The sequence below is a fragment of the Macaca mulatta genome, chromosome 5 (genome assembly GCF_049350105.2).
Source record: "Macaca mulatta isolate MMU2019108-1 chromosome 5, T2T-MMU8v2.0, whole genome shotgun sequence".
Lineage (NCBI taxonomy): Eukaryota > Metazoa > Chordata > Mammalia > Primates > Cercopithecidae > Macaca > Macaca mulatta.
Window position 1 is genome coordinate 44,705,727 of NC_133410.1, and position 72,089 is coordinate 44,777,815.

General features: G+C 34.1%; 1 pseudogene; it reads right to left on the reverse strand.

Annotated features, from left to right (window-relative positions):
- Positions 1-31,712: 31,712 nt before the first annotated feature.
- Positions 31,713-34,479, reverse strand: LOC100425858 (52 kDa repressor of the inhibitor of the protein kinase pseudogene; annotated as a pseudogene).
- Positions 34,480-72,089: the final 37,610 nt, after the last annotated feature.

Consider the following 72,089-nt stretch of genomic DNA (forward strand, 5'->3'; position numbering starts at 1 on the left):
CTGGCACCTTGGCCTGGGACCAATCAGGAGCTGAAGTGATGATTCACAGTGGCTCAACTCACAGTCCAAAGCCTGTCCAGAAAAGGAAAGTGTTCACTGGAACCCACCAGAGCCCACCCTGTGCATGACTACAAAAGGAGAAGAGACTATTTACTGGAAGCCCACTGGTTATATATATATGATTGGGTCTTCTTCCCTTATCACTGTAGTTGTGAGCATGTCTTTAGGCACAAAGAACAAAGGTGTTTCTATGTTGGGCCGTTTCTTTATTCGAGTGAGTCAGAGGTTTGTGCAAGTTTCCTTATCTGAGTCTGCAGCCTGATTTTTCAGCTGTTTCTCTGTTAAAAGTAATTTTACCAAGGACCCACCCTAACTAGCTAACTTTTCTCTCTCACTAGGATGTGAATACAATACTTAAACCCATATATTATATTGCCTTTTATATAGAAAGAAGGTGCTAATCTGTAAAATAGTTCTAAAAAAAGTCTTATTTTAGCTAATGAATTAAACATTCAAAATTCAATGTTACAGTGAACCCATCGACACATAAGTACATGTATAATACACATATGATTTTTATCACAAAATATAAAATTTTAAGCTCCACCACAGATATTTTTATATAATTTTCCTCCATTCATTTGAAATGCACATGTTTTGTAATTAATGTCTACTCTAGTGAAACTATAGAGCCAATTGATGAGTACCTTATTCACCATCCCATTGCAAATACCATCTTCATGGTAGCATGCATTAGGATGTCCTAAATTCAGTGAATACTACTTATACTTTACTGTGAGAGCTTTTCATATGGCAGATGAGGATAATAATCACTGTGTTTATTAAAATAATATTTTCTTCTGTTTTCCATAGGTTTTCTTTAAGTCCGTATTGGTATTTCTTTAATACTGTATTGGTTTCCCTCCATTCTTTGTCTTCTTTAGTCTTCCTTTATAATTCCTGCTTCTGATTCAGAGAAAGATTAATGTTTCTCCTAGGCATTTACTGAAGCCTGCTGATATAACGCAGGGGCTGGCAAACTTTTTCAATACTCAGCCAAATGTTAAATATTTTAGCGTTTGTTAGTCATAAATGGTCTCTGTTATGGCTACAATACTCTGCCATTGTAGTGTGAAAGAGGTCATAGATGATACATAAATAAATGGGTGTGGTTGTGTTCCAGTAAATTCTATTTACAAAACCAGGTGGGGAGCTAGATTAGGCCAACAGGTTGTAGTTTGCCAACTCCTTTTCTAACTCTAAATTTTGCAGAGTAATTTCAAACACTGTCATAGCTTCAGTTGCAATCTGCTGTCTGTGTGTTAGTGTTCAGTAACTCTATGCTAAATTACAGTTTGCGTTTGACTATTTATACTTAAATTCTTCCTTCCTTTGTGTTTTATGTTAATATTTTTATTTGTTTTCTATAATTTATTGGGCACTGTGATAGGTCCAAATATTTATAGGTGAGCTAAAATCAGCACGTGCCTGATTTCAAGGACATTATAATTTAATGAGAGGGCAGAGGATCAACCATTAATCAAGAAACTGAATCAATAATTACATTATTATAAATTGTGACAATCAGGTCACAATTAAGCTGATGCATGCTTTGTTATTATTATTTCATTGATCTGTATGTCAAGGGCAACGAAGCTATGTGGATGAACAATATGGATTTGAAGGGAGTATAAGTTAAAAATATAAGGGTACATATAACTAATATTTAAAGATTGATTAGAAAAGGACAAACGAGCTAGAGATTATACAAAGAAACAAGTAAGAAGAAAATGAGAAGAATGAGGTATTAATGGATACCAGGGAAAAGAAGCTTTCAGTACAGAGAGAGAGAAGTCAACTGGGCCAAAGTGGTCTTGAGAAACAAATGTTTCAACATGACATTCTCTGCTAAAAGCCTTTAGTGTTTCAAAAAACACTATTGGCTGCCTCCTGACCTCTCTGACCTCACTTAAGGCACTCTATTGGGAGTAGGGGGTTCTGCATTCTAATCTTACTGTTCTTGACTGAATCTTCTGAATTGTCTGCCTATTCATTTGCTAGTACTATATTATTTAAATTGATATAAGTTGCTTTTATATTTGTATTGAAAGCAGCCCAGTATTATTTTTGCACACAATTTCTCAGATATTTTCAACAGTTGTAAATCTAGATGAACTATGAAATAACTCTAAAATTTCAAAAGTTACATAATAACATTATTTAAATTTTCATTAAATCTAAACATACTTTCAGAGGTACTTGTTATCTTCAATTTATTCTCTTCAAGAACATGTTGTTTTCTATTCATTCTTATCTAGTTTGTTTCTTGGTAAACACATATATTTTTGTCTATGTAAAAATTTATAGTGTTTTAAAAATGTATGTGTATAATATATTTATTCTACTGTGAACCAATATTCTTAAATTTTAATTTTATTTTAAACTGTATGAATGGCATGCAGTAAATCTCTTAATATTTTTGAAATACTTATTTTTCATTTACATATCCTAAGTAAACCAACAAAAATTTGAATCAACATTTCTAGTTGATTTTCTTTATTGTATAAATTGGGTATTTCTATATGTATGTGGTTGTGAGATATATAATATCTTCTGAAATTAATGATTATTTTGTCTTCTTTTACATCATAGTTAGAACACCACTGCTTTACATCTTATTTTAATGATTTGACATCCTAATATGAGACTGAAAATTTTATATTTGGCATTTTATGTCATCTTAATTCTGATCTATATTATTCCACAAATCTTAACTTGCTATCATGTCACCTCCCTAAAATATATACAAGGTACTATCTCCTTTTGCCTTATATTTTAATGCTTGAAAACTACATTCTATTATAATTGTTTCTTGTTTCCCTGAAAAATACTATTAACAAAGAATGCAAAATGATTTACATATACTGAATATTTTAATATTACTTTATTTTTTCATTTCTTTCTTATTCTAGCTTAACAGTTTAATCAAATTACAAGAAATGCAACTATTCATGGAAAAATCAGTTTAATTAAAAGTAGCAATATTGTAATACTTTTAATAGTTTTTTAATATACCAAAGCCAAATTTAGTAAAATCTATTTTAATTCTCAGAGTTCATTAATACATTCATTGCTCTAGATCATTTATCTTACAGTCTCTATTCCATTTTGTAACAACTATAGTACTATTTTTATGTAAGTATTGAGAGACTTTCTAATAATATTGCCTTTGAAATTATTCAACTATAATGATGTGATTTAATTTACCATTTATTATGACTTCTCAGCAATCATCATGTGAAAATGGGAACGATTACAAAGGGAAAAAAATATTCAACAAATTTCTTCACATAAATTAAATGTAATTATATGAAAATCAGCAACATAAAGTTGAGGAAGTTTTCTCATTCTTATTTTCTAGGACTTTTTGTCACAAATTTTTGATGAATTTTATCAGATGCTTTTTCAATGCTAGAATTGATTGGCAAATGTGGTTTTTCTTCTTTTGCCTATTAATATGTTATATTACACAGACTGATTTTCAAATACAGTTATGCACTCTATAATGGTGTTTTGATCAAGGATGGACTATGTAGAAGATGGTGGTTCTGTAAGATTATAATGGAGCTAAAAAGTTCCTATCCCATACATAATTATCACTGTGTTAATATTTCCTTATACTATTCAATAAACTAACACGCTGTACAGGTTTGTAGTCTAAGAGCAATATGCTATACCACTTAGCCTAGGTATGCAGGAGGCTGTACCAGCTAGGTTTGCACAAAGATGAAACTGCCTAACAATGCATTTCTCAGAACATGTAACCATTGTTAAGAGATGAGTGACTGTATTAAACTAACTTTGCAAATTTTACTTGGTCATGGTATATAACCAGCTTTTCTGTTTTCTGGAAAGTATTGTATAGAATTGGTGATAATTCTTTCTTAAAATTTTGCTCATTCAGTGGAATGATCTAGGGTGAAAGATTTCTGCTTTAGGAATTTTTAATTTATAAGCTCAATGGGTTTAGTAATTATAAATTTATTTAAATGACCTATTTTATATTGGATAAGTTGTGATGTTTTATATTATTCAAAGAGTTGGTTCATTTCATCTAAGTTGACCAATTTATTTGTATAGATTTATATACAGTATCCCTTTATTATTTTACTGTGTGCATGATCTTTAGCAATATTCCATGCTTCTTTGCTGATACAGGAAATTTGTGTTTTCTCTTCCTTCTTTATCAGTCTGGTTAGAGGTCTGTCAATTTTACAGATGTTAGTTAATACATTTCCTATACTATTTTTCTGGATTAGGTTTTTTTCTGCTCATCCTTCTGCTTGTTTTGTGTTTATTTTTCTCTTATATTACCAGATTCTTGAGGTGATACTTTTCATATTTGAAATGTTTTCTCTTGAATGTATACTCTGCTTTTGTTGAGTGTTCTATAAGATCCTGTTGGTTAATGGTATTGTTTAGTTCTTTCAGATAAGTGTGAATTCTCTCTCTAGCTCTTCTACCAAATATTAAATGAGGGATGTTGATGTCCCAATTATAATTGTGGGTTTGTCTATTTATCATTTCAATTCTTTAAGTTTTGACTTCACATATATTATACCTCTGTTCTATTGTGCATGCATATTTAGGATTGTTGTGTTTTCTGGGTAGATTGCACCCTTTATTATATAAAGTATATATTTTCATATGATAATTCTCTTTGTTCTGAAATTCATTTTATGTGACATTACTATAGCAATTTGATTTATTTTGATTAACATTGTAGAATATGTCTTTTGATTTTCAACCTGCCCATATCATTATATTCGAAATGAGTTTTTGTAGATAGCAGATAGTTGAATTAGTCTCTTAATTCACTCTACACATCTCTGGTTTTAAAAATTAGTATAGTTTGTTCATTTACACTTAATGTAATTGTTGATATATCAGGGTTTAAATCTGGCATTTGAGTGTTTGTTTTCTGTTTGATTTTTCTGTTTTAATTTCTCTCTTTTTCTTTTACTGCTTTCCTCTTGGTTACATGAATATTTGTGAGTATTAGTATGGATTTATCAACATTATTTTTAGTTTATGTAATTCTATGATTTTTTTCGTGGTTTCTAAATATTATATTATATATACACCTTATCACAGTCTACTGAAATTGTCATTTTAACCATGCAAGTAAGGTGTAAAAATCTTACTATTGCATCTCTTCTAGCCTCCTTTATTTATGATATAATTGCCTTATATATTTCCTTTAAATTCATTTAGAACCACATCACAGAATGTAATAATTATCACTTCTACATTCAAACAATTTTTTAAAACTTAAGAGTAAAAGGAAAGTCTGTATGTAACATTTACCCATAAGTTTTGCTTACTTTGTCTTTTCTTACTTCCTGATGTTCCAAGTTCCCTTCCTTAATGTTTTCTGTTTAGAAAACTTATTTTTTACATTGTTTTAGGGTAGATCTACTAAAAAAGATTATCTGGGTTTTCCTTTATATGACAAAAATTTTATTTTACCTTTATAACTGAAGGTGATTTTCACTGGATATAGTAATCTGGATTGAAAGAATTACTTGAATTCTTTCAAGAATTGTTGAAAATTGTTTTGTCACTTTGTTCAACCTTCATAGTTTCCAATGAGAAATCTGCTGTAGTTCAAATTGTTTAATACCTATACATAAGGTTTGCTTTCTCTAAGACTACTTTCAAGATTTTTTTTTTTTTTTTTCAGTTTTCAGACGATTGACTATGATGAGTCTTTGCATGTATTTATTTGGACTTTCAAAAAGGTTTGTTCACTTTCTTGAAGCTAGGGCTTTATGTATTTTGCCTAATGCATGAAAGTTTCAGCCATTGCATTTTCTTCCATTAATGTTTCGGCCCCACCCTCTTTCTTCATTCCTGTAGGACTTTAGTGACATTAGTGCCAAATAATTGGGTATAGACCCACATGTCTATGAAGCCTTGTTGATTCTTATGTGTGTGATATGGTATGGATCTCTGTCCCTGCCTGAATCTTATGTTTAATTGTAGTCCTCAGTGTTGGAAATGGGGCCTGGTAGAAGGTGATTGGATCATGGGGATGAATCCTTCAGGAGTGATTTAGCACAGGATTGTGCTAAACCATTCATAAAGGATCCACCCTCGTGGTTTCCCTGGGCCACATTGGAAGAAGAAAAATTGCCTTTGGCCATACATAAAATATACTAACACTAATGATAGCTGATGAGCTAAAAAAAGAAAAAAAATTCATAATGTTTTAAGAAAGTTTATAGATTGTGTTGAGCCCTTTTCAAAGCTGTCCTGGGCTGTACACAGTCCACGGGCTGCAGGTTGGACAAGCTTGGTTTAGCACCATCCTCTTGGTGCTGTTCTTGTGAAAGAGTTCTCGTAATACCTGATTATTAAAAAAAGTGTGTAGCACCTCCCCTGCCTCCCTGTTGCTCCTACTCTAGCCATGTGATGTGTGTGCTTCCCCTTGGTCTTCCACTATAATCGGAAGCTTTCTGAGACCTCCACAGAGGCCAAACAGATGCCAGCATCATGCTTCCTGTACATCCTGTGGAACTGTGAGCCAATTAAACCTCTTTACTTTATAAATTACCTAGTCTCAGGTATCTTTTTCATAGCAATTTGAGAATGGCTTACTACAATGTGTGCGTGTGTGTGTGCGCGCACGTGTGTGTGTGTGTAAAATTTCTTTATTTTTCATATTGGGTAATTTCTGTTTTATCTTAAAATTCAATGATACTTTCCACTTTCTTTTCAATTCTGTTGTTGAGGCCATCCATTCAGTATTTTATTTGTTGTCGTATTTTTAGTTTTATGTGGCTCTTCTTTGGATCTTGTATTTCTTTGCTAAATTTTCAAAAATGTTACTTAAAAGGTGTTCATGATTGCTCACTGAAGGATTTTTATGATGGCTACTTTAAAATTAATGTTAGGTAATGCTGTCATCTGTATTATCTAAGTGCTGGCATCTGTTGATTGTCTCTTCTCTGAGATTTTGAGATGTTTCTTGTTCTTGCCGTGAGAAATATTCTATTTGAAACTATAATAATAAGATTTTCAGATTAAAAAGAGAGAAAGAAATAAATGGGGAGAGATTTGTTCAAACAAATGAACAATACATGAAATCAAGAAATACTAAAGTGTAATAACATCAGATTGAAACTTGTATCTAAGGAAAGAAATGAAAAACAATAAATATGAAAATTTTGTGTTTAATATAAACATATTATTTATCCTTTCTTAAATTATTTTAAAGTTAGTTGTTCATCAAATAAAAAGTAATATAATATATCCTGAGTTGCATGACATTAGTAGAATTAAAATATGTGAAAACAATATAGCAAAGGCTAGGTGGAATATAAATTGACTCAAATTATTGCAGAGGTCTTTTATATGAAGATGTACATTATATTAAAAACGGTGTACTGATTATAGATATATCTATTTTATTAAAGTCTGTCATCTTTTACTGTGTACATTTTGATGCTCTTGGTTACATTCCAATTTAGAATTATCTATCTATCAATCATCTATCTATGTCAACTTCATTTTAAATGGATTCTATTATAATTAGAAAATATCTCTCTTTAGCTCAAAAAATATTTTATGACTTAAATTTTATTTTTGTTAATATTAATATAGCCTCATCAACTTTGTCCTTATTAGTATTTCTAATATATACACATATATTCTTTTTTAAGAATTTTAAATTATTAATATCTTTATTATCATGGTGATTTTCTCATACAGTCATTTTGAAAAGAAGCAAGCCAGAGGCATCACATTACCTGACTTTGACTATACTACATGGCTACAGTGACGAAAACAGTAGAGTACTGGTATAAAATAGAAACATAGACCAATGGAACAGGATAGAGAACCCAGAAATAAAACTTCACACCTATTGCCAACAGATCTTTGACAAAGTTGACAAAAATAAGCAATGGGGAAAGAACTCCCCGTTCATTACGTAGTGCTGAGAAAACTGCCAAACCATACACGGACGATTGAAACTGGACTCTTACCTAGCACCACATGCAAAACACTAACTGAAGATGAGTTACAGATTTAAATGTAAGACTTCAAACTATAAAAATCTTAGAAGAAAACCTAGGAAATTCCCTCTGTACCTCAGCATCGGCAAATAATTTATAACAAAGTCCTCAAAACCAATTGCAGCAAAAATGAAAATTGACAAGCGCAACCTAATTAAACTAAAGAGCTTTTGCCAGGCAAGCAAACAAAACTATCAACACAGTAAACAGACAACGTACAGAATGGAAGAAAATATTCACAAATTCTCCACCTGATAAAGGTCTAATATACGGAATCAATAAGGAACTTAAACAGTTGAACAAGTAAAAACTAAATAACCCTGTTAAAAAGTGGGCAAAGGATGTGAACAGATACTTCGCAAAATAAGACATCCAAGTGACCAACAAACATATGAAAAATGCTCAATATCACTAATCACCAGAGAAATGCAAATCAAAACCACAATGAAAAATATTGATGCTGAATATAAATCCTTTAAATTGGATTATTTGCTCTATTTACATTTACCGGTAAATTTAGGTTGTTTATTCTTCTTTGTATGATGATGAGTTACCATTTATCAATTCTGGTGATTTTAGATAATACAGTATAGGGCCGCCTTGAACTTGTATTTTAGTAAGCCTCTTCTAATACTACTCAAGTCAGGAGATTGGAAGGTGCCTTGTTACATGTGGGTAAGGGTGAAAGTCCAGAATTCCCATGTGGTTCCACAGTCTCCCATGAGGAAGAATAACTTTTTATTGCCCATTGAGTATATAAATCTTTGGTCTCCATTGGGCCTTCTCTGATGCCACCCCAGGGAGGGTACCTCATCATAGTCCGGAAAAACTGGAGGTCTAGCCTCTCCAATTAGTGTTTTCTGGGAGAGATAGAGCGTGGTGAGTTTTATTCTGTGAATTGTGGCTGGAGCAAAGCAGTTATTATCTAAGTGTTTTCTGCTTTGTTTACATGCCCTGTCCCTGATATTTTGGTTAGAAGGAGTAAGTTTTCCTTGGAGCCTTTGCTGTTTGCACCAATTGGCTTTATATTTTTGTCACCAGCTTCTCCAGTATCTAATCTTGGCTATATGAGACAAAAATAATACCAGGGTAATTAACATTCCTTTCATTCCTCAATTTCTGAGGTCCCTATATCTGTTCTTTATATTTCAAATATTTTTTATGCTTGTTTTTAATATCCAGGATTTGAATTGTAGTTTTAGTACAATTTTAGAGTAATTAATATTTTATATCTGTTCCACCCGTATTTAATAAGGAACATTCATCTTGGGCATACAAGAACCTGAAAATTAAAACATGATCTTTGCCTTTTAAGTACATAAAGTTCATAGAAATTAAATATGTGCATATTAAACTGAAATAACAATATGGTCTAGTTTATTCCAAGGAGAATATATGCATGCCGTATTACTCTTCACTTTACATCTCATATCATTAATCATTTATGACTCTATCCTACCCTAAATGGATTATGACTCATCACAATGCCCTAAATATCCACTATCAATTTGACAGAGAAGGCCATGAGTTAAAACTCATTTTTCATTTAATATTAGTAGTAAATAACATAGGATACTGAAGAAAGCATTCACTTTGGGCTATATAATTAGATAAGAGCTCATAAAGTGTCACATTTAAACTGTATTTTATTGCATATCCTTCATTTACTGGCTCTGTGACCTGAAGCAAGTTTTATAAAGTATGTGATTATGTCTTCTTATTTATAAAAGCAAGATGATAAAATTTTTTTCCAGGTTTATTTCTTCTTGTGTCAGTTTGGGCAAGATGTGTTTCAATAATTTATCAATTTTGTTTTAATTATCAAGTGTATTTGGATTAAGTGTTTCTTGGTAATTTTTAATTATCTTTTTTAAATTCCTGAAACGTAAGTGATTGTTGTTCTCACTTTTTTGAAGAGTTAAAAAATGAATAGGGTAATTGTACAGAGCAGTTGCATAACCTTTTGCTCCAGAGCTATTTTGCAAAAGACATATTTTGATTCATTGCTATTTTTTTTTTCAATGACAACCTGGAGTGCATATTAGAAGTATGGTTAAGTTTACTCTCTGGGTGAATGTCTAAAGCAATACTGGGGCTTGTCGCGATAGCTAAGATAGCTGAGAGAGAAAAATGCACTGACCCAGGACTCTCCGTAGAAAGCTAAAGTGATGATGGATGATGAACACCGACTTTAAGCAGAAGCAGAAAATATTCCTCAGTGGAGGAAAGCTCAATTTCACAAAGATACAGTTCTCAAGATTAGTATGGATGAAATGAAAACCCCAAACAACTTTTTAATAGAATTTACCAAGCTTTTTCTAAAATAGATGTGAAAGAACAAAGGTCCAAAAATAGTCAACATACTTCTGAAGATGTAGAATAAGGGGTGTGTCCTATATGGGCGGGAGAGGAATTTTTACTAAAAAGTATATATCCTCATTAAAAAACACTTAAAATACATGGACCAGTGGAGGAAAAACATTAGTCCAGAAGCATGTCAATCAATGCAGAAAGGCGGGACAATCCATAAAATAGAGGTGAAGGCCAGGCTCGGTGGCTAACGCCTGTAATCCCAGCACTTTGGGAGGCCGAGGCGGGCGGATCACGAGGTCAGGAAGTGGAGACCATCCTGGCTAACACTGAAACCCCGTCTCTACTAAAAATACAAAAAAAATTAGCCGGGCGTGGTGGTGGGCACCTGTAGTCCCAGCAACTCCGGAGGCTGAGGCAGGAGAATGGCGTGAACCTGGGAGGGGGAGCTTGCAGTGAGCCGAGATCGCTCCCCTGCACTCCAGCCTGGGAGACAGCGAGACTCCGTCTCAAAAAAAAAAAAAAAAGATAGAGGTGAAAAAAACGTATACCCCACATGGAAAAAGTAAAAATTAATCACTGTATATCAATTACAAAATTTGATTCCAAAAGTAAGTATTTAAATGTGAAAATTAAACTTTGAAGCATTTTGAATTAAATGTAAGAGTATTTTATTAACGCTGGTGATTGAAATGATAATTCAATTATACCAGAATTAAGCTCCCACTCTAAATACATGTTTTTACTCAATTCTCTTTGAATAATTTTTTTGAGCAAGAAGCTTAACCAATAGCAATAGTTAAATTTCCTATTTAATTGATATAACAATTAAATTATGAAATCAAGATGCAAGAAATTAAGAGGCTAATCAAGTCAGTTGTTAGATAATAAAGAATAATTTAGAAAAATGGCAGGACATATCTTGGTATTTGCCTTATTTGGAGACTAAATATGAGGGAAAGAGATGTACAACTAACTTTATTGTATTATGTCTGGATTCATAAGTGTCACATTCAACATTTAACAAGTAGTTATTGATAATTTCAAAAGTAAAATTTTGTGTTTGATGTATATTGTAAGGAGAAGAGAAAATTTAAGAATTTCTCAAAAATGTTTGTCTTGAGCTCAAAATAAAAATAGAAGTTGGCATGTTTTGATATGAGTAAGACTGGAAGATGAGCAGGTTCAAAGAAACTAACCATTAGGAGCACATTTTTGGATATGTCATGTTTGAAACATCTGTAGTATTCATGGATATATAGATATTTGAAATCACTGCTCAAAATAGGAATGCCAGAATTGTCAAGTGATTGTTGCAACAATGTTTTTTTTGAAATGTAACATAGATATAATAAAATTTACAGATTTCAAGTGTCAGACTCATTGTATCCAAGCAGCAGACACCAGGATGAAACAAATATCAAAATTTCAAAGCTTTTTGTAATATCATATTAGGGTTCATTTAATCTAAAAATAAAAACACAATAACTATATGAAGGCGTGGAACAACAAAAGCAGGCATAAATTAAATGGTAACCTCACACACATTTGGCTTTGAAATAAAAGAAAAAAAGAAAAATGTGAACACATCTTTTAGGGGCCACCATTTAACAAGTAAAATTTCAGAACTATCAAAAGTAATTATAACAAACTGAAATGCTAGATTTGGAAACTACAATATTGGTAATAAAACTTTAATTGCATGGGATTAATAGCAGATTACACACTGTTCCCCTGACAACCCCGCAAAATGAAAAGCATCCATGAACTTGAAGATAGATCCACTATCTATTTAAGTATTTTTCCCTTCTGTGAAGTACACAGAGATACCTCCTCAAAGGTACGCAGAAGAGAAAAATACTTAAAAATAGAACAGTGCAGCAATGGCCTATGACAGGATGTTTAAAAGCCACATAAGCATTTCACATTCATCTAAACCTAGAAGACAATGGAAGCTCAGAAAACGCCTACCAGGGAAATTACAGAAAACCATGTTCAGAAACATCATAATCTAACCACTGAACATCAAAAATAAAAGCAGTCTTGAAAGAAGCTGAAGGTAAATGAAACGAAACAAAACAGAAAAAAAAAAAAAAGACACCCACATACTGCATTCAGGGGAACAATGATAATATTGACTACCAATTTGTTATTAGAAAAAAATAGAGGCTAGGAAATCATGGAACAAGAAAACAAATGGAAAACCAGACAAAACAACAAAAACAAAAACAAAAACCCACTCTCTCAACTTAGAAATGTATACCCAGTAAAGATTTTTTTTAATATACAGCTGTAACAAAGACACTTTTAGAATTAAAAACCAAACAAAAAATGTGAAGAACATTTGTTCACAATAGACAAAAACATAGAAAATCCTAAAGAGATATGATACTAGATTTAACTTGGAGCTAAGGAAAGAACACTAGATATGAAAAATGTTTTAAATATAAAAATGTAATTTTCTTCATCTTTTCTTAAACTTTCTGAAAGTGATCATCAAATAAAAAATGTAATACATACTGGCATATCTAACATTTATAGTAGTAACTCGCTGTTATTTTAATGTGCAATTCATTCCCTAATGATAAATGATGTTGAACATCTTTTCACATACATTATGTGCCATCTGTATTTCTTCTTTGGTGAAGTGTCTGTTTAGATCCTTTGCCTGTGTTCTAATTAGGTTATTTCTTTTCTTAATGTTGAATCTTAACGGATCTTCAAATATTTTGAATAAAAGTCATTATTGGATATATATTTTGCAATTATTTTTCCCAGTGTGTAATTCAATTTTTGTTGTTGTTGTTGTTTTCTTAAGGTTTCTCTTGCAGAGTGAGGTTTTTAATGCTAATGAAGTTCAATTTCATTTTTTTTGTCTCACAGACTATGCTACTGTTATATCTAAAAGGTCATCATCAATTCCAAGGTCATATAAATTTTATGTATTTTATGTTTTCTTTTAGAAGTTTTACAGTTTCACATTTTATATTTAGATCTATGTTTCATTTTAAGTTAAATTTTATGAAGGATATAAGACGTGTGCTCAGGTTCCCCCCCTTCTTTTTTTCTTTACACATGGATGTCCTATCTTTTCAGCACTATTTGTTGAAAAGACTATTATTTCTTCATATAAGTCCTTTCGTGTCTTTGCTAAAGGTCATTTGAGTACGTGTGGGTCTATTAGTGGCCTCTCTATTTTATTCCATCGATCTACGTGTCTACGTGTCTAATTTTTCCCCAATACCACACTTGTATACTATAGCCTTAGAGAAAGTTTTGAAATCAAGTTATATGAGTCCTTCAACTTTTTTTTTTCTTCTTCTTAAGTATTGTGTTGGCCATTCCAGGTCCTTGACTTTTTGCATAAACTTTAGAATGAGTATTTCAATACCTTGCTGGGTTATTGTTTGGGATTGAACTGAATATATAAATCAAGTTGGGAAGAAGTAACATCATAACAATATAGAGTTTTCCAATACATAAACATGGAACATATCTTTTTTGAATTCCTTCATCAGAGATCTGTTCTTTTCTACATATACATTGTGTAAACATTTTTTACAATTTTACCTAACAATTTCCCTTATTGGTGGTATAGTAAATTATATTGTTTTTAAATTTCAGATTCTAATTTTGTCCTTGATGAGGACAATATAGATTCTTCTTAAAAGACTTTAAAGTCGCCTTTTCATTCTCTGATAGAATCTTCTCGTTAACTCTTAAATCTCACAATGCTAAAACTCTCTAGTAGTTTAATCTCAGGTTAAATGTCATCTCCCTGGAGAGTTCTTCTCTGATCACCCGATCCAAAGTAGCACTTGTCCCCTCTTTATTTGCATTGCAGTCATATTTGTTTATTGTAATTCTCCAAAAGGCACATTTCACTATTGGTTTTGTTGTTGTTGTTTTGGTCTATTTGCTAAAGTTATGTATATGTTTATTGCTTATGGTTCCATGAGAATATAAACCCTGAAAGTTTAGGGACTTTTTAAGTTTTGTTCTCCATTCTACTACCCCCAGCAGTTTGAACAATTCCTCATTAAATGTTTGTTGGCTGAATAATTAATAACTTAATTATTCAATAATATTTGTTTCAAGTTAGTTTCTCTCATAAGCAGATGCTCAGACTAGAGTTTAAGTTAAATCCTAAAAAACACATTTAGGAAATGGGGGATTCAGAAAAGGAAAGGAAAATAACAGTATAGGTCATGGTTAGGTAAATAATAATCCTCTAAAGTGCCCATACACTAATCCCTGAAACCTGTGAATATGCTACCTTACAAGAAAAGAGGGAATTTGCAGACATGATTAAGTTACGGATATTGAAATGGAATGATCCTGGACCATCTCAGCAGATTCGATGTATCAAAAGAGTTCTTATAAGAGAGTGGCAGGAATATTAGAGTAAGGTAGATATTTGAGGATGCTATTCTGCTGGCTTTGAAGATTGAGGAAGAAAACACATGTCAAGAAATAAAGGTGGCCTCTAGAAGCAGGCAACGGCAAGGAAATGGATTCTGTCCTAGAGCCTTGAGAAGGAATGCAGCCCACACCTCTGCTGATACCTTGACTTTCGGCCATTGAGGAATATTTTGAGCTTCCAACCTCCACAACAAGAGCATAGTAAATGTGTATTGTTTTAAGCCACTGTTGTTTTGTAACTGCTCACGGCAACAATAGGAAATGAAAGTAGATGCATTAAATAACGTATTATCCCTGTTGGCTAATGAATCTGAATCATGTAGAGGACTGGAAATAGTATAGAATTTGCTTCAGAATCATACCACTTGAGGGATGAGAAAAATAGTGCATTTGTCCAACTCCAGTTAGTCTTTGGTTGTTCTCCTGGCATTGACAGTCTGAAGCCCCACTTACCTGTCTTGCATATGGACTGAACATATTATCAAGAATAAAAAGGTAAGCAAGGTGGCTGACTAGAAGTCTCAGCACTCATCCCCCCCAACAAAGGCAGCCAGAACAATGAAAAAAACTACTCTATTTTGATTTTAAAAAATAACTACAGCAGAGTGCTAAAGTATGTCATAGAAGTAACAGAAACCCTATAGAGCGCAGAAACTCAATACGGCCGCATAGAGCATGTAAGAAAATACCTTGCCTCTGCCAATTCACCCATTAGTTAGGATCAGCTTGGAACCAAATGGGCCTTTCCTTGCTGAAAAAGGTAAGCGGTTAGGGGTGGTGGCTCACACCTGTAAGCCCGGCACTTTGGGAGGCCGAGGCGGGTGGATCACGAGGTCGGGAGATGGATACCATCCTGTCTAACGTGGTGAAACCCCGTCTCTAAAAATACAAAATATTAACCGGGCATGGTGGCGGGCGCCTGTAATCTCTGCTACTCAGGAGTCTGACACAGGAGAATGGCATGAACCTGGTAGGCGTAGCTTGCAGTGAGTCGAGATCGTGCCACTGCACTCCAGCCTGGGTGACACAGCGAGACCCCATCTCAAAAAATGAAATAAAATAAAATAAGGTAAGCAACAGGACCTCAGTAGTTTCCACCAACCTGTTTTTTTCTCAGTACTGGTACCTCCTGCAATTCTCACAGGCACTAAGCTCAGCTGAGAGAGCTGCCTGAATTCCACTCTGCTGCTCGCCTGGGAGAAGGAGACAACACTGTGCTCCTCCTTCTGTAGCCCTAAGGCTGCTACATGACACCATCTTGGAATGGGATCAACTGTTGGAGTAGCCATGGTAACCTTCTATCTGTGAGACCTTGTTGCACCTGAACCACCCTTACCCAGTGGCCTGCCACCCTGGAGCTACGATGTTACTACACCCTCCCTGTGAGGCCAAGCTGTTGTTGAGGTGTTCCATCTACTCTTTCCAGTCACTGCTGTACTCTGTACCTCAGGGACTGAGTTGAAGCAGAGCTTCACCTCCCAGGAAAATGTTGCCATGGCCATCAGAGCAGCCACAACCCCAGGGCCTAAGTTGAAGCAGTGCATTACCTTCTAGGCCTAGCTGAGCAGTTGTGCATCCCAGAGCTGACCTGACATGATAACTCATGTCCTAGGGAAACAGAGCATTCGCTGAATTAAGACAATAATGCTCCTTTCTATAGGCTGCATAACTGTGGTACCATCCTTCATTGAAACTGGACTAGCACCCTAGAGTCTGAGCTGCTGAGATACTCCCTGTCCCAAGGGAAAGAGTTATTTTTCTGCTTCTCTTTGCAAGTCAGAACCTAAGCAACAGCTGTTCTCTGCCATTTTCAGTTCCTTACTGCTACTGCACCTAACCTTACAGTCTGGTATGCTGCCATATCCCACTATCCAAGGGTCCAGAGTCAACACTGTGCAGTACCTTATCTCCTAAGGTCCTAGTTGCAACTGTGTCCTATGATCAATTTAAACAGATAACATTCTCTAGTCAAAATGCATGAAGTGTCAAAATGAATTAATAAAACAAGATCCAACTATATTCTGTCTACAGACACACTTTGGCCTTAAGAATATGTAGACTGAAAGTGAAGGGATAGAAGAAGGTATTTCAATCAAATGTTAACCAAAAGAAGGCAAAGAAAGCAGAGATGGCTATACTTATATCAGAGGAAATATGCCCCAAGTAGAAAACTGTCAGAAGAGACAAAATAGATAATTATTTAATGATAAAGAGCTTGATTTATCAAGAAGATGTAACAAATATTAATATATATGTACCCAATATTGGAACTCAGATGAAGCTGAGAATCAAATCAAGAATTCAATCTCTTTAAAATAGTTGCAGAAAAAGTAAAATATCTGGGCCAGGCACAGTGGCTCATGCCTGTAATCTTATCACTTTGTGAGACTGAGGCAGGTAGATAACTTGATGCCAGGAGTTCAAGACCAGCCTGGCCAACATGACAAAACCCCGTCTCTACTAAAAATACAAAAACAAGCCAGTCATATGATGGTGTGTGTCTGTAATCCCAGTTACTTGGGAGTCTGAGGCAGGAGAATTGCTTGAACCTGGGAGGTAGAGGTTTCTGTGAGCCTAGATCATGCCACTCCACTCCAGCCTGGGTAACAGAGAAAGACTCTGTCCAAATAAATAAATAAATAAATAAATAAATAATTCTGGGAATACACCTAACCAAGGATGTGAAAGATCTCTACGAGGAAAACTACAAAACACTGCCTAAAGAAATTATAGTTGACACAAACAAATGGAAACACATCCCATGCTTATGGAAGGTTGGAACCAATATAGTTAGAAAATGACCACACTGAGAAAAGCAATCTACAAATTCAATGCAAGTCCCATCAAAATACTATCATCAATCTTCACAGAACTAGAAGAAAAAAAACCCTAAAATTAATATGGAACCAAAAAGGAGTCTGCATTGTTAAAGCAAGACTAAGCAAGAAGAACAATTCTGGAGGCATCCTATTACCTAACTTCAAACTATACTACAAGGCTATCATTACCAGAACAGTATGGTATTGGTTAAAAAAAAAAAAAAAAAAAAAAAAACAGGCATGTAGACCAATGTAATAGATTAGAGAATCCAGAAATAAAGCCAGATACAGCCAACTGATCTTTGACAAAGCAAACAAAAACATTTTAATGGGGAAAGGACACTCTATTCAACCAATGGTCCTGGGATAATTGGCCAGTCACATGTAGAAGAATGAAACTGGATCCTCATCTCTCACCTTATAAAAAAAATTAACCCAAGATGAGTCAAATACTAAAATTGAAGACCTGATACCATAACAGTTCTAGAAGATAATATTGGAAAAAACTCTTTTATCCCTCAGCATAGGAACAGATCTTAAGCCAATAACAGTAAAAGAGGATGAAAAATGGCATTAAATAACAATAAAGGGTACAATTCAACAAGATATCTTAACTATCCTAAATATATATGCACCCAACTGTGGTGCACTGAGAGTAATAAAACAAGTACTTCTAGACCTAAGAAAAGTCTTACACAGCCACAGTATCACAGTGGCTCATGCCTGTAATCCTAGAACATCGGGGCTGAAGTGGGAGAATTGCCAGAGGCCATAAGTTTGAGACCTGCTTGAGCAACACAGTGAAACCCCGTCTCTACAAAAACTCAAAAAAGTTAGCCAGGTATGACGATGTGCGTCTGTACTCCCAGATACTCTGGAGGCTGAGGCGGGAGGATTGCTTGAGCTTAAGAGCTCATTGCTACAGTGAGCTGTGATCATTCCAGTGTACTCCAGTCTTTCAAAGAGTGAGACCCCATCTCAAAAACAAAACAAAAATGGACAAAGAACTTAAATAGGCATTTCTCTGAATATAACATAAAAATGGGCAACAGGTATGTGAAAATGTGTTCAACACATTTAGTGTTCAAAATGTGTTCAACACTAATAGTCAGAAAAATGCAAATCAAAACTACTATCAGATACTACCTCACACCTGTCAAGGTACTTAATATTAAAAATACAAGAGACAACTAATGTTAATGATAACTCTCTATACAAGACTATGGAGAAAACAGAACCTTGTGTGCCATTGGTGGGAATGTAGGTTGATGCGACCATTGTGGATAACAGTATGGAGGTTCCTAAAGAAATTAAAAGTAGAACTACCATATGACCCAGCATTCTCTCTTCTTGGTATATACCCAAAGGAAATGAAATCACTACCTCATAAAAATATCTGCACTCTTAAGTTCATTGCAGCATTAGTCACAATAGCCGATACATAGAAACAACCTACGTGTTCATTGATGAATGAATGGATAAAGAAAAGGTTTTATATATGTAGGACTACTATTTAGCCTTAAAAAGGAGGCAAATTTGCCATGTCCACAGATGGACCTAGAGAGGACATTTTACTAAGTGAAATAAGCCAGACACAGAAAGAAAAAAGTAATGAATAGACTCACTTTTATGTGGAACTTATAAAGTAAGTGGTTGGGGGAGGCTCAAATATATGGAAACAGAATAAAACAAGGTCTGGGTTGGGGGAAGGAAATGAGAAAATATAGATCAAAGGATAAAAAGCAGCAGATATGAGGGCTGCACAAGCCTAGAGCTCTAATGTACAACACTAAGACCATGGTTAATAGTAGTGTATTGTATTAAGGATTTTTGTCAAATGAATAATTTATAGTTGTTCTTACCAAGGGGCAGTTGGAGATGGATAACTATGAGAAATGATGAACTTGTTATTTGTTCCATTACAGTGACTATATATATATATATATATATATATATACACACACACACATATAATATGTATTATACCTTAAATATGCATAATAAAATATTCAAAAAATGCCCATAAAATTATCACACACAGAAAAGAAGAAACAGAGAAAGCCTTGAGCTCAGTTGTAGGTACAGTACATGCATCACAAGGGTTACTGCAGAGAAAATACCAACAGTGTTTGCTAAAATTATCTTGACCACTTTCTATGCACTTTTTTCCTGAATTTCCTGAATATTCATTATAATAACTTAGATTTAATTACTGGCTCTTTTTGTACAGGAACTATGCTAGGTTAAGACAATGTAAAGCCTTAATCTCACTCATCGTGAAATTTCCTCTTAGTAAGAATCAAAAACAATTTCTGGAATCCAATATGCATGTTAAATAAGATTTAGATACAAGATGACTTCATAGCACATTGGAGAGTTATTGGGTCCAGTTAATGTTGTAAGAAAGAGGCCATGACTAGATATCAAGATTCCAAAAGTGAATATAGAAACAAAGTAGAAATGGTAGAAGATGTATTCTAAGCATAAGGTATTGTATTTCTGAATGTATGCCTCAATAAAGAGCTTTGTAAGTTTGGTTTAGCTACAGAAAGAAAATTTTGGTGAGGAGTTAGCTTAGAACTTCAATGATGTTGGTAAGTTGAATAAGGTACTATTTTACTCCCCAATATATCCTCTGAAATTCAAGTTTGGATATTACTAGCTAATGACCTATCTTCCACTTATATCTGACATGCCCATTTGGCAAAGGGTTACTTTACATGAAATAAACATGTACTTCAGCTACCTAACTCTGAGTTTCCAAAATAAATTCATCAATGGCCAATATTGGCTAAAGTGAGACAAATTTCTGGGAAAATGGTGGTTTTTCTCCTGATATTTATGGGTAATATTTGAAGGACTTATCTTCAACTCTTCTCATTTCTAACATTTCTACATCTAATCCATCATCAACAGTGTTGACCTAATTTCAAAATATTTAGACATCTAAATACTTTCAACACATCCAATGCTAGCACTGCACCATTAACCAGGCAGCCATTTTCTCTCTTTGTGTATTCTAATTGCCTTCTAAACTGTACTCTTATTTTCCTGATTGTGTCTCCTGACTATTATCAACTAAGTAGACAGAGTGATCTTTGAAAAATGTTAAGTCAGGCCCCAACATCCCTCTGTTTAAGATATTTTGAGTGAACGTCATCTCAGTCAAAGTCAAACTTTAAAAAATTTTCTGCAAGGCCCTCATTCATCTACACTCCTTTTACTTATCTGTCCTTCTTTCCGACTAATCGCACTCATTCATTCTGCTGTGGCATCACTTTTCCATTTTGGGGCTTTTGCATTTACTATTTTCTCTACCTGGAATGCTTTCCCCCAACATATGTATGTGACTTCCTTATTTAAATTTTAATTTTAAGTTATTTGACAAAGCTAATAAATGACAAAGTCAAAATTTGGACGTAAGTAATCTGGCTCCAGAATCGACATTTAAACAGGGACACGACCTTTATGTGTAAATTTGATTAAATCTCCCAGTTCCATGATGTCCTAATGTTCAAAACCTTCCCCATAATTTCCTCAAACATTTGAAGATTTCAATGTTATACTCTTCCCTTTTCTCTGCATCTTGAGCCATTACATATTAACCTTCTCTCTCTTAAATGTTTTGGTGGTTGTTGTTTGTTTGTTTGTTTGTTTTTGAGACGGAGTTTCGCTCTTTTTGGCCAGGCTGGAGTGCAATGGCCCGATCTCGGCTCACCGCAACCTCCGTCTCCCGGGTTCAAGTGATTGTCCTGCCTCAGCGTCCCGAGTAGCTGGGATTACAGGCATGCGCCACCACCCTGGCTAATTTTGTATTTTTAGTAGAGATGGGGTTTCTCCATGCTGGTCAGGCTGATCTTGAACTCCTGACCTCAGGTGATCCACCCGCCTCAGCCTCCTAAAGTGCTGGGATTACAGGCGTGAGCCACTGCACACGGCCTCATTAAATGTTTTATGACCTGATCGGTTTATTGGATATGAGATTAAGGGAAACTTTCATGTCTTATAACGTTCCCTCTTCTATTTATCCTCTACCCTACTACCCACTCACTAAAATGTTTCTTTTCCTTAAGACAAATTTCTCTTCCTGTGTCGGGCATGGGATAGTAGAATGGCCATTGCATTTTGAAGCCTGAGCATGCGCTTGAGGTCTTTTCCACCGTCGTTAGTAGTTAGTGTAGCTTTAGTAGCTAATGAAAGTGTTTCTTCTTTATTAAAAAGTGTAGCCCCTGACAGAAATTCTGGTGAAGACATTTTTCTACACCTAGTTATATGTCCTCTGAACTCAAGTATGAAGATTCTCATTTGTAGTGTGGGCTCTGCCAAAACACATATATTTATAAAAAGATTTCTGGTAACACTCTGATCATATATTTTGAGACTTATTGAGTTTGAGACCATTATCAAGAGTCTTTAGGAAAAGATAATGACATAAAAGCAAACTGCTCTGCTCTCTCATCTAGCCTTTCCAAAACTGAATAAATTGTCAAAGATAATAAACTAAAACAGGAAAATGAAGTTATCACCATTGAGCCTAGAAATAGTGAAAAATGTATGCTAAAACGATTGAAAAAAATATTACTAAATTCATTACAAAGGTGGGCAAATAGAACTTCATTAAGTGGAATTGGAGCTGCCCTCCTAATGAATAAACTCTGTGGTACAGGAAGAAGAAAAGCATAGGGACGTCCTGCTAACATTAATTTAAGCAGAAAAGCAACTGCTCAGAGGCCAGCAACGGGAAAAACACAGGTAATAGCTTGTTTTGAAACCTTTTTGTCATTGTGGAAAACAAAAACATAAGAATATCAAAACCAGTATTTGTGACTATGTGCTTTGTAAGGGAATTATTCTGATGCAACTTTTTTTTTTTTTTTCTGAAATACAGAGGAATTCATTATCTGGAAGTATGATGGACAGAGTGAGCATATATGGAAATAACACTTTGAAGCTTCTTTGGACACTGGGAACTAACTGCTGTCAGAGGTTGAACATGCTCTTGAAATAAAACTACCCCAGGCAACACAAGCAAGTTTTAAAGAACATCTGTTGAACACTAACAGAAACATAAGTTATGTGAAATAAAAAATGAGCTATGATATGATAAGAGAGAATCTGAATGTAAGAAGGAAATACACTGGCACATTTTAAAACAATAACAGAAGAAGAAAACAGCACAACAATTCTGTTTAATAAATTAAAAAATTAGATGAGAGAATATATGCTGGAAAGGGTGTCTTTTGAACAAAGAGAAAAAAAAGAAATTATTAAAAGCATTAAGAAGAGAGATAATAGACACAAAGGCTAAAGAGAAAATATATATAATATGGCTAATTGATATACTGAAGGGAAAAATCAGTTAAAGGTATAATATTTAAAAGTACTGAATTTTAAAAAGTAAAACAGGTTCTGCAGTTTCAAATGATACCCGATAACACTGGAAAGCAATGAGCCATTCAAGTAGAATATAAGACAAAAATATTAATCATTAACATTTATTGAGCACTGTCTTAGCTCGAGCTATAATACAAATCACCATGGACTAAGTGGCTTAAATGACAAACAATTACTTCTAGTATTTCTGGAGGACGGGGAGTTCAAGATTAAGGTATTTGTAGATTCAGTATCTGGTGAAGGCCCTCTTCTTGGTTTGCAGATGGCTACGTTGTTACTGTATTTTAACCTGGTGGAGACAGAAGTCGAGTGTCTTCTTTGTCTTACAAGGAAATGAGTCTCATCATCGGGGCTCCAATCTCATGACCTCATCTAAATCTAATGACCTCCAAAAGTTCTATCTACAAATAGCACCACAATGGAGGTCAGAATTTTAACATCTGAAATTTGGGAGAACTCAAACATTCAATCCATAACAAGCACTCATGCCATGACTGAACTAAGTTCTTTACCAGTATCACTGATTGAATATGCTTAGTAGCCCTTTAAAGTCAGCACTATTATAATTATTCTCTTTTTATTTAGAAGAAAGGGCATACAGAATAACTTAACAAAGTAAAATATCTAGTATGTTGGAACTGGGGTTTACATCCAGGCATTCTAGCTGGAATAGAGATAAAATAGAGATAAAATTTGAAACATTAATAAAAGAGAACAGAAATAGTTGACTTTGAAGATTTGGTTTATTTTTTAAATGAAACAGATTTACAAATCACTAGTTGTTTTAGGTGACTTTATTTGTAAGGAGAAAATACAAATACAGATAATTAAGAAATAAGGCTAATATAGCTATTAATATAGAAGAAATCCACAGTTTAGAAAAGTATAGCTTATTGAAAGGACTCTTGTTTTTTCTTCCTCCTTCCATCCCTCTCTCTTTCTCTCTCCCTGTCTTATTTTTACCTACCTAAGGAAGGAATTATAATCACCTAAGTTGGATAATAGTTCCTAATATGAACATGAGGGTCCAATGTCAAATTAAAAAATGACACACACACAAAAAGGCATTTATGTAAACTTTCCCAATTTTTGAATGTTAGCTTAAAAAATTCAAAACAATGTGTAATTTAAAACAAACAAAATATGTGTTGGTGAAACTCAACCCACATTCTGAGCTTTTGTCCTGTGATAAAAGGCAAGATCACAACCTATATTTAGATGGCATTTTAGAAACATTGAGGTTTATACCTGAATTTTTGTAATTGTTGGGCATTAGTGAAATCCTACCTTTTGGCAAGATGTAGGGTACAAATGTTCAATGTTTTATTTAAATGAAAAAAAAATGTTCTTTAAAAATAAGCTGAGTTAGACGTAGGCTTTATATATATATATATATATATATATATATATATATATATATAACCTTCTGAAATTTGAAAGATCCAATAATTACATACCCCTAAATAAAAATGTATTTTTCCCACATAAAAGTGAGCTGAAACCATATTGATAAGCAGTCTAAAGCTTTTGTTTGTTTGTTTGTTTTTAAAACTACCGACAGAGAAGTAGGTGGTAGGTTCTTCACTCACTCAGCAAATATGTGTTCATTACCTACTTTGTGTGCCAAGAGTTGAATGCAAACTGTTATGTAAAACATGTTCAATACCTTCATGGATAATTTGGTCATTTCTAATCTCTAATAGTGAAATAAAGAAATAAAGAGAGATGGAGAGAGAGAGGAAAGATGGGAGGGTGGAAGGGTGGAAGGGTGATGGGGCTGGAGAGTAAGAGTGTAAAGGGGGAATGTCCACAAAATTTGAACTACGTGGTATCTTGTCAAAACTTCCAGTTATAAAATATATTCCTAGATTCATTAATTAGTAGATTTGTTTTGTTGTTAAATTAGGTAAAAACTGAATGAAATCTACCCAAAATGATAATATTTTTGGTGGTACTGGTGGAAAGAATTACTAGTCTAAGCCGTTCTGTCTGGCCATGGTTATAGATCTGTGCCAGCTGTTCATCAAAATTTCTTTAGTTTATTGCAATAAAAGTAAGTAAACTGTACCATCTACATAATATCTATAGTTTTTATCTTTTTTCTAATTTCTATACAGTTTTATATAATGCATGGTTCATGATAAAGGACCATCTAGTTATACTTTTATCTTACTATACTTTGAATAACTGGAAATTGGACTGAATTCTCACTCCACAACTTTAACAATAAAAAGCCATAGACTTAAAGAATATTAATACTAGAAGGAATTTAACGGATTATCATTTGTCCACATTTCATAGATGTAAAGACTGAGATCTAATGAAATATTTTGTCAAGAGTTCATAGGAACATATCGAGGTGGCCTACATAGAAAGTGGTGGAGTACTTTGAATGAAAATACCAAAATGTCTGTTTATGAGATATGTTTAAAATTCATCTGTATTTTTAAGATGAAGCACATGCTGTGCAATCAGTTTAGTTCATAGGTAAAGAGTATTATTTCTAATCTTGATTGCAGCAATTTCCTGCAAGTTTTGGCTGGTACTATTTTTGACTTTTGAGGCTCTGAGCTCTGCTGTGCTTGGCTCACTGTTGGAATTTCATCAGTAGTGTTTATGAGTCATGTGAGCTGATAGCCATAAAGCTTAGCCTGAGTAAGCTATAAAGTTCTGCCAATGGTGGTAGGGGTCAGAATGTGAGAGAGGAGTAGGGATTTGAAATCAGCTGCTAGAATTGGTGTTATTGCTGGGGAACATGATGATACTAGCAGAACCAAGTAGCTCAACATAAAGCAAAGAACAGGGATTAAAATTGTTCATTAACCAACACACACAATCATTCTTCTGGTCTTTTTCCTAAGGGTCTTAGGAGTGTTTTGCTTCTAATATTTTCAAGTGACGTTACAGAACAAATGACTTTAAGTGATTTGTTTGGGATTTGTTCCTTGTGAATTGTATGCTTTCTATAATCTCTAAACTGGGTGATTTTGATCTTTAATAAAGAAAGCATAATTGACTAATATGACAGGTATTATAAATATTAGTTGGTTATTTCATGTTGATGGATGATTCTTATTTTAGTAGAAATACGCCATGGTGCCAGCAGATAAACAACAGTAAAGCAAAACATTGTCTGGGACTCTTAAGAAATTGATTTTCCATAAGATCTTATTTAAAGTTTTATTTTGGGGACAGGAGAGCAACATTTTATAAAGCAAATACTGCCATACTCTGAGAAATAAATCTTGCAGAGAATAAAGACACAAAAGAAACATTTGATGCAAAGCTATGTTTTGCTATTGTGTTTCAGGTCAGTAGTTTTGTATAGTACTTGAAAAAACTCATCATCCCTTGTTGTCCAGTGCAATTACATGGTGTTGGTATGTACAAAGAAAGACTTTTGTAAATTTTCTGTAAAGCTAGTTTGTTCAAAGCCTACAGGGAAATCACTTTTTAAATGTTTTATTTGTGTGTTAGATTTAACAAGAAAATTAAATTCTGTAAAAAAAGGTTTTATAAATTTTTGTGATCTTTTTCAATTGTTACTTCTAAAGGACAAGAAATTCTATGATATGCGTGTTTCTCCCACATTTCTTTGTAATCTCTCAATTGCATTTACTACAAAATTATTTATAAAACCACAAGGCATTAGAATAGGAAAGAGGAAAGGGAGTTGACTCCTTTTTTAGATTACAGATATTAAATACTATTATTCTGAAGCCAAAGATAGCTAATTGGTAAATATCAATGGAAAATGAATATGCATTATCACAAAGAGAATTTTATTATGTCCAATTGAAAAGATATTTCTTTAAGGCTATCATGGAAGCTTTAGACAGGCTTAGGAGTTGAAATCTTCAAAAATATTGCTTTTAAATAATCTAATGTTTTCTACTTATAAAGAAAAATATGTTTATTATTATGAATTTATATAGATAAAACTACTTATAACTTATCAAGCACCATTTGTTTTACAATTTAATCATCATAATTATGTGATAATATAAAATATAGATTAACCTCCATAACTGAATATTTATTTTTTTCTAATTATTTTCACTTTTATTATATCAGTAGTTCTGTGTTATAGCTGATAGTGTAGGAATACTCATTTTTAGTTAATAAAAGAGGAGATTTTATGGCTGGGTTGAGATTGTTCCTATCCCAGACCAGTGATTATTTTAATGTCATTGTGGGCCATGACCAAACATTTCCTTTTCATACTGAAGTACCAGTTCTGCTTACAAATAGTATTAATGTGTATTTGCATTCTGGCAAATGGCCAGATATATCTGCATTACCATTTCCAAATAGAGTCAAAGTAAAGGAAATACATTTTGGGGAATAATCGAGTGCAATAGAATATCTGCCTTTAGTCCTTCCACTAAGGATTTTATAAACTATTTAGCAAGCATAGTCATGATTAATGCTGTTAATAACCCAGCTTTTCTCTCAGTTACAAGGTTATATTATACCTCCCAACACCTCAGAGCTAGATATGGCTATGTGAGATTTTTCTTAAGAACAAATAAGCAGAAATGACACGTATACCATTCTGGCTGAAGCATTAAATAATGGTTCATTTTTTTTTTCTGCCTGTTTTTTTGAATCTCTTCCTTCACATGGGAACTGGAAATGTTTAGAGATGGTGACTACTCTTTCTAAAAGTACTGACTGAGGAATATGACAAGCAAAGCATCTTAATGTCCTCATGTATGTGAAACATACATTTTTTATTAGCATACAGTAAAATTATCTGATTTTCAGTGTGTGTTTTTGTGGATTTGTTTAGATTTATTGATTGGGTTTAATAATACCAACATGATCAGTATAAGGAATAGTTCCCTCATCTCCAAAAATTCTTTCTTGCTGTAATTTTGTAGTCAATGACTCTCTTCTGAGTTAATCTTTGGCACCTATCAATATTTTCTCTGTTCTTATAGTTTCTTATTTATTTATTTATTTATTATTATTATTATACTTTAAGTTCTAGGGTACATGTGCATAACGTGCAGGTTTGTTATATATGTATACTTGTGCCATGTTGGTGTGCTGCACCCATCAACTCGTCAGCACCCATCAACTCGTCAGCACCCATCAACTCGGCATTTACATCAGGTATAACTCCCAATGCAATCCCTCCCCCCTTCCCCCTCCCCATTGGCAACTATCAATATTTTCTCAGTTCTTATAGTTTCTTTCCTTCTTTTTTTTATTTATTTAGTTTCATCTTCTTCAGAATGTTATTTGAAATGGAACTACACAGAACATAACATTTTAATATTGGCTTTAGTCACTCAGCATAATGCCTTTCAGATTCATTCATGTGTTATGTGTTATCCAAAACTTTTCGTTTTTGAGCATCCATTGCTTTTCATTTTTGAGTAGTCTTCCAGTATATGAATGAACCAGTTTATGTATCCTTTCACCTTTAAAGGGCATTTTGATGGTTTCCAGTTTTACAATAAGTACGAATAAAGGTGGTAGAAACCTTGTTTACAGGCTGTTTTTGGAACATGTATACGGATTCTCTGGAGGAACAGAACTAATAGGATATATGTATGTATGAAAGGGAGTTTATTAAGGAGATTTGACCCATAGGATCCAAGGGAAATTCACACAATAGGCCATCTACAAGTTGAAGAGCAAGGAAGCAAGTAGTGACTCAGTCTGAGTCCCAAAACCTCAAAAGCAGGGAAGCCTACAGTACAGCCTTCAGTCTGTGGCAGAAAGCCTGAGAGCCACTGATGTGAGTCCAAGAGTCCAAAAGCCAAAGAACTTGGAGTGAGATGTTCGAGGGCAGAAAGCATCCAGCACAGGAGAAAGACAAAGGCCAGAAGACTCAGCAAGTCAGCTTCTCCCCTCTTCTTCTGCTTGCTTTATTCTAGTGGTGCTGGCAGTTGATTGTATGGTGCCCACCCACACTGAGGGTGGGTCTGCCTCTCCCAGTCCACTGACTCAAATGTTAATCTCTTTTGACAACACCCTCACGGACACACCCATGAACAATACTTTGCATCCTTCAATGCAATCAAGTTGACACGTAATATTAACCAACACAACTTCTATATTTAGAAGTAGAATTGCTAGGCCATATGGTAAATGTATGCGTAATTTTGCAAGAAATCCTCAAACTTCCAGCGCAGCTATGCAATTTTGCACTCCCATCAGCAATGTATGAGAGTTGTGGTTGCTCTGCATCCTCTACAGCACTTGGTATTGTAAGCTTTCATAAATTTATTTTAACAATTGTGTAATAAGATTGTCTTATAGTGTTAATTTGCATTTTTCAAATGGATGATGTTAAACATATTTTCATGTACTATTTTCCATCTGCATCTTTCCTGTGCTTATCATTTACATCTTTTTGGTCAAGTCTCTGCTAAAATCTTGTCCATTCTTTTAACTGAATTGTTTATGTTCTTCATATTGAGTTTCGGGAATGTTTTGTATATTCTGGATATAAGATATGCAATTGCAAATATTTTCTCCCAGTCTGTAGCTTGTCTATTTATTCTCTTGCTAGTGTCTTTCACTGAGCAAAAATTTTAATTGTGATAAAGTCCAGTTATCAATATTTTCCTTTTATATATTTATTTTTTGTTGTCGTATCTAAGACATTTTTGTGCCTAATCTAAGATTGTAAAGATTTTCTCCTAGGTTTTCTTCTAAAATTTTATAGCTTCACTTTTATATCTGTGACTTATTTATGCAAATTTTCTTTCTCATTTTTTCTTAGTCTTGATTTTTTAAATTATGTAATTGAGGAATGATTGACATAATTAAAACTATGTATTTAAAGTATGCAACTTGATGAGTTTGGTTCATTTAGGTGGTTTTTTGAGGGAATTAGATTTTTTTTTAATTTGGATGTACATTTGTTCTGATACTATTTGACAAAAAAAAATGCATTCTCTATTGAATTGCCTTTGCACCACTTACAAACCTCCGTTGACTAAATCTAGGTGCGATGATACATGCCTATAGTCCCAGCTCCTCAGGAGACTGAGGCAGGAGACTTGTTGAGCCCAGGAGTTTGAAGCTAGTCTGGGAAACATTCCAAGACTCCCTGTCTATAATATAAAGTCAGAGATTTATGTATTTGAGATTTTTTAGGAGAAAATTATTTTGATTACTGTACCTTTATAGTTATTCCTAAAGTTGGTTAATGTATATCCTCCAACTTTTGTCTTTTTTTTCAGAATTGTTTTTGTTACTCTAGTTTATTTGACTTTAAATATAAATTTTAGGATCAGCTTGTTGATACCTCCAATAAGGCTTTCTGAAACTTGGTTAGAATTGCAGTGAAGATATAAGTTTTATAAATTAGGAAAATTGATTGTAGCTATGCTTTTGCAATATGCAAACATGATATATCTCCACTTATTTTGTTTTTCCTTGGTATTTTTCATTAACATTTTATGGTTTTAAAGATATTGTGAATAAGGACATTTTATTCCTTCTTTTACAGTTGGCTATACTTTTATTTACTTTTGTTAATGGGATCGCTGACAGTAGACATCCTTGCCTTGTTCCCAGTCTTAGGTAGAAAGCATTCAATCTTTCACCATCAAATACAATGTTTGCTTTAGGGTTTGTTCATTTTTATAGAGACCTTTTATCAGTTTTGTTAAACATTTTTTGACAAAATTTACATTTTATTTAGATTAAAATAAATTGTACAAAATTTATTTATTTATTTACCAAAAATAAAAAGTATTTTCTGTGTTTATTTCCAGATAAAACATAAAACACCTAGTTTTGTAGGTTTTCCAGGTTTGGCTTATAAATCAAGATGAGGCAGTAGATATAGTTATGACAAAAAATGAAAGAAAACGGACATGTCAGATGTCTGTATCCATCGCCTCTGATTTTGCCTTGACCTTGAAACCTATATTTTCAATATATACTGACTAAAAAGTTTATGATATGGGCTTGACAAAAGATGTAAATAGCAACAACAAGTTTATAACTGAAGTTTGAATGGAAGCGCCTGCCATTGTTGTCCCACATCTTCTTGTTGCTGTTTACATTCCTTGTTGAGTCTGCATCTCCATAAGCTGTTTTAGCCCGTACATGTTGAAAATTTAGCAATGGTGGAGTCTTCCATTCAAACCTTAATTGTAAACTTGTTCCCTTAAGTTCATTTGATAAAGACAAAAACCACACTGAAATCCTGGTTTGGTGAGCTTTGTAAGTGTCTTTCTCTGGTAATTTCTTTAACTGTTTATTATAGATTATGAACAATATATTTAAAACTTCTACTAGTCAAAAGTCAATTGTGGGTTTCACTATAATATTTTATGAGATGTATTTTGTCTTGCCACAACTCCTCAAAATTTGTTTCTTCAAAGAATTGATAATTCAATACTCACTGACTAGATCCATAGTGGAAATAAATGTTATGTCTAAAATGGATTAACTTAAACAATTCCAGAATGACACTAGCAGGGATCACACAGAAGTGAAATGCAGCACTTTCCATACTATATTCCAGAAGAACAAATGGGCCTTGAAACATGAGAGTTAAAATATGAGCCTTTTAAATACTTAGATCATTAATGGGTAACGAATTTAATAGAAGGCCTATAGGCAAAGATATGCCTTACAGTTTTTCTTCCAAATATCAAATATAAAAGAAGATATATTTTAAAAGTCTTTTAGACAATTTCACTGGTTTCGGAATTATTCACAGGAAGCTCTTTGTTGTATAGAGTTTGATATATGTACTCCCCATTAAATCTGTTGTGTTTTACATCAAAAGTTTTGTTAAGAAAAGTTGAGTTACTTAACCTTTCTTCCACCAAAGTGTTTAAGTATGCTTTGAGACACTTTCATAGATTTTCATAGCACTTATTCTCAATCTTCATCACAGGAAGAATACACAAGTTCTTTAACAATGCATACACATTAGGAAAAAATGATGTCAGGCAGGTGGAATGCTTCATACATGGGGGACAGAAGTCCTATATCTTTAACTCTATGTTTCCATTTGACTCTTCAATAAGGAAGCTCAGCTGAGAGCATGTCTGTACTGGGTAAGTGATTTCTGTACTTGTCAGCATGGTGTTTCTCAGATGTATTGAATTTAAGCTGTCTTATGACTGAAGGCACCAGAAATAAGCATATCATAGATTTGAGATACTTCTCTGAGAACATATCTTTGAGGAACTGTTCTGAGAATATATCTTTCAGTTTCTGAAAAATGTGCTCCACTGTTGGAACACTTAGGGTTTCTTTACAAAAACTCTCAGAGGTCAGTTGAGATGTCATGTTACCTTGGTAAGCTCTATGGAATTTCCCAGGGAGTTTTATTTGACTATCAATTTTGGTTGCCAAATCTGTGGCTTCCTCAAGCTAAAAATAATGATAGACTTCAATATCTTCCATCACTTCATTGAATGAATGTAGTACTGTAGTCAAACTACTGCCTACAAAGATAATATCAGAGGTGTGACCCTGGAGATTTCTTCAAGGGGTTCTTTTAAAGGACATTTTTAATAACAACAATGGTAACAACAAAATCAAAATCTGTTGCTGCACTACAGAGGACAAATTCTTGGCTGGGTACTCAGTTGTCCCATCTAATATTGCATCATCTTTTATATCACTTAAACCCAAAGAAGTGCTAGGATGAGGTCCACTAAAATTTCAAAAGAATCATGCCTGCCTGTTCAATGAAAAAATCAAATATCCTTTAGTCATTTACTCTTTTCTCCACTGTTTTGAAAAACAGCAGAAATGACACTGTCACTCCTAAAAGCAGTTGTGATTGATGGAAAAAATAAAGAAACTTCTGCAGTTGTTCCTAATGCAACAGATACACTCATAATAGGCACTGATTTTGCCAATCACAGACTAAGGCACAGGAAAGGCAGGGTGGGTAGATACCTTGGGGATATTTTTTTAAAAGTCTAGGAGAAACAACTTTCATTTTGGAAGAGAATCCATTGCACACAATGTAAACTTGGCCACGACAATAATACTCCGTATTTAGTCCCCATTTCTCAGTTATGGTAGTGTGAAATTTCACAGCCAAAATTTCTGCTTCAGCTTCATAAGGCAGGAAGCCCACAGATTCCTCTCTCAGGTTATGAGATTCGTAAACAAACCTCACCAACACAAGTGGGTGCTCTTCCCCTGATATGTCCACTACATTGTCAGTGATGGCTGTGGTTTAGATATTTGACCCTCCAAATGTCATGTTAAAATTTGATGTTAAAGGTGGGGATGAACAGGGGATGTTTGGATCATGGGGTAAATCCTCATGAAGCACGTAGTGCCATCCTTGTAGTAATGTGTGAGTTCTTGCTGTCTTAGTTTCTACAACAGCTGCTTGTTGAAAGGAACCTGGCATCTCCCTCCCCTCTCTTTTTCCAGTCATGTTATCTATGCATGCACCAGCTCCCCTTTACCTACCACCCTGAGTGGAAGCAGGCGGAATCCCTCACCAGATGCAGATGGTGATGCCATGCTTCTTGTACAGCCTGCAGAACCATAGGCCAAATAACCCTGTTTTCTTTATAAGTTACCCAGCCTCAGGTATTCCTTTATAGCAACACAAACTGACAAAGAGTGATAATGACAAGGAAGTGTGAGATTCTCACTTCCCTTAGAGTTTCTTCCCTAATACAGCTCTCACAGATATCTAGCATATGATTCTACTGTGTTTCCAAACAGAACAGTGTGTTGTGTTAGCCACTGTTGTCTCAGAGTGCTTTCTTAGGACCTCTTCACCAGAATTTATCCGGCACTCCAGCAGTGCTTGACAGTTATCAGTAGTAAAATTTCAAATAAAGACTTTATGTTTAGCTTTCTCATGAGAATCAAAACTTCAAATAGAGACTTTGTGTATTTTTTTGTTTTCCTTCTTGTCAAAGATTAGCAGTAAAATGTTCTAATCCTGTTCTTCATCCCCTTCTCTGCACTGGGGTTCTGAGCATTGCTGTTATTGGTTTCTCTCTGTGTGTGTGTGCATGTGTGGATGTGTGGATGTGTGTGTGTGCATGTGTGTATGTGTGTATTTGTGTGTGTGCATTTTCCTCTTCAGTGTTGTAAATATTTTCTGCTTTGTGTGTTCTGATTTCATCGTCACTCAATTCTTCTATTCATTTTCCCTATCATGTAGATTGTTTAAATGGCTGCTAAGATAAACTATTATTGGTATTACATTATCTTAAATAACTATCCTATAAGCACTAGGTCTACAGATCATAAGATCTGTAGTCAAGTAGTTGGCACATACTTGACAATGTTTTTTCAGTTGATCAGATATTTTCTCTTCTATCCACTCTCTTATAGTTCATCTGCTTCTGGCATCTGGCTGGATCTCGTGGGAAACTGAAAAAAGCCAGGTCAGACTATATGCTCTTCTGCAGTACAATTGGTGGCAGTGCAGACCTCACTTACCCTCTGTTGTGCTCAGCCTTCTCTTCCTTGCCTTCGCAGGGCGGCATGCTAGACATAGGGGCCCAGGAAGGCAGAATGTGTTGTTGTATTTTTACACACATATATATGTGTGTGTGTGTGTGTGTGTGTGTGTGTGTGTATTTTACAGATACATATATATATATATATATATATATATATATATATATATATATATATATATATATTTTGATGAAGTCCTGCTCTCTTGCCCAGGTTGTTGTGTAGTGCCACAATCTTGGCTCACTGCAGCCTCCACATCCCGGGTTCAAGTGATTCTCCCACCTCAGCCTCTCGAGTAGCTAGGACTATATCTGGGTCCACCACCCCTGGATAATTTTTGTATTTTTAGTAGACAAGGTTTCACCACGCTGGGCAGGCTGGTCTCTAACTCCTGGCCTCAAGTCACCCTCCTGTGTCAGCCTCCCAAAGTGCTGGGATTATGGGAATGAGCCACCACGCCCAGCTGTATATCTTCTTTATTTTGTTAATATGATGAGCTATAGGTTGAATGTTGAATGTTGACCCAACTTTGTATTTCTGGAGTAAATACCACCAGTTTATGTTTGACGTAGTATTCTTTTAATATGTTGATATATTTAATTTGAAAATAATTCATTGTAGATTTTTGCATCTATGTTCAAATAAATATTGGTCTTTTCTTTTACTGGTTGTCTCACATTTTAGTATCAAGTAAATATTCCCTTCTTTCTCTAGTCTGGATTCTCTAAAGAAACAGAACTGAGAGGATATATGTGATACATGTATGTGTGTATATTTTATAGAAATTGGATCACATGAGATGGAGACTGAGAAGTCCCACGATCTGCCATCTGCAAGCCAGAGAACTGTGAAAGATGGTGGCATAATTCAGTCCAAGTCCTAAAGCCTGTGGGGTGGGTGTTGGGAGGTGAGGGTGCAATTCCTGATCTGAGTCTGAAGGCCAGAGAACCAGGAGCATTGATGTCTAAGGGCAGAAGAAGAAGATGGATGTCTCAGCTTAAGAGAGCAAATTTGCTCATTCTTTTCCTTTTGGTTCTACTTGGGCCCACAATGGGTTGGATAATGTCCACCCACATTGGTGAGAATGATTTTCTTTACAGAGCTACTGATTTAAATGCTAATCTCTGCTGGATGTACCCTCACAGACACACCAGAAATAATGTTCTAGCTGTTATCTTGGGCATTCCTTAGCCCAGTCAAGTGGACACATAAAATTAACCATGACACTCCTTTTCTATTTTCTGGAAGGGATGTATATAATTGATGTTATTTCTTCTTTTAATGTTCAGTAGAATTTGCCAGTGAAAATATCTGGGTCTTAAGTTTTCTCTTTTGAAGGTTTTCAAATATGGATTCCATTTAAAAAATATTTGTGGGAATATTTAGGTTTTCTATTTCTTCTCAGCTGAATTTTGTTATACAAGAGTACCCTGCCTTCAAGAAAATTACATTTTTTATGGGGAATAGATGATATAGGTCCTTACATAACAGTGTGTTATAGGCTAAGGGAGGCATAGCCTGGTGAGCAGTAACACTATGATCCATTATGTATTCCATAATATTGCAAGAACCAGAAAAAATTAATTTTAGAATATTAAGAAGATTTTATTCTGTAGGAGGAAGAATCCAGAAGAAACTGAAGTAACATATGATTTATGATTCAGAAAATACTTTTGGACTTTGTAAGAACTGAGTATTCAATGAGGGGTTTGATAGAGAAAGCACACTTAAAGATTGAATCAACATGGGAGGGGAGAGAAAATGGGAGCTGGGCACAGATTTTCTGTCCACAAGTTGCTGTAGGAACACTGAAGAATGAACCATTAAAAAGAAAAAAAAATCCAGATTGCCCAAGAGGTTTGACTTATTATATTCAAAATGTGCTTCTTCTTCCAGTACAGTTTTTTAAAAAACCAGAGTGGCATTGAGATTGCTGGTAAAATACTTCAGAATTATAAGTTGGGAGGGTAAGAGAGAAATTTATGATGTCATACTATCAGGGACGAAAAAACCCACTATTTTTATAATTAACTTAAAAAATTTATAAACATATTATATTGAACAATTAAACAGAAGATTTCTACAAAGTAAATAAAACAAAAAATAATCAATTGATATTCAAAGATATAAAAATATTACCATAATTAATAACACTTTTAATTTAAGTGAAATAAAATATCATATGACTCTAACAGTTTGGTCGAGATACTCTTCTGAGACACATGAGAGGCCTTGGGACTAAAATAAGTCAGACTTTATGAGAACACATGACATAAATACATTTCCATATGACATTTGGGTACAAAATCTAGCACCTTAGAAAAGTCCAAGGTAGAAACTAAAGTATAGAGTCATCAAAGAGATAACGAAGAGTAAACACTGCAAAGTGAATTTCAGGGATACAACTAGAGATAGCAAAATAAATAGATGAAGGAATGAGTTTGGAAACTCTGATGGATGTTTTACCTGGAGAGATTTGTTCAGGTTGGGAGATAGAAGTAGTGCATCGTATAGTGGTTTGGGTATAGAACTTTTATTGACACCACACTCTTTGGATAATTTTGGTCAATTGTAATGCTATGAAACAATCAAAGCAGTAGGACATCAAGAGTCTTAAAATCTTTGATAAATGGTGGTGCTGACAAAGACTTTCTCCTTGACCAAATTTAGACAGGCTAGTCTGATCCCTGTTTTCAACTAGGCTTTGTCATTATACATTGTCTGTAGGCCCACTAGCCCAATTTTAGCAAGAATCTCTGGTAAGCCAGTTTGGAAAGAATTCCCCATCCTTTATATCTGATTATACTCAATATCTCATTAAATTCCTCATCCCCCACTCTTGGTATTTGATCATCTTTGATCTGCATTCAGTCAGGGGTTTGATAGAGAAACCACACTTAAAGATTGAATCAACATGGGATGGGAGAGAAAATGTGAACTGGGCACAGATTTTCAATCTATGAGTTGCTGTAGGAACATTGAAGAAGGCTGTTAATATCAAGCATCCTGTTAAGTCTGTTTAGCAAGAATTCCCCTACCTTGATATCTTCTCTTAGTAATTTCCCATTCACTGACTCCCCACTTCTGCTCATTTGCTATAAATCCTTAGCTATCTTTGCTTTATTTATTCATGTTGAACTGACCTTTCTCCCCTATTTCAACAGTCTTGACACTTATTGCAGTAATCCTGAATAAAGTCTCCCTGATAATTGTAACATGTGTCAGATTAATTATTCTTCAACAGTGGTCAAAGTAATACCCAGGGTGGTTTCCTTCCAATAACATGATAAAAAGCTTAAGAAAAAGTTTTAACACTGCATTAGGGGTACTCTAAAAATGTCCTAAAAGAAGGAAAAAGTGCATATAACTCTTCATGCTCTGCTACCTAAGCATTGTGCAAGATGCTAGGTTAAGGCCTACTACAGGTTAGATTGAATTACATATTTTTAAAATCTGACTTAATAAAAACAAGCACAATATCTAGGAACTTATGGTTACTCATAAAAATTGTTTTAAAATATTTAATGATAATTTGTGAATATGACAGATACATTTGGGTAAAAGATCTCTGTTACTGATCATTAAGTCTTAAGTTTGACTTTAATCTTTTTTTCTTTACTCCCTCACCCTAGAGTATTTCCCATTTTTTTTCATTGCTTTTGGGTTCTGTATCCACAGCATTCATTTCAGGTACTATTTGCACAATGGTGGACCAAATAGTCATGTTTTCTGCCCTCTTGCAGCAATTTAAAAGAAGCTTTTGAATTTGACCTACCTAACATCAGCTTACAGAAAATTGTGATACATGCATGTTTGTTAACAAACCCAGCACAGTTTATTATTTGTTTTGGTAATGAAGAATGAAGGGTAATCCTAGATTCTTTTTCCTGAGAAACCAGAAGATTGGAGTGGCATTTCTAAGATGGTTAAAGTGGATAGGGATTCCAAGTTTTAAGAAGACATCGTGAACTCCCCTTTATTCATGTTGGCTTTCAAATTTTTATTAACTATCAAGAGGCATATTTGAGTCGGATAAGCAAGAGACTAGATTCAGAAAAGATATCTAGCTAAGATATTAAATTTGGAATTATCACCAGGTATTTGTATTTAAAAGCATAGAACTGAATGATATCTTCAAGAGAGTATATTCAAAGCAAAAGGATCAAGGTTATACAACATAAAAAGGTTGAAAGGAAAGAATAAAAATCAAAGGGACTAGGAAAGACCCATGGATAGTGTAGGAAGAAAACCATGGTATTCTGAAAGCCAAGTTAAGAAAGTATATTAAAGAGAAGGGAGAGGTGGGAACACTTAAAATCTACTCTCTCAGCAATTTTCAAGTATATAACACCTTACTAATTATAGTCACCATATTGTATTTGTACAATAGATCTCTTGGACCAATTTGTCCTGCCTAACTGAAACTTTGCATTCTTTAATCAACATCTTCCCAATCAACACAACCTTCCTTATCGCCTCGTAACCACCTTTCTACTCTCTGCTTCCAATGATATGGTATGCGAGTTAATAAATGTGTTAGCCTGATTTAGTCATCCTGTAACATATACATATATCAAAACATGATGTTGACAACATAAATGTATATAATTTTTATTGTAATTTTTGTCAAGGAAACATAAATATAAAAAAGAGGAGAGATTGATCAATAGTTTTAAACATGGCTGGTAGATTTCTTAGCATGAGGACTAAGAGCTATCCTTTTGATTTTGCAATGTGAGATCATCAGAGCCATTGATAAGACCAATTTTAGTAGAGTAGGCTTTAGTAGAAAGCCTAATTGGAGTACACTCATGAGAAACAAAAGAGAAGCATTGGAAATATGAATATAGACTATTCATTTGAAGAATTTTGCTGCAGAGGTGAATGCAGAAATGGAGGAGTAGTTGGTTGGCAAAAGTGAAGAATGGAGTGACAAGAACGTTTATTAATTAGGAGCATGTTTATTTCAAGAGGGTGTAAATACCAGCAAATGATGGAACTGATACAGTCAAGTATGAAAGCTTATCATATAGGATAAATCAGAGAGTTGCTGTAGTAATGATACCGAGACAATATAGAATTTCCTGCATAAATGGAAGGATATATAACAGCATGCATATGTCACCTAAAGTAAGTGGAGGAAGAGCAGAGAAACTGGGTGAACACTTATTTATTTATTTATTTATTTATTTATTTATTTATTTATTTATTTTGAGATGGAGGCTTGCTCTTTCGCCCAGGCTGGAATGCAATGGCGCGATCTCAGCTCACTGCAGCCTCCACCTCTGCGGTTCAATTGATTCTCCTGCCTCAGCCTCCTGAGTAGCTGGGATTACAGGCATGCACCACCACATCCAACTAACTTTTGCATTTTTACTAGAGACGGGGTTTCGCCATGTTGGCCAGGCTGGTCTTGACCTCCTGACCTCAAGTGATCCACCCGCATCCCTCTCCCAAAGTGCTGGAATTACAGGCGTGAGCCACCGCGCCCAGCCTGGTTGAACATTTAGAGAGAGAATTGGTTAATGGAAAATCTAAGGGTATTCTCAGCCAGTAGCCAAAAGCAAGAGCTAAATTAGGAGAAATTACGGTGATTCTGTGATTACATATAAAAGCTAGGTGATTTAGTCTGGGTTCTCTAGCGGAACAGAACTCATAGGATATGTGTATATATGAAAGGGAGTTTATTAAAAATAACTGACTCACGTGGTCACAAGGTAAAGTCCCACAATAGGCCGTCTTCAAGTTGAGGAGCAAGGAAGCCAGTAGAGGATCAGTCCCTGCCCCAAAATCTCAAAAGTAGAGAAATTGACAGTGCAGCCTTCAGTCTGTAGCTGAAGGACCAATAGCCCTAGGCAAGCCACTGGTGTAAGTCCACAAGTCCAAAGGCCAAAGATCTGGGGTCTGATGTTGGAGGGCAGGAAGCATTCAGCACAGAGAAAGATGGAGGCCGCAAGACTCAGCGAGTCATCTCATTCCACCCTCTTCTGCCTGCTTTTGCTGTGCTGCAGCTGAGGCGATGGTGCCCACCCAGATTAAGGCTGTGTTTGCCTCTCACAGTCCCCTGACTCAAATGTAAATCTCCTTTGGAAACACCCTCACATACACACCCAGAAACAATACTTTGCATCCTTCAACCCAGTCAAGTTGACGCTTAATATTAACCATAATACTAGGTTGAAAGTCACAGGTTCTCCAAGAACTAAAATGGGCTTACTTTCTCTCTCCTCATTCCTTCCAATACCCTCAAATCAGACAATGTAAAATCCAACCAAATAGAAAGGTTGTATTCCCTCTCTCCCTTCCTCTGTCTCTGCTTTCCTTTCTTTCTCATGTGTTCCTAGTCACAGTGAAGAGGATTCAGGATTTTTAATCGATTAACCCCGTCCAAAAACACAGCAGTATTTTTTCCTCATTGGTGGAGTGGAGAAAGAAGAAGTGCCAAAGAGTCCGGGATGACAATTCCCGTAAATGGAAAAGAGAGAAGCCTGGAAGAAAAACAAACCGATCTATGGTAAACAATTAGTTGAAACATCATTGGTTTCAGAAGAGTTGTCTAAACCATTTATTTTTACTGTGCCTCTTTAGATACCAGCATATTTGTTTACTGATACCAATCCTAGACTATGAAGTCATATCGTCTTCTACTTTTGAATTTGGACAAAATCTAGAAGAGTCTTCCTTTTCTCTCTGGGAAAAAAAAAATGTTGTAGTGTGTTATCGCTCCAAATACTTTTTTGCTAATTTGTCCAATATTATGGCAAATAAATAAGTGAATTTATAAAGTCTGTATAAATGGAATCCCTGGGAAGGGAGGTAATATGTAATTTGCACATCCAAACGTGGCAGACCAAAGTTGTGGCATACACTCCTTATGAAACAGATAAGAGGGGCTGCGGGAATATATCACACACAGCACTTGTGAAAGGATCTGTAGAGGGTAATAATTGTCAGTGCCTTTTCCAATCCCTACAGAGAATTCAGTACCTTTTAAAATTAAGGAATATTTATTACTTTTTAAAATTAAATCTTTCAATATAAAGAAGTAACTTCTATTTTACCAGATTTTGAAGGAAAGATTTTTCCTCAGACAGACATTAATTTAATAAAATGTTAACTTTTACAGATAAAGTTCATTTATATTCATAACCACACTCATGAGATAGAGGATCATTTTGAAAATAAACAAGTAGGAATTGATGGCTACTATACCTGAAAGCTTATGGAAAAACAGATGTATGTTAAAATACAGTAGACTCTATTAGCCAGTTTCATGAGTGAGAAGAAGTCTTCTATTTCTCTTTGAGCCTCTTCTCTGGTGGTCAGGAACATTTTCAAATCAAGATGAACATTACTATTTTTGCAAACAACGAGCCATCATTCCAATTCTTCAGTATTGTCTCCTGTGGAAGGCAGAATATTCCTTCCCTCAAAGAGGTCTACACCCTAATCCTTGGAAGCTGTAAACATATTACCTTAGGTGAGAAAAAGGACTTGAAGATCTGATTAAGTTTACTGACCTTGAGAAAAGGATCACAGCCTGGATTATCTATGTGGGCCACCTTTAATCACATGGATTATTAAAAGCAGAGAACCTTTCCAAACTGTAGTCAGAGGGAAGTATGAGATGGGAAAAAGGTCAGAGGGCGGCAACATTGCTAGCTTTCAAGATAGAGTAAAGGGACACTGGCCAGTGAATGTAGCCCCATCTAGAATCTAAAAATCAAGGAAATGGAGTCTCACTTGATAACTTCAGAAAGGAATGCCAACCTCTGACTCTGACTTTAGCCCAGTGAGAACCCTGTGAGACTTCTGACCTACAGAACTGTAAGAAGCAAGTTGGTGTTAAACCTCTAAGCTAGTGATAATATACACCCTACAGGAAAAACATTTCTACAGTATGTTGCCCCCTTTCCTGGCACTTTTTACAATAAAAAACAAGTATGCCTTTTATTTTTTTAAAAAATGACATATGAATGTTATGTTGATAAATTAAGAAATTTTTATTTACATTTCTAAATATGCTTTTCCTCAGGACACATTTAAATAAAGAGTTCCCCTGATATTTTCAAATATAATGTTATTTAGAATGCAATGTAGTTATGTGGTAGTTTTTGGGGTTTTTTTTTTTTTTTTTTTTTGAACCTCACTGGTTTTATAGATTAAATAAATGCCAGTAATGTTTGTTTATATGATAATCTGCCTACCCTTGTATGTAATTCTCATGCACACATATCTGTTGACTGAATGAAAGATTGAATAATAAATGGATTAACGGACAGAGAAATAAAAGGAATGAAAGAATGAATAAATTAATCTTTAGTTATGCATTATAGCCACAAAAGAAAAATATCTCTCCACCTTCTGACTCATTTCAGAAAGACCCAAGAGATTGTACTTCACCAACAAATCTCCCTTTTAGAATATTGTATCAAACACAGGAATAGTCAATGAATAAGATTTGCATCAGTCATATTACCTTTATGTTTCTTTTGATCAAAATTGAATTATGATTTTACTCAATTATACTGTTTTCTGTACTTATATAATTTAAGTGTAATTAAATATATTTTGAAGTTATGTAACATAAAAGTTTGTGGATATAAAGACACATATTAGTTCATTCATATCTGGGTAAATGTTTACTATTGTTGAAATTTAATGTGTAAGACATTATTATGAATATTAAAAAAATCACAAAGGGGGTTAAACATTTAATGAAAAGCTGATATGTTAACTATAACTCTGGGGTTTAGCTTTTATTATTATTATTATTATTTTGAGACAGAGTCTCACTCTGTCACCCAGGATGGAGTGCAATGGTGCAATCTCTGCTCACTGCAACCTCCACCTCCTGGGTTCAAGCATTTCTCCTGCCTCAGCATCCCGAGTAGCTGGGATTACAGGCTCCCGTCACTACACTGGCTAATTGGTTTAGCTTTATTTTGTTTATTAAGTTCCTTTTCATTCCTGTTCATATATACCACAGAGATCTTTATATAGTTGCAGCTATATTTGAATATTAACGTTTTATTATTCAGTTTATGCTTAAGGGTAATAGGTATTTCTCATTATTCCACACATATAATTTATCTCATACTTACAATTTTTGATAACTTCATACTATCCTGTGTTATTGATGTAATTTAATTTATTAAGTTACAAGTTGAATATCTATAATCTGAAAAGTTTAGTACAAGATTGACTGGGATCTTGGATTGTTTTCATATTTTGGAATATTTTAATATATATAAAATTATATTTCTTGGGGATGCCACATATGTCTAAATGCAAAAATACAATCTGAAGGAAATTTTATACAATATTTTAATAATTTTATGCACGAAACCAAGTTTTGACTGGACTTTGACCACAGCCCATCACAAGAGGTCAAGTGTGAAACTTTCCATCTGAGGTATCATGCCTACGCTCAAAAAATGTCAGATTTCAGAGCAATTCAGACTGGACTTTCACATTAAGCATGTTCAATGTACTTTCTGCTGGGAGTTTAGGTTGGGCAGGTACAGAAGCCAGTATAGGATTTGACTTTTTAAAATGTATAATTTAAAAAATATTGTTGATGTGATTAATATTTTTGCACCTGACATACAAACGGGGTATGCGGTGATATTAGTGGTAAAAGGGAATGCTCTGTATTCTGCCCTAAAAATCAATATAGAAAATACCATAAACATATTAACAGCTGACTTCACCGGCCTCTCAAGAGACTTCTTGTCTACTAATGGTGATTTATGTATTTTCAGTGAATATCAAATAATCTGAATGTTTCCTGAACTATATACAATTAAAAAATGTTTCGCTAGGGCTGAAACAAAATCATACACACTAAAGCTAAATATAAGAAAGTTTGCATTTCTTCAATTTGCTGCTTCTATGTGAATCCTACCATTCACTGGTCTGGAAAATAAAAAATTCAATATGTTTAGAAATTCAGAATGGAAATAAAATGATAATAAATATACAGTGATGCGGCATTGCATTTAGAACTAAGGTCTACCCAAATCAAATCTATTACATGTCTATCTAGTCCCCTCACTCTCTTATTGAGAACATAAAATCAACATACAACTTAAAGCTATCTTGTACTAATATGCATCAAAACCTCCTCCAATTTGTCTAGCCTGTCACCAGGACAGCAATTCCCATTCCCATTGTGCAATATTTATTCTATTCATGTCATTCCCTCTCAGGTCACCTGCTTATCTGCTGATGTTCTTCTGCCATTGAAGCTTTTGTTGATTTCAGTAGATGCCAGAAGAGTGCAAAAAGAAGAAAGGCAATGCTGAAGGATACTTCTTCTGTACATTATTGAGCTTCTTTGAAAATAGACATAAAAGTGATGTTTCTAGGTTCTTCTATTCAAAAATAGAGATGGTATGGTTTTCATCTTAGAACTTACATATGTATGTACATATTTCCCAGTTAGATAGAGTTTTGTGGAAAATATATGGATTTAACTCTAGTTTTGATCTTTGACAAAATGAATCAGATTTTATTCCTCTTTGAGTTTTGCATTGTTTATAAGAGGGTTTGGTACACCACACATTTAGTATAATAGTATTGTTTCAATATTCTCACTCACATTTACATAGCAGTTCATTTTTTCCATATATCTGTTCTTTTACTTTCTAAATAAATTTGATCGTATTATTTCCACTATTTTTTTCCTCTTTCTTTAGTGGAAATCCTTGAATCTCTATATTTACAAAGTAAATTACTAAAAGTAAATGGTAATGATTCAGTTTCTGGACTATTCTTTAATGTATTCCAGATGAAAACTTTTCACTTACAAAACAAAATGTTACTATGTACTTTCACTAAATCTGTAAAAATATCCCAAGAAGCAAAGCACATTTTGATTTTCTACCAAAGTTGGGTTTCACTTTATTAATAAAAGCATACAGAGACTGATTGCACTTTCATAGTTTTCTCCACTAATTGTCTTGAAATATTTGTCATAATATTTTTATGGTAGACCAATAGAATATGGTTAAGAGAAGTCGTGTCCTGCACCCGAAATGATCATAAGCTAATAATTTCTAAGTAAAAGAAAACTCCAGGAGGTTTTAACAAGGAATCCAGTCAAGTCTGTATGACTTAGATTTTGAATTTCTCAAGGTTCTGCATGCCAGAAAATCAGGCATGCAGATATGTGAGCAAAATTATTTCTCCTTATTTGACTACATCACAGAAGATATATTGTCACATCTGGGAATATAGCCACTCTTCAGAGTGCTAATTCTGATATTTACTTTGAATGTTCATGAATCATTTATTTGAATGTAATGGTTCATAATATTCTAAAGATGATTGTATAGTAAATCCACAATGTAAAAAAGTCATAATATTTGTTATGATTAGTTCTATCTCTGTAAAGGTACAAGCATGTAGCTAAAAGTGATCAGAATATCCTAAACCATTAGTAACAAATAAATATTTTGTACTGAATTTTTCTCACTTGTTTTATGTTCCTATTTTATCTCTCCTTTGATAGGGTTTGAACGTGTAATTCTCCAACTTATTACTCTTATTGCTTGAGTACTTATTTTATTACATAATTTCCCATATAAATGACACATAGCTCCATTTGGGAATAATTTTATGTGGCAGCTAATGGACCATTACATTCACTACATGTTACTAGCAAAGCAGAGTATTGGGCACTGGTATACCTTTGTTTTCATTTTATTTCTTAACATCGCATAGCCTTTGATCCATGGAGACTGTCTCTACCCTCCATGTTCTCTCATTTCAACCAGCAAGAGCCAGAGGAAGGAGAGTAGGATTTGGCAGAAGATTAACAGCACCTGCTTTGACTTTTTCAAGGTTGGAGATAGGGCAGGAAGCAGCCAATGTTTTACAAGGCATGGATTCTTCGTGAAGCTTTCATTTTGTGCACCCATTGTTCAAAATCTATTTCTCTCCTTGCTGAGCTCATGAATCTCTGTAAGCACTACTGATTATAGTAATCACACACCTTATGGGTTAAGAGTTCAGAAAGCAACTCAAGCTATATTTTGCATCAAAATTCAAAAAAAGCAAGATATTTCTTTGTTTTGTTATCATGCTTCTATTAGTTTTATTTCCCAGTAATTTGTTCCATCACATTACTTTGTAGGAATTTGAAATTCTTGCACCATGATTTATTATGAAACCATAAAAATACTAATAAATGCATCAACCAGAAGTCTATTATTACCTAAGAGGCATTTTCAGCAAAGTACAATTTAGCTTTTTATGAAATATGTAGCCATTCATGTTTTAATCTTTATAGATTACCTCATTTGATTGTTATTCTGTGTTACCATAAAGATGAATATTGTTCATGATAACTGATTTTTTCATGGTAGATATATAAATGGACACTATTGTATGTGTGCTATGGCATCATGTCATGAAGACCATTCATAATACATGTAATGTAGATGAAAGTGGACATTATTTTTCAAAGTAAAAATCACTATACTAGTTTTAATTTACATTACTATTCTCTTCATAATAGAAAACATGTTCATTATTCATGGCTGCTCACTATACACCCTTCTATGTCTTATAATAGCAGTCCACCTTTTAAGAACTACATACTATTAGGTATTCATCCAAATGATTTAACCATTAATCCTTTACATGTATGTCCATCTCTTAATTTTTTTTTTTTTTTTTTTTTTTTATAAGTAGTCTCTGTCCCCCAGGCTGGAGTGCAGTGGCGTGATCTCGGCTCACTGCAAGCTCCGCCTCCCGGGTTCGCGCCATTCTCCTGTCTCAGCCTTCCCAGTAGCTGGGACTACAGGCGCCCGCCACCGCTCTGGGTTAATTTTTTGTAATTTTTAGTAGAGACTGGGTTTCACCGTGTTGGCCAGGATCGTCTCGATTTCATGACCTCGTAATCCACCCGCCTAGGCCTCCAAAACTGCTGAGATTACAGGTGTGAGCCACCGCGCCCGGCCTGTTAATAGTAAAATAAAATTTAGTTAAGCTTATTTTAGCTATATATTTAAACAGTATTTCTAACAAGATCCATTTCTAGAACAGCAATCTTTAGATGAAATTGAATATGTATATATGTAAAATCTGTTGACAATTATTACTGAATTTAAATTTTCACCAATAATTGCAAGGAATTCAATTTCACTATTTTTACCTACCTGCTTGCGTTTGTTCCCATTAAATCTTTGCTAATAAGGTAAATGCTCTGTTATTGTTTCAACTGTACATTTGATTCATATTGAGATTTATCTTTATTGAACATTTTGTGCTTTTCATTTTGTGAAGTTCTTGCTTTTATATTGGTATTAAACTAATTATGCATCCTAAGTATTAATTATTTAGGTTATATTTTGAATTTTTCAAATCATTGCCATTCAAATTTTAATTATTTAAATGTATTTATTAACTTGTAGTAGTATTTAAATTTTTCTCTTTAAAATATATCAGTTTCTTATTTGTTTTCTACTTCTTGAATAATTCTCTTCTCTAAGACTGCATATATTTCAACTACATGTTTATTCTATTAGTAGTTGTGTGGTTTATTTTTTAAATCCATATTTTCAGTCAATCAGGCATAGTTTTGTACTACCTAAAATGATGCAGGGCTATACTTTTGATACTTGTTAACAATATAAGTGTTATATATTATAAAAATGCCTAACTTATCATATTTCTACAAATACTTAGTCTTGCTTCTAGACTTCTTTTTTTAAACTATAGAATTTTATATAATATATAATGTATGTAGGATGTATATGTTATATATACTTATATGTCTTGAATATAATACAGTATTACTAACTGTAGATTGTATCTCTAGACTTGTTCATTATATATTATATTTTGTATTTATATTATATTACATATGTGTGTCTGTGTGTATATATATAAAATCATATATCACATGATACCTATCTGCTGTGGCTTTTTTCAAGGCAGTGTCAAAGAGATGATGATGGAAGACAATTGTGGAGTTAGGCTATTAAACATACTGGATTTGACTGTTATTAGGAATACCAAAATTTCTAATTCTTTAGTAATTGATCGTTCTGCTGAGGCATTAATTTGGCTTATAAATGCCAGTAGTTGGAGTAGCAGTTGCTACTTAGTGGGTTAGTATGTAGTAACGACATTTTTGAAATGCAATATTTATTGTGCATAAGGGGTTGGTCCTTAGTGGCATCAGATATTAGTATAGTCAGGTCACTGCTTTCACTTCTGTCTCCTGTGAAAACCAACATAAACATAGAGACACATACACACAGAAACCAAAAGTTTGTTATTGAGGTTCTCAGCAAAACTACATTCATCTTGAATCACAAAATACCCTTTTCTTACATATTCTCAGCACCATCTTCAATGATAGTTGTCAATAAGAAGGGAGAGATACTTATTCATGCTGTGATAATTATTATATGCCTAATTTTAGTTACTAATTCTACTTGTGTATTTGGCATTATTTCCTGTAGCATAGCATGCTGTGAAGTATATTCACGCCAAGTGAATTCCCTTCATTTATATCAACGTTGAAGTAAAGCACATGAACACATAATTTTGTATAAGAGCTATTAAAGCCAGATGCTAAAGAAAAATACTTTCACTAGTATGGCTCACTTAAGTATTAAATGATTTCCTATGATTGAATCAAGTACACCAAACATTACCTCAAAGAAACAGAATTCAATCATCCTTTATTTGATATAATTGTTTTCCTCTCATTGGCTTTGCCCATGGAATCCTTTCAGCTATAAATGTAAAATATTTGAATACATATATTCAAGGATTAAAAATGCTACAAATATACCAATGTACATAGGAATTACTCAGCAAACCTGAGCAATATATGGTATGAAATAACATTAAAATTAAATCACCTAATATTCAGACTTGTAAAAACTAATAGGCATATTTTGCATGGTCTTTTAGTAATTATGTATTTCTAACCACTAATATAAACCTTCAAATCCAAGAGATAAATATTTATTTATAGTAAACTTTTTTGCTTTTCTTTTCTCTCGCCATCACCCCAGCAGGACAGACCAACCCATTACATAATTTATTATGTATTAAACTCTCATTGCTTTATTTTTGTTGCCTCACTTATGGGAAGGCTGGTCAAATATGCAGCAAAATAGGGAAGTATCCTTTTAAAACAAAGAACACACTGGAAAACATTAGGTTTAATTACAGGCAATAATTTTAAAGCAATATTTCTCTTATAAACATCTGCAGCATTATATTATAAAATTGACTTGATATTTAGATTTTTGTTAATTTTGAAAAGTACATCCTAGACCAAAATGCAACTTTTATGCAACTAAATGAGGTTTCTCTTTAAGAAAAATGCATCAGATAGAAATAATTTCCATTTACATATTTAGAATACTCATGAAGAACAATTTATTTTCTTATTTGTTTACTCTGGAGGTCATCAGAAGAAAAGCCATAATAGGTTGTTATGAAAAATTTGATGCTGATCAGAATGAAAAATTGTCTTTAAAATGTATTTTCATGGAATCATAAATCCTCTTCAATTTTAGCTGCAAACTCTAAAATAATATAAAGTGACTACATCAAATTTGTCAAGGAATCTTGTTAATAAATAGCACTGTGATAGAGTAATATGAGTTAGCACTGAAGAGGGAAAGAATTCAGGGTGTATAAAAGCTCAATATTCAGGATAATTATTTTAACTCAATAGTACTAAAAATCAATTTTAATGCAAAATAATTCCATGATGATAAAAATATCAAATTTTAAATGAAGGATCTGATCCTGCACTTGCATAAATCAATTGCACTCGAACTCTTGTCTTGTTAGTTAAAATATACATTTGCTGAATTTTTTAAGTAAACATTCAAATGAAATTGGGCATTTTTATTTATTTGTGTTTTTATTTATTATTTTTAAAAACAGGGTCTTGCACTGTTGTACAGACCAGAGTGCAGTGGTGTGATACTGCAGCTGCAAACTAAGGGGCTCAAGGGATCATTCTGCTTCAGCCTACCTAGTAGTAGAACTACAGGTTTGTGCCACCATACCTGGCAAGTTAAAAAAAAAAAAAAAAAAAAAAAAAAAAGTACAGATGGGGTCTTGCTATATTGTCCAGGCTGGTCTGGAACACTGCTGGCCTCAGCCCTCCTCCCACCTTGGTCCCCCAAAGCACTGTTATTACAAGTGTGAGCCACGATGCCGGGTCTGCAATTGGACATTTTGATTCCTAAACATTGAGTTAAAAAGTCATGATATTAAAAATCATGATTATTTATGGTAACAAAAATAAAATGGAGATGGAGATTGCTGATAATTTCAAATCTGTTATTTCTGAGATTGGTAAAACAAAGACTCCAGGAAGGAATTAATGTTTTACATTTTATTGCATATATTAAGGGAATGCAACTTGTTTTGATATAGGTAGCAAAGTGGTTACAATAGTCAAGCAAAATAATATACTATCATCTCATACAGTTACACTTGCGTGTGTGTGTGTGTGGCAAAGCATGTGAAATACACCCTTTTAGCAAATATCTTGAATACAATTCAATATTATTAACTGCAGATTAAATCTCTAGACTTTTTTATTCTATATATCTGCTACTTTGTATCTTTTGACTGACATCCTCCCGTTTTTCTCCTCCTTTCACCCTCCACTCCTGGTAACCATTGTTGAATTTTCTTTTGAGCTGTTGATTTTCTCTTTTCTTTCTTTCTTTTTTTTTTTTTTTTTTTTTTTAGATTCCATATATAATGAATATAATGACATCATGCAGTATTTTTATTTCTTTGGTTATTTCACTTGGTATAATGATGTTAGGTTCATTCATGTTGTGGCAAATGGCAAGATCTCTTTTTTAAAGGCTGAATATTTCATTATATATTAGATTACATATATACATATATAATATATCACAATTTCTTTATCTATTTGTCTGTCAATGGACACTTCAGTTGTTTCCGTATCTTGGCTATTGTGAATAGTGTCTCAGTGAGGATGAGCGTTCAAATATCTTTCTTAGGTAATTTCATTTATGCAGGGTGTGGAGAAAAGGGAACTTTTGTACACTCTTGGAAGAACTATAAGTAGGCAAGGCCATTGTTCAAAACAGTATGGAGGTTCCTATAGAAATTTAAAATATAATTACCATATGATCCAGCAATTCCTCTTCTGAGGATATACCCAAGATAAATTAAGAACCTGTAATGACTAAATTTAATAATCTCATTGATTGCTATATTTTCCTTTCTTTTCATCATTGATTTGAATAAAAAGCAGTTCATATGCATGATTTGCCTATATTTTAAAATATATAGATTATTAATATTATTATATATTTATATTAGACACAATTTAATATTCACCACAAATTTTTACTGGGCTAACACTTGTGTTTCCCAAAAAGAATAAGAAATTTTCAAACTGATATCTGAAAACTTCAGTCACTAACCAACAAGTAAGTAACCAAGAAATCTAGTTACATCACTTAATAGGCAGTTGGTATTTTACGCTAAAATAGGGTAGGAACTAATGGAATTGCTTAAGGAAAGCAAATAAAAAGCACATTTTGAACAACTTTATTTCCAATAAAACGTTGACTTTATATTAATTTTTCAATCCATTTATCAACTATATTTGTACTATTGTACAGTTTATTTGGCCTTTTACTAGAATTTTGTTTTTAATTATTTAATTATTTTATTTTTCTGAAGACAAAAAGAGATCCAGAAAAATTTTCTGTTTGTTTAAAATTTTCTCGAGTTATTAAATAAAATTGTATTTAAAATTGCTTAAAAGCAGAAAGCAAAAACTTAGAAATAAGAGGACTCAGACTAGGGAGATACTAAATACAGAGGTTTAATTTAGGAATTACTAACATGGAGTTTCTAATGTAAATTAGAAATAGTAGAAATAACTTAACCAAAAGCAGTTGGTTGCCATAGAAACAAGGTACATTCACTCTGGTGCTGATTGAGAGGCACATATCTTGGAAATAACACAGGCCACAGAGGATGGATATCTTTTGGAATGTTTCTTTTTCTCTAGCTTTTCTGTCCTCATAAAAGATGGCAAGATTGAAGGCCAGGTGGGCATGCAGATATTACAACTGAGAAAATTCTTCTTGACCTTAGCTATTATTAGCAGAAGGTGACTCAGAATATATGTAGTTCAAGTGACAGGACAAATATTTACTCAAAAATGTTAAAGTTGAAATAAGATGGCAAACAGATTTCAAATTGAGTGCTGTCTTTAATTGATTTGATTGTGACTGTCTGAAGTGGTAGTGCAGCTGGCTTCCTTGGACTCAACATGAAGGAATACAGTAGTTAAAAAAGTAAAAAGCTACTAGTTTGGGGGACAAAATTGCAATTATTAGTGCTGTCTGCTTTCTAACATGAGCAGGGAGAGCACACAGGAATCAAAAGGCTAGAGTATGCAAAAATCTAAAATTCCAACCAATTAGTATTATCTATAACTAGCGTTTCTAGCCTGGAGCTTTTCTTACCCCAAATTTCAATATACAAACCAACAAACATATACATTTCTGATTCTATAATCAAAAAGGAGGCATTAAAAGTTAGCTCTCTTGGACTACCTGTAGAGTTTTAGTCACAAAACCAATTCCTTCTGTAGCTTCAAATTACCTTCTGTAATTTGAAAATTATATGTTCATATCATCTATTAAGAATACATTTAGTAAATCAATAACACTTATATTACTTTTAATTGTGCAATTTGATGGAGAAGTTGACTAGTATTTGGGTCTTTTCAACCTGCTCATGAGAGAAAAGACAACAAGCCTAGCACTAGCAAAAGAGTAAACCAAAATAATTTCGAGAGTAATGTTAGATTGTGGTGGCAAGGCACATGTTTTACGCATTTGTCTATTGGGATATTATGTAGTAAGCATGATTATATTAAATTTGCAATAAAGAGAATCTTTGTTAGGAAAAATAACACAATGATGGTTTCCCAACATTTTCACATATTTTCTTCAATACCAATCATGTATAAAGAAGATAAAAATGAAACTGTCCTAGTTGAATCAGAAATGTAAGACCGACTGCCTCAAATGCTCAAATACTTTTCCCACCACGCCATCCCACTAGAAATAGCCTCTGAATGTATTCTGCGGTATTTCTCGTGAGATGAGAATCAAATCACCAGAAACTAGTTTAAGAACAAGTTTTGACCATTTTTCTGCAAATGTCAGAGTTGTTTTTTAAAAATTGAGATATTAAAATACAATAAAAGTTCCTTTTACCTTCAAAACAAATGCAAAAGAAAAAACAAAAGCAGGTCACTATATGGAGAACATGTGGGTCAGACACAAACTTAAGAGTATGGAGAGGAATCAAAAGTCTGAATTATTAATCTAGGGAAGAAAGGAATGTGATAAAAATCATGACTGTAGCAAGCCTGGGTGAAGTGGGAGAAAGAAAGGAGAATAGACAGCTTAGGGGTGGGTGGTAGGATTCAGAGGGTTGGGAAATTGCAGTAGTTTACTAGTGTTGAGAAAGTTAAGGAGGAGAGACAAGTCGAGGATGAATACTTTCTCTGATTTTGTATGTAAGTGCTCAAAATATTGTGGCTCCACAGAAGATGAGGAGTGAAGTCAAGGAAAACAAAAAACAAACAAACAAAAAACCCCTACCACTCCTAGCATGGCGTGAGAGGAGCTGGAGAAAGAGCATGTTCTCTCCTCACTGTCTCCCCATGATCTAATATACTCTAGACCCAATGAGAAGTGGGCAAGGGAAATTTAATTATTCAATCGAGGGAGGTTTGCCTTCCTAGGACACAGAGTAAGGAAAACGAGGGTAAGAAATGGATCTGGGAGAACAAATAAAAAATACTCAACACAGCTGCTAATTTCAAGAATGTGATAACTCTGAATATTTTATGCATTTATCATGTCATTTCATATAATCCTCCAGTAACCACCTCTTACATTCTTTGAAAGTAAACTAGTTTTAGAAGCTTTTTAAATGCTTTATGCTTTAATTTACATAATATAATGAGTTCACTGATTGTACTCTTCTTGGCACTTTGAATTGCCATAACAACCTTTCATTTTCAAACATCTCTTGTGTGCTTCTTTTAAATTTTGGCTGCATAATTTCCACTTAACCTCTGTACCCATGTGTCTTCCTGCTCTTTCAATTTCCATAACTAACTTTCTGATCTCTCTCTTTAATAATGTTCTGTTTATAATCCTGACTAGTTATATTGACTTTTATTTATAAATTATATTCTGTCCTGTATTTTTCCCTTTTGTCACATAACAACTGTGAATCCAAGACAAAACACATATTTCAAGAGATTATATTTCCAAAATTCACTTATTTTAGATAACTGGATTGAGATATATTGATAGGAAATGTGCTTTAAAAAATAAACCATTTAAATGAGGCTTTCATCACGTCATAGTTAGTTGTATTTCTTTAATGTCCCCAAGGATATAGCTAATGTCAGCCAATCGATACACATATTTTCTTTCTGTAGAAACTTAATGTGTATCTGTGCATTACACCCTCTCAAAATATGTGTTATCTTATCTCAATATTTTACAGAGGAAGAAAGTGAGACTTTGAAATGATAAGTATATTGCCCAACACATCAGCTAAAAAATGACAAAATAGCAATCCCAGACAGATTTACAGCCTCCATAATTTGTGTACAGTTGACTTGTACAAATATTTAAGGTGCATGTAAACAGATTCTTACAATCTCACATTTAGAGGTAAGCATAATGGCAATTATTTCATATTGGTAGGATAAGAAAGTTCCAAGTTTCTAAGTATTTGTAAAAAGGAACAAATAGCCGGGCGTGGTGGCTCACGCCTGTAATCCCAGCACTTTGGGAGGCCGAGGTGGGCGGATCACAAGGTCAGGAGATCGAGACCATGGTGAAACCCCGTCTCTACTAAAAGTAGAAAAAATTAGCCGGGCGCAGGGGCGGGCGCCTGTAGTCCCAGCTACTCGGGAGGCTGAGGCAGGAGAATGGCGTGAACCCGGGAGGCGGAGCTTGCAGTGAGCCGAGATTGCGCCACTGCACTCCAGCCTGGGGGACAGAGCGAGACTCCGTCTCAAAAAAAAAAAAAAAAAAAAAAAAAAGGAACAAATAATCATGGAAAGAAAAATAGCAGGTACATATTTACCTTATCGGTCCCTTACAAGAAAATAATTGGGCAGCAAAGAGAGAGATAATAAGTCACCTCAAAACAACAACAACAACAATAACAACAACAACAACAACAAAAAACAGAACAGCATTTACAGGAGACGATGGCATGATAAGAACAGTGATATTATAGGCTTACAGCTATTGTCATCCATCACACTGGGAATACAAATAAGAGTGAGATTTGAAAAAGGATATATGCAGGCAAAGCTGGATTTAAATTATAATAGCTTGCTAAACCTTTTCAAAGCTTTTTCTCAAGAAGCATTTATTTTATCTCATCAAAAGCAATTAAACAAATAACTCAGCATCACAGGTAAGGCAAATGCAGATGACTCCAGACCTGCAACAGAGAGCAGGCATTGCTTCTATAATCAAATGGAAATCTCATGAGCATTACGAAAGTAACCAGAGCAGCTGCCTTTGAATTCTGCCAAAGAGACAGATGCTCTTGGAACATCCCCTTCCACTGCTGCTGTGTGAGTCCCAGTAGGGCACTATTGTCATGCAATTCCACTTGTATTTTATTATTTTACGGATAGCCACATTTTACTCAGACTATTAAAACTTTGATAGAAATTAAATGCCATGTGTTCACATTAGACTTTCACTAGCTGCTCTATTCTCTGTGAAATATGTCAGTCTGAGAAGAACCCAGATTTCACTGAAAACATTCCTTCCTTAGCCATTCAAATATATATATATATTTTTTTTTAATTTAGCACTAACATCTTAAAGGACAAAGGTCTCAGTTTTACACAGTTAAAAGAAAATTACTTAAATCTATGATCACTACCATAACAAATGTGAGCATCAAATAACATTAAAAATATGTTATACATACCAAGTAGAGCATTGTATTTATCTAGGATAAATATTGAATCATTTTTTCCCAAGTACCATTCACAATGACTGCTTTACATTGGGGTTAATTGTTCCCTAATACTTGGAGGAAAAAAACCTCAAATCATATCGTTTAATCAGAGGCCCATAAAGTTTAAAACACAAGATAATTTATCCCAATTTTCTAAATTGTGTATGTAAAGTGCATTTTTATTTTTTATTGTTGATATTTTAAGGTTTTATGAATTTTAACAAAAGGCATATAAACATAAAATGTAAGGTATTTTAAGCCTATATTCAGAAAATTGAAATTCTGAGTTGCCAGATTATAACCAGAGCACATAATAAAATATAGTAAAAAAATAAAAATACCATTGAGGACATAGTCATGGACAAAGACTTCACATGAAAACGCCAAAAAGCAATTGCAATTGCAAAAAAGGCCAAAATTAACAAATGGGATCTAATTAAACTAAAGGGCTTCTGCACAGCAAAAGAAACTATCATCAGAGTGAAGAGGCAACTTACAGAATGGGAGAAAAAATTTGCAATCTACCCATTTAACAAAGGTCTAGTATCCAAAATTTACAAAGAACTTAAACAAATTTACAAGCAAAACTAAACAACCCTATCAAAAAGTGGGCAAAGGATATGAACAAACTGCTTCTCAAAAGAAGACATTTATGCTGCCAACAAACATGAGAAAAAGTTCAACATCACTGATCACTGGAGAAATGCAAATCAAAACCACAGTGAGATACCATCTCATGCCAGTTGGAACGGTGATTATTAAAAAGTCAAGAAATAATAGATGCTGGTGAGGCTGTGGAGAAACAGAAACACATTTATACTCTTGGTGGAAATGTAAATTAGTTCGACCATTGTGGAAGACAGGATTCCTCAAGGATCTAGATTCCTCAAGGATCTTGAATCAGAAATACCATTTTATCCAGCAATCCCATTACAGGACATATACCCAAAATAGTATAAATCATTCTACTATAAAGATACGTGCACATGTATGTTTATTGCAGCATTATTTACAATAGCAAAGTCATGGAACCAACCCAAATGCCCGTCAATGATGGAATGGATAAATGAAATGTGATACATATGTAACATGGAATAATATGCAGCCATAAAAATGAATAAGAACATGTCCTTTGCAGGGACATGAATGAAGCTGGAAGCCATGATTCTCAGCAAACTAACACAACAACAGAAAACCAAACATGGTATGTTCTCACTTAAAAGTGGGAGTTGAACAATGAGGACATGTGAACACAGGGAGGGGCACAACACACACCAGAGCCTGTTGCAGGGTTGAGGGCAAAGGGAAGGAACTTAGAAGATGGGTCAATAGGTGCAGCAAACCACCATGGCACACTTATGCCTGTGTAACAAACCTGCATGTTCTGCACATGTATCCTGAAACTTAAAGTGAAATTTAAAAATAAGAATAATAATAAAGAAATCTTTAGTGTATTTGATCCTTAAGTTTATTCAAAATATCAAATGAGTTGCATTGAAATTAGTAGCCTTAAGAATGAGGAATATAGTACAGTCGTCAAGGTCATGATTATTGAGCCGGACCGCCCGGCTCAAAGTCTGTGTCTGGACAAACTTTCACAAATTATTTAAATTCTCTGTATCTGTGTTCATCTACCAACTGTGCATCATGTTTGTATATATGTCACAGGAATATTGCGAGAAGCAAATGAGTTAATTTTGTAAAGTACTTACAACAGTGTCTGGCATATAGTAAGTGTGCCATTTTTTTTCCAATAAGTTTTCCAATAAATATTTGTCGAATACTTTTTTAAAAGTTAATTCCAAGCTACATGAGTATATATCTTTTTATGTATGTATGTTAAGTAATGCTTGACAAATATTGTTTTCTCAGTCCCTTTTGCTCTTCTACCAAAAATATGATAGGGTTCTCAACGACTGAGACTTGCTGAGACAGATAGTAAAAGGTTAGTTAAAAGCCATGCACAGAATTGGAAGCATATAAGCCATGACCCTTTAGACTTAAAATCCTTATTTGTAAAACTGAAGAGGGATGTGCTAATAAGTAGATGATACATCCCTTCTAAATCTAAAAATGTGAATTTTACTATTACTGGTTAAATTATAAGAAAAAGTGTCTCTTCTAAAATATAAAGACATTACAAATGTAAGAGAGCTGTATAAATGATAATTATTATCTTATACTGGTATTCCGTTGAAATTTTTACAATTTACTACTGTTATTTTCACATAATAATATATGCTATCTTAATTAATTATTTAAACACATCAAATTAGGGAACAAGACCACCATTAAATATTTGAACATAGATGACAGCCATTTGAACTCTCGAATTAAGTTTAGTATCAGTTGTTAAATGTGCTGACTTGGCCCTTTAAATGTCATGCATAAACATTATGTTTCAGAAGAAAATCACCACCTAATAGAAGAAACAACTTTGTCCTCCTTTATTTCAAGTTTAAGTAATCTTATTTTAGTAACAATAATATTTTTAGTGAGTATCAGTGCTATTGATCATGAACTATGTGCCATAGTAAGAATGCAAATGAATTAGTGTAAGATAATGCTATGAAACATCACAGTCATTTGTCTTGAATTGATGTAGTAACTGCAGATATGGAAATACTATTTCTGTTGGGGTTTATACTAGTTATCTATTGCTGTGTAGCAAACAACACAAAAACGTACAGGCCTGAAACAACAAATGTTTGTTATAATTTTCCTGGGGAAAGGAATCTGAGCACAGCTTAGCTCTGTCTCTAAGTCTCTTAAAAATTGGGGCTGGGGCTGAGATTTTGTCTTGAATTTCACTTCCAAGCAGAATTGTTAGCAGAACTAAGGTCTTCACTGGGTACCAGCAGAGAATAACAATTCCTTGCCACATTTGCCTCTCCACAAAGAAGTTCCCAAGTCAACTGGCTTCCATGCAAGTGAGAAAGTGAAAGTAAAAGAGCAAGACTACCAGAGTTCTTTGTAACCTAATCGCAGATGTAACATCCCATCGCTTTCTATATTCATTAGAAGTGAATGAAATGAACCTGTAATAGAGTCACTCAGAAATATACAAGAGCATGCAAACCAAGAAGTTACAAATTATTCTGGACAAATTTATAATTTTTCTGCCACAGAATTGCAGAAAAATGTTGGGTACTGGGTATTTAGTTTTCTTCATGAACGTTTTTATATTAAAATATGGTAAAATTTTAATGAAATTATTTGATTGACGTTAAAGATTTTAGAGTTAGGACTCTAGCCATTTTTATACTTTGACACAAATTCAAGTATATGAAATGTTGTCATCTTAATGCTTTTCATCTCAGTTAGAATCATAGTCATTGTGCTCTGATGATTTCCCATAACTGCCTGTTACCTAACAGAAACAGAGTCAGAAACACAAGTTGTGAATACTGCAGCAATTACATTTATAGGTACTTTATAGATTCCCGTCTGTTTGGTCTTGTCAACATTGTTAATTTATTGACTGTGCTTATGACTTTAAAGTAAAAATTATGCTATAATAATTAGATTCTACTAACTTGTTAAGTTACAGTGGTTTTCCTGAGTTCATATAGTATAAAGTTTTCAGATAGATTTTCTTGGTTTTAGGATATCTAATATCTCATTTACACATGAAAGACAAAAATTCCATTTATAGATATCTGACAATAGGCTGAATATTGCCGTATTTGGAGCAAATATAATTATCATGGCATTACCAAAAGCAAAACCCCTAGTATCATCTTGGCCCAAATTATAATTCTTTAAAGAAGACTATATGTGGGCACAAGAATTTTCAAAAGCATAAATACCTGAATATTTCCATTATATGATTTTGTTTAGGTAAAATTTTCTGCTTCGTATTGTAAAAGAGAAAAGAGTGGCTTAAAAAAAAATCAAGAAATCTTCATTTTAAAAGATTAATACTTTTGTGAAGCTTTTTGAAATATAGTAAACCTAACTTGTTAAACTATATTTTTATATATTCAAATCCTTAGGTCATAATTATTTTGTCATTAAAGATCTATAACAGTTTGGATGACCAAATTATATTCTTTTTTCATGTCCTTAGCACCTGGATGAAGCCTGGAGAAATTTCTTGAGACGATAAAGTCTATAGGTAGAAAAAGCTGCACAGAAGGATTGGCAAAGGAGCTTGACTTAGGTGGTGTTGAACATAAGAAGTTTATTACTTAATCAAGTGGAGATATTTAATAGGCAAGTGAGTATGAGTCTGAATTTAAAGCAAATGATACTGGCAGTTATTGCCACACAAATTCTATGGCTAGCATGAGACCTGATAACATTCATTTAAGTATTAATATATGTAGAGAAGATGGGAAGAAACAAGTAAACTGTCTAAGATAGAATGACAGTATTGTCAGAAGACTGAGAATGACATTCAAGAAACCAAGTTAAAGATGTGCTTCAAAAATCTGCAACTGCATCATTTACACACACATACACACACGCACACACACATACACACACACAATCTGTCTACTTATCTATCTATCTATCTATCTATGTAGATATGTAAGATGAAGACTGAAACTTAATCTTGAATACAGTAATATGGATGTCATTGTTGACATTGACAAATTATATTTCACTAAACTAAGTGGAGCCAACTTCTTACTGGAGTGGGTTCAACACAAAGTGGAAGACACAATGGAGACAAAAATATAGATAATGGGCATTTGTTAACTTGAGAAGATTTTTTTAAATTATATATTAGTGATGAATGGCTAAATGTCATTAATTCTTTTGAAATAGTAAGCGTGAAAGAGAGATAACAAGTTTAGAAAATTCTTGAGGATTCTTGTATGAGTAAATAAATGAACTATAAAATAAAATAGAAGGTAGCAAAATATAAAAGCTAAGTCTGGTTCTTTGAAATGCTTGACACGATTTATACATCTTTGGAAACATTAATAAAGGAAAAAGAAAGAAAATATGAATGTGCAATGGCAGGGGGTGAGGAATGAGAAATTATGCAATGTGTATAGTGTATACTATATGGGCATTAGTTACACTAAAAATTCAAATTTCACCACTATACAATATATCAATGTAATGAAACTACACTCGTACCTCCTAAATCTATTTTTAAAATTCAGAATAAAAATGTAAAATAGCTTCTAACACATTGAAGATTTATAAAATACAATGTAATAATATTAAAATAAATTGTATCCTTATAAATTTGCAAATGTATTTGAAAAGAATAAATTTATGTAAAACTATAAATATAAAAAATGACAGGAAAATCAACAGAAGTCTTGAATAAGTTCCTTTTTAATAAGTAGAAATTAATTAAAGCCTCATAATCTAATTACTCTAAAATTCCTAGACCTATGTGCTAATTTTCTTCTTGGTGAATTTCACCTAATACTTAAGGGCTTTATCATCTCTTTCTAAGACTTATAGGTTCTTTTCACTTATGAACAAATATCCAAATATCTTTAAAAATGTTTGGTTAACTGAATCCCGTAGTATATTAAATGCATTATAAATGTAGGTTGAGCACATGGACAAAAAGAACAAGCCAGCATGTGAAGAAAGATGGGAAGACTTCCATCCAGAAAGAAGAACACATGAAAGTACTGAATTAGGAAACACCTTGGAACATTCAAGAAAACTAGAAAGGAAACACAGTGACTTCCATCTGTCAGACATTGCTTGAACTAACAAGCTGGAAGCAATTGGCAGTTTTGACATCAGATCATGCACATTGCATGTTTCTGATACCTCAATATTTTTGTGAAGCTGCTTCTTGGGTGCTTGCTGTGATAAAAAGGAATTAGCTTGTAAAAATCAATATGGAACAGAAAATAAGAGTGTTAGTGTCCAATTTGAATCCAATAGTTAAGAAGATGTGCAATATCCAACAAGCACACACATCCAAAGGAGAAAATGCAGAAAAAGGCATTTAGTTTTGTATGTTGCAAACATGGTGAAGAAGTAGAGATGAATAAAGCATCAGAAGGATGGCAAGATTATTCCTCCTTCCAACATCTCCGAATGAGCACTTTTAAGTCCTTGCCATGGGCTGAAAAATAAAAGTCATTAGATGTAAAAAGATTCAAACACAGCTAAAGCTGATCGAATATTTCTACTCTTTCCATGTCGTTGAGTATCTACTAAAAAAAACTCTGGATAAGGAAAGTTATGGTAGTTAACCCAGCAGATAAAACCAACTGAAACTAATAACAGAATTTATTAACTCTTATTTAAGAGCTCAAACATAAATTATCAGTGACTTTAAAAATCAAAGTACTTCATTATCATACATATAAAACTAAATATTGGGTGTGAGTTGGAGAGAACACTGATACAAAAGATTTTCATTTAAAAATTTAATAGGGTCTGATACATACGTTTACAATATTCAGGTTAAAATTTAAAAGAATGTATTAGAACACATTTAAAATAATATCCCATTTCCTTTTGCTTTGTAATGTGCTATAAGTTTATAAATATTCCTACACATATCTAATGGAAAGGAAAACATAGGTTGTATCATATCTGAAAGATATTGATTTTGAAAATTAAAGATCCAGATCTGATATTATACCAGAGATAGTAAAACCAGAATGCTTGAAATCCATATTCAAGAGCACTCTCAAATTTCTCAACTCTCCTTAGTATTTGGTTCCATTCTTCTACATGAGATTTTATATGTCTTCCAGCAGAAAGAAGGATGTGGGAAATGGGACAGTGCAGTAAAACAGGAAAGTTTCTAGTCCAAATAAGTTTACTAGTTCAAAATGATGATCATACAGTCAAATATAGAACTTTAAAATGTTTCTACTTCTCACTGGTACAAATCTTCAATTGTGCTGTCCATTATATTATTAACAACATATGGATGTTGCAGAAAGTTCTATTGGACAGTGCTGCTATAGGATGAATACAATATAAAAGGGCATCAATTTATTTCCTTACTAAATATATACTGTGTGATAGTAGCAACTTTTTTTCTAAATAACATTTTCTACAGTATGCTTTGAAAACATATCATAGACAAATGGAATGTAATATATTTTTTAAATGTGTGTATGTGGTGAAATAGATATTGATAAATGAGTCTTCACAATGCAATGGTAAAATGATAAACAGACAGTATTAAAAAAATGTACACAATATATGAAAAAAAAAGAAACTGGACCCCTACAAAGATAGATTTCAGATGAATTAGAGATTTAGGTATAAAATATACACCTAAAAATCTATGCAAAACAATAAAGAACATCTGGAAAAGGAGATGGAATTCTTAATCTTTAAAGCACAAAATAATAAGATGAAAATGTTTCATTATATCAAAATAAGATAATTTTTCAGTGAAAGATATCTTAGATATAATTAATGTTTTATATGACCTGTTAAAAGAAAACAGGTCTCAACAATTGTTAAATACCAAGTGTGCATATAAAATGCCTCCAAACAAGTAAATGCCTGAAAAATCAATTAGAAAATTATATGAAAAGATAAATTCTAAAATAACATGAAAAGAGAGTAATTATATGAAGAAATAGTTAAACTCTATTAATCAGGGTAATGCATATGAAAACATGCCATGGTATTTTATTCCAAGTAAATAGACAAGCATGTGGAATTTGAAAAACACCAAGCATTGAAGAGAATAGGAATAATATGAACCCTTATACAAAACAAAAATGTAAAAAGTAAAATAAAACTCTCAGTGAAAGAAAGTGTGAATCTAAGATTTATATCCAACCAAATTGACCTTTAATGACTAAATCATTTTTGATGAGTTGTCTAAATGATAAGATCTATTTTTCCAATAGGTGATTAGGAAAACTTCAGCAAAAGGTCTGATTGCAATCATATTTACATAAATAAATATAGATCTAAGAAGAAAAAGTAAGCCTGAGGGAAGAAAACTAAAGTAGAAATGTTATATGTTGTGACAAAGTAGAAATAATTCAGCAATTAAATTGGAAGATAAGAAAGACTTGAAATAAAGAAAAATAGAATAAGCTTATGTAAATATAGGTAATAAATGGAAGTTAAAATGCTGATTAAAAAACAGACGTGTCAAGTAGTAAGAAGGTTAAATGAGAAAACAATCACTTAAATGTATTTTAATAGTACAATGATATGCATTAAAACAAAAAAATTCTGAATACTTTTAAAATTAGAAATAAAGTAGTAATTATTAATCAAAGGAATCAAAAACCTATAATTAAAGTATATACAAAATAAGATACATCATTGTACAATAATATGATGTAGTTGGGACCAAACATATCAGTCACCTCAATAAATGAGAGTGGGTTCAACTCATCTGTTAAAAGAAAACTATTTTAAATTTACCTTTCAAATCAAGACCCAACTCTACGCTATGTATAAGACACACAAAAAACAATGTGATTCTTAAAAGCTATGCATAAAGACATGGCAAATAGAAATAACAAAGCAAGAGTAGGAATTTATATATCAAACAAATTAAGATTCAAATCAGAAAACCATGAAAACTAGGGGCTATTTTTAATGCAAAATGCCAAAATCCATGAGGAAATCGCAACATGTATAAATATCTATGCAACAAATAACCGAGCAACAATTTTTGAAACAAGAACTAGGGAAGATAAAAGGTGACATTAGTAGACAAAATATTAACATATCAATTTGTTGACTATTTTAGGAACACTTGGAAAAAAGGTACATTATTGATTATCAGGGTAAAAAGTTGCTATATACCTATAGCATCTTATTATATTCTTTAGATATTTATCCCCTTACTAATATTTTGTCACTTTATCTGTCTCATAGTTAGTGATTTATGTGAAAGCCTCTTCTTAGTATTTTGCCTACTAATGTCTCCTTTGTATCTTCCCTAGTTTTTGTTTCAAAAATTGTTGCTTGGCTATTTGTTGCACAGATATTTATACGTATTATGATTTCCTCATGAAGACACACAAAAATATCAATATTAAGTAAATTATAAATATATGAACAATATTTTTGGTCATAATGTAATAAAAGAAGAAATTAACAAAAATCATATTTCTTATTGAAATTACAAAATTCTCCATTAATTAGCTCTTGGATTACAATGAAATTACAAAATTAAACTAAAGAATTTGTAATACATAATGGTGAAGCACAGCAAATCACAATCTGGAATTTTAAAGCAGTGATAAGAGGAAAATTAATAATACTTAAGACTTACCAGTGTAGATGAAATTCTAGTATAGAATTGAATGTCCAGCTCAATGACTGGAATAAAAAAGTAAACCAAAGAAAGAATAAGTAAGAAGATAGTGATGATAAAAGTAGAAATTAATAGAGTATGGAATTGAAAAGTCAATTATGCAGTCATTTTTACTGCTATTCATTCTTGTATTCAAGGTATTTGCCAATAAACAAGGTAGAGAAGTTAGTGTAATAAGAATTGGTAAAAAGAAATATAATTATCGTGATTTGCAGGTGCTATGACATTTTATTTCTGTAAAATCCTAAAGAATCTATGATAAAAGAAATACAATAAAAACAATTCATTAAGTTAGCGGTGGATAAAATTAACTTACAGAAATCTATAGCTGTAATATATACAATTATCAGTTAGAAACATTATGGTAAAGAAAAATTCATCTACATAACAACAAGCAATATTAATTTGTAAAACTTAGAAATTAGCTTTCTATTGTTGCTGTAAAAAATGCTACATATTTAGTGGCTTAACACAACACAAATTTTTAGACTTTGATAAATCAGAAATCCGATAATCTCATCGGACTAAAATCAAAGTGTTCACAGCCTATCTTCTTTTCTGAGGCTCTATTAGGGAATATTTTTACTGCTTATTCAAATTGACATAATTTTGTTTCTTGTGGTTGTAGAACCAAAGTCCACATTTTCTTGCTGGATCTAATTTGAAAGTCATTTTTAGCCTGTGGAGGCCACTAAATTTCTTGGCCTTTGGATCCCTTCCTCCATCTTCAAATTAAACAACCACATGGTCAAATACTTTTCATGTCATAGCTCTCTGATCCACTCTTTGATTTTCACTTTTATGGACTGTTGTGATTAGGTTTGGTCTACCCAATAATCCAGGATAATCTACCCTGTCTCAAGGTCTTTAATCTCAATCACAATTGTAAAGTCCTGTCTTACATGTATATTAACATGTTCATAGGTCATCAGGGTTAAGACATGATCTGTGTGTAGGGGTGGGTGGGTGTAATGGAAAGAGATAAGCATTATTTCTGTTTATTATAGAAATAAGTATCTACAAAACCTATTTGAGGAAATTTTTAAAGAATTCTTGAATAACACAAAAGTAAACCTAGCAAGCAGAAAGATTTTACTTGCTTTTAATAGGAGGAGTCAATTTCATAAAGATGTAGTTTCCTTAAAATGTTACACAATTTCAATAAATATATCAATAAATACTTTATTGACATTAGCTTAACTAACATTAAAGATCCTATAGAAAAACAAATATTCAATAATAGGTAGAAAATATGAAAAAAGAAAAATGCAACCAGATGTGGTTTGGATTTGTGTTCCTGCTCAAATCGCATGTTGAATTGTAACCTCCAATATTGGAGGAGGGGCCTAGTGGAACATGATTGGATCATGGGGGCGGACTTCCCCTTGCTGTCTCATGATAGTGAGTTCTCATGAGATCTAGTTGTTTAAAAATGTGTAGCACCTCTCCCCCTTTGCTCTCTTTCTCATGCTCCAACTATGTAGGACGTGCCTTCTTCCCCTTCTCCTTCTGCCATGACTGTAAGTTTCCTGATTCCTCCCCAGCCATGCTTCCTGTGCAGCCTGTGGAACTGAGCCAATTAAACCTCTTTTCTTTTTAAATTACCCAGCCTCAGGTAGTTCTTTATAGCAATGTGATAATGAACTATTACATAAAATTGGTGAAGGAAAGTGGGGTATTGCTATAAAAAAATACCCAAAAATGTGGAAGCAGCTTTGGAAATGGGTAATAGGCAGAAGTTTGAAGTGTAGAGGGCTCAAAAGAAGACAGGAAGATGAGGGAAAGTCTGGAACTTCCTAGAGACTTGTTAAATCACTGTAACCAAAATGCTGACAATGATATGGACAGTGAAGTCTAGGCTGAGGTGGTGCCAGATGAAAATAAGGGACTTATTGGGAACTGGAGCAAAGGTCACTTTTGTTATGCATTTGCGAAGAGGTTGGAAGCATTGTGCCCCTGCCCTACAGATCTGTGGAACACTGAACTTAAGATAGATGATTTAGGGTATCTGGTAGAATAAATTTCTAAGCAGCAAAGCATTCAAGATGTGACCTGGTTTCTTCTAAACTCACATGTTTATATTCATGAGCAAAGAGATGATCTGAAACTGGAACTTATATTTAAAAGGGAAGCAGAGTGTAACAGTTTAGAAAATTTTCAGCCTGACCATGTGGTGAAAAAGAAAAACTCATTTTCTGGGAAGGAATTCCAGCCAGCTGTAGAAATTTTCATAAGTAAAGAGAAACCCAGTGTTAACAGCCAAGACAATGGGGAAAATACCTTCAAGGCATTTCAGAGACCTTCATGGTAGCCCTTCTCATCATAGGTCCTGAGGCCTAGGAGGGAAAAATGGTTTGTGGGCTAGACCCAGGAATCCATTACCCTGTACAACCTCGGGTTATTGCTCTCTGCATCTCAGCTCCAGCTGTGGCTAAAAGGGCCCCAGATACATGCCAGGCTGCTGCTCCAGAGGCTGCAAACCGTAAGTCTTGGTGGCTTCCATGTGATGTTAAGCTTGCAGGTGCACAGAGGGCAAGAATTGAGGCTTGGGAGCTGAAATGGTTTGGCTGTGTGTCCACAGCCAAATTTCATCTCAAATTGTAATCTCCATAATCCCTATGTGTCATGACCACGACCTGGTGAGGAGTGATTAGATCACTGGTGCAGTTTCTCCCATGCTGTTCTGGTGGTAGTGAATGAGTTCTCATGAGATCTGATGATTTTATAAGGGGCTCTTTCTGCTGCATTCCTTGGCTTTCTCTTGCCTGCCACCATGTAAGATGTGCCTCTTCCCCTTCTACCATGATTGTAAGTTCCTTGAGGCCTCCCCAGACCTGTGGAACTGTAAGTCAATTAAATATTTTTCTTTATAAATAACCCAGTCTCAGGTATGTATTTATAGGAATGTGAAAACTTGTGAATACCATAAATTGGTATCTGTAGAGTGGGGTACTAGTATAAAGATACTTGAAAATGTGGAAGCAACTTTGGAACTGGGTGCGAGGCAGAGGTTGGAACAGTTTGGAGAGTTCAGAAGAAGACAGGAAGATGTGGGAAAGTTTGGAATTTCCTAGACACTTGTTTAATGGTTTTAACCAAAATGCTGATAGTAATATAAACAATGAAGTTCAGGTTGAGGTTGTGTCAGATTGAGATGAAGAGCTTCTTGGGAACTAGAGCAAGGATAACTCCTGCTATGCTTCAGCAAAGAGACCGGCAGCATTTTCCCCTTGCCCTAGAGGGATCTTTGTAATTTTGAACTTGAGGGATATTATTTAGGGTATCTGGTGGAAACAAAATTTCTAATCAGCAATGCGCTCAAGAAGTAATGTGGGTGCTCTTAAAAACATTCAGTTCTATACATTCACAATGAGATGGTTTGAAATTGCAACTTATTTTTAAAAGAGAAGCAGAGCAAAAAAGTTTGCAAAATTTGCAACCTGATGCAATAGAAAATAAAAACTCGTTTTCTTTAGAGAAACTCAAGCCAGCTGTAGAAATTTGCATAAGTAATGAGGAGTCTAAGGTTACTCTCCAATACAATGGGGAAAATGCCTACATGGCATTTCAGAGAACTTCATGGCAAGCCCAGAAGCCTAGGAGGACAAATGTTTCCTAGGCCAAACCCAGGTCCCCTGCTGCTCTGTGCAGCCTTGGGACAGGGCACCCTGCATCCTAGCCAATTCAGCTCCAGTCATGGCTAAAAGGGGCCAAGGTACAGCTCAGGTTTTTGCTTCAGAGGGTGCAAATCCCAAGTCTTGGCAGCTTCCACGTGGGGTTGGGCCTGTGGGTACACAAAAGTCAAGAATTGAGGTTTAGGAACCTCTGATTTCAGAATATGTATGGAAATGCCTGGATGTCCCCACTGAAGTCTGCTGCAGGGCTGGAGCCATCATAAAAAACCTTTCCCTAGGGCAGTGTAGAAAGGAAATGTCAGGTAAGTGGCCCCACACAGAGTTTGCACTGGGGTACTGCCAAGTAGAGCTGTGAGAAGAGGACCATTCTCCTACAGACCCCAGAATGGGAGATCTACCAACAGCTTGCACTGTGCGCCTGGAAAAGCCACAGACACTCAACACTAGCCCATGAGGGCAGCTGGAAAGGAGGCTGTATCCTGCATATCAACAGGCTGAAGCTGTCCAAGACTGTGGGAGGCCACTTTGTGTATCAGTGTGACCTGGTTGTGAGACATGGAGTCAAAAAAAAAAAACATTTAGGAGCTTTAAGAAACCATCATTCTCAGCAAACCATCGCAAGAACAGAAAACCAAACACCACATGTTCTCACTCATAGGTGGGAATTGAACAATGAGATTACTTGGACTCTGGAAGGGGAACATCATACACCGGGGCCTATTATGGGAAGTGGGAGTGGGGAGGGATGGCATTGGGAGTTATACCTGATGTAAATGAGGAGTTGATGGGTGCTGACAAGTTGAAGGGTGTCACCCACAAGTATACATATGTAACAAACCTGCATGTTGTGCACATGTACCCTAGAACTTAAAGTATAATAAAAGAAGAAAAAGAAAAAGATTTAATGAATGCCCTGCCTGGTTTTGGACTTGCATGTGGCCCCTTTGTTTTGGCAAATTTCTCTAATTTGGAATAGGAACATTTGCCCAATGCCTGTACCCACATTGTGTCTTGGAAGTAACTAACTTGTTTGCGATTTTACAGGCTCATAGCCAGATGAAAATTTCCTTATCTCAGATGAGACTGCGAACTGTGGACTTTTGAGTTCATGGTGAAATGAATTAAGACTTTGGGGGACTGTTTGGAAGGCATGATTGGTTCTGAAATGTGAAAAGACATGAGATTTGGGAGAGGCCACTGGATGAATGATATGGTTTGACTCTGGGTCCCCACCCAAATCTCATCACAAATTGTAATCCCCATAATCCCCACATGTCATGGGCTGGACTGTTTTCATGATAGTGAGTGAGTTCTCTTGTGATCTGATGATTTTATAAGGGGTTCTTTCTCCTTTGCTCATTTGCTCTCTTTCACCTGCCATCATGTAAGATGTCCCTCTTCCCCTTCCTTCATGACTGTAAGTTTCCTGAGACCTCCCCAGCCTTGTGTAATTGTAAGTCAATTAAACCATTTTTTCTTTATAAATTACCCAGTCTTGGGAATGTCTTTATAGAAGTGTGAAAATGAACTAATACAGAAGTCTCAAACTAGATTTTAAAGGATGTATGGAAATGCCCGGATGTCCACTCAGAAGTCTGCTGCAGAAGAGTCCTCATGGAGTACCTCTACTAGAGCAGTGCAGAGGGGAAATGGAGTGTTGAAGTCCACACACAGAATCTCCATTGGGGCACTGTCTAGTGGACATGTGAGAAAAGGGCCACTGTCCTTCAGACCCCGGAATGGTAGATCCACTTACAGCTTGCATTTTGCACCTGGAAAAGCCAAAGGCACTCAATGCCAGCCTGTGAAAGCAGCTGTGGAAGATGTACCCTGCAGAACCACCAGAGAAGGGGTACCCAAGGACTTGGGAGACCACTTCTTGTATGAGTGTGGCCTGGATGTCAGAAATTGAGTTTAAGGAGATTTTTTGGGGGTGTTTTAAGATTTATTGACTGCCCTGCTGGGTTCAAACTTGCATGGGGCCTGTACCCTCTTTGTTTTGCTTGATTTCTTCCTTTTGGAATGGATGTATTTACCTAATGCCTGTCCACCACTGTATCTTGGAAGTAACTAACTTGTTTTCAATTTTACAGACTCGTAGATGGAAAACACTTGCCTTGTTTCAGATGAGACTTTGGACTGTGGACTTTTGAGTTAATGCTGAAACGAGTTAAGACTTTGGGAACTGTTGATAAGGGATGATTGTATTTTGTAAGAATAACATGACACTTGGGAGAGGCTGAGTCAGAATATTATGTTTTGGATTTTTGTCCTCACCCAAATCTCATGTCAAATTTTAATCTTCGATTTTGGAGGAGTAGCCTGGTGGGATGTGATTGCATCATCGGGGTGGACTTCCCCCTTGCTGTTGTCAGTGAGTTCTCACTAGATCTGGTTGTTTAAAAGTGTGTAGCACCTCTACCTCTTTGCTCTTTTTCTCATGCTCCATCCATGTAGGACATGACTTCTTCCCTATCACCGTCCGCCATAATTGTAATTTTTTTGAGGCCTCCAAAGCAAGGCTTCCTGCACAGCCTGCAGAACCATGAGTCAATTAAACCTATTTTCTTTATGTATTACCCAGTCTCAGGTATTTATTTATAGCAATGTGAGAATGAACTAAAAACCCTACAAAACAAAAATGTACTCTAAAATCTGTAAACTAAAACAGAGTGGTACCTAGTACGTGTTAAGGATAGCA